This window comes from Myotis daubentonii, chromosome 17, assembly GCF_963259705.1.
Source record: "Myotis daubentonii chromosome 17, mMyoDau2.1, whole genome shotgun sequence".
NCBI lineage: Eukaryota > Metazoa > Chordata > Mammalia > Chiroptera > Vespertilionidae > Myotis > Myotis daubentonii.
In genome coordinates, this window is record NC_081856.1 from 46,324,678 (window position 1) to 46,378,165 (window position 53,488).

The following is a 53,488-nucleotide window of genomic DNA, read 5'->3' on the forward strand; positions in this document are numbered from 1 at the left end:
CAAGTTTCCCTTTAATGGGAAAACCTGACCTAAGCCTGCAGTGTATGTCAAGTGTCCTAGTTATAAGTTGCATTTCGTTTTTAAAAAATGTTTTATTGATTTGAGAGAGAGAGGAAGGGAGAGGAAGAGAGAGATAGAAACATTGATCAGCTGCCTCCTGCAACCTGCCCCCCCCCCCCACCGCCCCTACTGGGGATCAAGGCCACAACCCAGGCACATGCCCTGACCAGGAATTATAATTGGCGACCTCTTGATGCATGGGATGACACTCAACCAACTGAGCCACACCGGCCGGGCACAAGTTGCATTTCTTCTCCTCAAACCTCTTAGCTCAGCTTGTAATCACTATGACCTCCTGTTTCATAGGTTGATGCTCAACCACTGAGCCACGCCAGCTGGGCTTAAATAGAGATTTAATAGTACTTGCACAGAGTAGGAGCTTACCAAATACAGATACTGCTATTGACGCTATTATCGTTATTAGTATAGAAGGGCAGTCTGCCTAAGAGGAGCTGATTCCTCCTTTGTGCCACTGACTGCTGTCCCTTGTATATAAACATTTATAGATCTGTACGTATAATTAGAGTTCTAGATTTATATTATTTCCATTTGCACGCTCTCTTTCAAGTCCCAAGGACTCAATAGTGCCTGGAATATAACACGTGATCAGTCTGTTGACTGTCAATGTTTTTGTAAACACACAGCTTCCACACTTAACTGTGAACAGGCAGCCAAGAATCACCAGACTTGAAAACACCCAAGTCATAGAATCCAAGTAGGGAACAAAAAAGCAACTAAGAGAATAACCAGGATGATGATGGAAGTAAGTTCCAAGAATTACCCATAGGCCTAGAAAGAAACCAGAGGAGATGGAGCAAAAGAACAGGGGAAGCCCTAACTGGTCTGGCTCAGTGGATAGAGCGTTGGCCTGAGGACTGAAGGGTCCCAGGTTCGATTCCGGTCAAGGGCATGTACCTTGGTTGTGGGCACATCCCCAGTGGGGGATGTGCAGGAGGCAGCTGATCAATGTTTCTAGCTCTCTATCCCTCTTCCTTCCTCTCTGTAAAAAAAAAAATCAATAAAATATATTTAAAAGAACGGGGGACATCTCCAAGGAAAAGGTGTAATTAAGAGGGTTCCCAATGTGTTGAGGGAACGTCACAGCTTTGTAAGGAAATCTGGTTCTAAATCTGGAGTCCCAAGAGCCAGGCACCCTGAAGCCAAGAGAGAGTGGCTCCTTTGTCTAGAGCAGTGGTTCTCAGCCTTGGCTGCACATTGGAATCACCTGGGAATCTTTTAAAATCCTGATTTCTGGGCCCCATCCTCCGGAAATTCTGTTTCTTTGTTATGGGGTGGGGCCACAACATTAGTAACAAAGAAACAGAATTTCCGGAGGATGAGGCCCAGAAATCAGGATTTTAAAAAGATTCTCAGGTGACTCTAATGTGCAGCCAAGGTTGAGAACCACTGGCCTAGAAGTTTGTGTAGGTATTTAGACTTCACATGCTTGCAGTGGCCATGCCCATCCCGGCCAATTACCTGTTTCCAGGTGTGACTGACAGGCAAGCATTTCCCCACGTCATTCAGACCTTACTGGGCATGTGTCTAAACTGCCTTTGAACAGTCCCTTCCCCCATTAGTCAGCAGGGAATAGACTTGGAGAATGTTACATTCAGCTTTTTGGTAAATGGCATACTTACATTATTTGGTCTTCCCTTTCACTCCTTTCCTGTTAAATAATAACCAGGTTATTACAACGGCATCAGTTTTAAATAATAAAAATAATTATGATGGAGAGATAATACTCATCTGTATCTACACACATGGCAAGATTTTCAACATGTTATCTTAGTGCTCAAAGACACGTTAGTTCAATCCTCTTGTTTAACACCTGAAGAAACTGAGACACAAAAAGGTCAAGTGACTTGCCCAAGGCCACACTGTAAGTAGTGCTGCATTGGAGATGTTGTTCCAGAATGCTTGGTCCTCTCGTACATGAATTGCAGTGTACATGGCGCAATTAAGTCAATGATCAGGTCTGAAAATAGAAAATAAATGGATATGGTTTGAGAATAATTATTCTTGTAAATTTTTCTTATGCAAAGTAAGGACAGATTGTTTTTTCCCTTCCTTGAGAAATGTAGAATGGCAAGGAAATTAGTATAGATTTTAAAGGTTAAGTGATAGTAAAAATAATAATAGTCAGTAAATAGTATATTGATTAAAGGTGAAACCGGACAACGAATGGGTCCAGGCTACGTGCCACTACTTGAGTCAATTAAGCAGAGACAGGGTTGAATCGTATATGAGTGCTTTATTTTCCAATATTGCCAGCAACATGGGAGAGCCACAGGTCATCCACACAAAAATCTGCTCTTCCCCACTCCCCCATAAACTTCTTATATTGGGCAGAAGGACAAGGATTGCATGGGGAAGTATGACAGGAATGGGTATAGTGGTTACAGGTTACAGGCAATGCGGGCTGGGGGGTTGCAAAGGGCAGTGCCTCTAGGTGGTGGCAACCTGGGACTCCATTGTTTCCGCAACAAGGTTGTTAATCTTTCCACAATGAGAGGCCGTTTTCAGATAAGGAGAATGGACGGCATTTCGACCTTAACTCCCAGGTCTCGGGGTGTACACCTCCCAGCCAGGTCAGAATGTGCTTTCTTTAATCAGAACAAAAGAATCACAGTTAACAGAGCATGATTAATATTTCTTATAATAATAGCTAATCCCCACTATTCTATTTCTGCCCCTAACAAAGGCACTGAATTTATTATCTCACTTTATCCTCTTGACAGCCCATTGAGATTGAAACCATTCTTATCACCATTTCAGCAAAGAAAAAAACTAGTTTTGTGAAATTTTTCCAATGAAAGGGCCTATAGTGTGGATGGTTGGGTGGACTCAATTTTGTGGCCTCCCTTTAATGGATACTAGCAGATAGAAGCCTATTACGAGAACAGAAGCCAAAGGATTAAAGCATATCATGGCTGCCTGGCTGGTGGTTCAGTAATTGAGTATCAACCTATGAACCAGGAGATCAGGAGAGTTCGAGTCCCAGTCAGAGCACATGCCTGGGTTCTGGGCTCGATCCTCAGTAGGCAGCATGCAGGAGGCAGCCAATCAATGTTTCTCTCTCATCATTGATGTTTCTCTCTTTCTCTCTCTCCCTCTCCCTTCCTCTCTGAAATCAATAAAAATATATTTAAAAAACAACAACAAAAACATGTCACAGCAGAGGGTAGTGGAAGGACCCCTTTCTGAACGTTCCTTGCTAAGTTACATTTACATATCAACTCATTTAACCCCCTTGGCAACCAGAAGACCTAGTTACTAAGGTTTCATTGGGTCCATCTTAAAGATGTGGCAACTAAGCAAAGAGAAATCCATTAACTTGATGGAGGTGGAGCCAGGATTTAATCCTAGTTCAGTTTACTTCTGAACCCAGACTGCTGCTGACTAGGCTCTATTTCCTCCAGGTTCTCAATTCTTTTATCTGTAAAGCAGGGATTACGTTTGGGAGAAGATTACACTGCACGATGCCTGATGCCTGTAAATGAAGGGGCTTTGCAAACTATTAGGTGCCACAGGCTTGTTACTAGAGGCCTGATGCACGAAATTCGTGCTTTTTGTGGAGAGATGGCAAGGGAAGCTTCCTTTGGAACCACAGAATTTAAAGCTTGAAGTTTTCCTTGGATTGTTTGCTAGTTATTTTTCTAGATCTGAATGCTGTACTTCTAGATGCCTCCTTGCAGTTTCCCGTCTGCATACTTTACTAAAATCTGCATGAAATCCCCAGGTGCGAATTCAGCTTTCTTATGAAAATCATCACCAGTTAAAACACTTTGTCAGGTTGATGAAGAGGATAGTTAAGAATCAAAATAGCAAGCTGGCTACCAAAGGGTTTTTCCTGTTGACCTTGGGATTCTGAAAAAAAAAAGGGGGGGGGGGCCTGTGCAAGGTTCTCACCAAGATTTATGGACAGAAACTTAACTACCTTAGCGACCTCATCTCTGTTTAATTGCTCCATTGTCACAGCAGAAAATCTGAGTCTCAGGGGTGGGGGGAGCTCTGAGGGTTCACAGCCGCTGGGGCAGCACAGCCCAGAGAGTGAGAAACCTCACTCTTGCAGAGGCAGTTGGCCACCACTTGCACGCATCAGAAGTAACCGCTCTTGAATTAAAAGGCCAAGGTGTAAGGGAGGGACTCCTGACTGCCCACAACTATTTTTAATACCTTGTATGTCCCTGTGCTCATCCCTTTGACTAACATAAAGCACATGCTTAACTTTCCAAGATTGAACAGCTTGCCAAAGGAGCACTCTGGGACATGTGTTGTTTAAAACAGCATCCATTTCTTAGAATTAGTCCTAATCAAAGCCAAGGGTGACTCAAGGCCTTAAAACTGCCACAGTGAAGTGTTTCCAAATTTAGTAGACAGGGCATTCACATGGTGGAAGACAGAAAACCTTCTGCTGCAACCCAGATCGTCACAGTACAGGTAGCATGTTGTCATTCAGAGAACTGACCTTAACCTTGGCTAGTATCAAATCCTTTCTATTTTCCCCTCTGCTGTTCTAATTTTCAAAATTTGTTCTAGATAATGCTTACATGGCAGCCAATATAAACAACAAGTCAGCCAGCTGAGCGACTTCCAACAGGAGAATACAAACACGAGGGTACAGAGACACCCTGCGGGCTTGCCCTTTGGAAACGGTTTCATAGATGTCCCTAAATCCAGCACTTGTGATCATATTTATACACATCCATGGGCTCACCACGGCCAAGTTCACCCAGCCCATCTGAGGAAGTTCACAATCTGGCCGAGATCCTTATTGTGAAGGAAAGGGAGGCAAGGGGAGCACGCAGGCCAGTTTCCTTACTCTTCCCAGGAGCCAGCTTCGTTAGCTTTGGCTGAGATGTATTTAGGTGATCATCTCAAATCCTTTCACAGATCTTTAATTTAAAGCGGTTATTGATTTTTTCTCTGGAAGCCACATTAGCAGATAGAGTCACTGAGGCTCAAATTGCAGCATTGGTAAAAGGTGCACATATAACAATGGACGGGTAGCAGCAATTCCCCTCCTAGGGACATACCCAAAGATTTGAACACAGGAACTCAAATACATACTTGTACACAAGTGATCATAGCAGCACTATTCACTATAGCCGAAAGGTGGAAACAACCCAAATGTCCCAATGTTTTTTATCTATATCTATATCTATATCTATATCTATATCTATATCTATATCTATATCTATATCTATATCTATATATCTATATCTATATCTATATCTATATCTATCTATATCTATATATCTACACTAATAAAAGAGAAAAATGGTAATTGGCGTACGGCGATACCCTTTTCATTGGCTAATCAGGGCTATATGTAAATTAACTGCCAACTAAGATTGGCAGTTAACTCCCAACAAGATGGCGGTTAATTTGCATACGTAGGCACAATGCAGGGAGGCGAAAGGGAAAGCAGGAAGAAGCCCCCTGCCACTGACAGTGATCAGAAACCCAGGGGGGAGCTAAGAGCTGGGGGGCAGGGCAAAGGCGGCCCTGGGGCCGCCTTTGCCCTGCCCCCCAGCCATGATCAGAGAATCAGGTGCTTTTGCCTCCCTGGCCAGTGATAGCAGGAAGTAGGGGTGGAGCCAGCGATGGGAGCTGGGCACGGTCGAAGCTGGAAGTCCCAGGAGCTAGGGGTCCCTTGCCTGGGCCTAAAGCGAAGCCCACGATCGCGGGGCCGCTGCAGCTGCGGGTCCCCGCTGCCCGGGCTGGACGCCTAGGCCAGAGGCGTTAGGCCTGGGCAGGGGTGGAGCCTGCAACCGCGGGGAGCTGGGGGTCCCCTGCCCAGGCCTGACACCTCTGCCAGAGGCCTCAGGCCTGGTCAAGGGGCCGATCCGGTGATTGGTGATTGGAGGGTGATGAGGGTCAACTCCTCTGGCCGAGGCGTCAGGCCTGGGCAAGGGGCAGAGCCAGCAATCGGAGGGGTCTGGGGGTCCCCTGCCCAGGCCTGACGCCTGGGCCAGAGGCATCAGGCCTGGGCTTGGAGCAGAACCAGTGATGGGGGGAAATGAGGGTCCCCTGCCCAGGCCTGACGCCTCTGGCCCAGGCGTCAGGCTGGGCAAGGGGCTGATCCTGCGATTGGAAAGTGATGGGGGTCAACGCCTGTGGGCTCCCAGTATGTGAGAGGGGGCAGGTTGGGCTGAGGGACACTCCCCCCGACACACCCAGTGCACGAATTTCGTGCACCGGGCCCCTAGTGTATATATATATATATATATATATATACACTAGAGGCCTGATGCACAAAATTTGTGCAAGGGGCTTGGCCCTGGCAGCCCCGGCTTTGTCTGGAAGGTCGTCTGGAAGGTGTCGTTTGGTGTCTGGTCTACTTAGCATATTACACATTTATTATTATAGAAGATATAATTAATATAATTAATACATGGCATAGTAGGCAGTTAGGCAGACATGAGCAGAGCAGGAACAATAGGCCCAGCAATTGGCAAAACAGGAGGACAAGTATTGCAGCGTGAGAACGCATCCCCAGAGTGACCTTTCTTCCCCTCTCATATCATGGGTGGTGTGGTTTGGGCCCTCCCATGACCTTCCCTCCCGTGGCATGTTGCTAGTCATGTGGTAGACCCCTTAGAGAAGGAACAAGGGTGGGGGGTAGCCTCACAGGACTCCCATAAAAGCCCTTGCGTGACCACTCCTTTAAGCATTAAGATCCTCTGGACAGTGAGGTTCTGACCCACATTCAATAATCTTAGGAACAATTCCTCGGTCTGTTGACCACAGAGACAGAGTTTTGGTCAAATAGAGATGACATCTAGGCCTCAGTTGTGTTTCCACTCCAGGCCCAGAAAAGCAGCAAAATCAAACAAAGCCGTGCCATGGCTGCCTCAGGACCGGATGTAATGACTGATGACCCCCTATCCTATGCCGACCAATCAGTAGCGACTGTGACCCCGAAAGGACACCCCTGGAAAACTGGTGAATATTCTACTGAGATCCTCCCCTGAGCCCTCCAGATACTGAATGCTTTATTAGCCCATTTCACAGATGAGATCGGTTGAGAGAGGCCAGAAACATGTCACAGCAAATCACAGCACGAAGACTCAAATCCAGACCTTCTGCCTCCAAAACCAGCAGCATCTCATTGGCGGTGCTGCCTTTCCAACAGTTAGTCCCCTGTCCAGGAAGCATTCCATCAGAGGTGAGAGGACAGTCTGAGAGGAAAGGTGGATAAGCCTCTTGAAACTACCAGTGTATAATTCTGCCTAATGACTGGGAATATATGATCAAACTGGAGAGAGAGAGAGAGAGAGAGAGAGAGAGAGAGAGAGAGAGAGAGAGAGAGAGAGAGAGAGGTCTATTTTATTAACAACATAACTCATAACCCATCTACTTTTCATTAGCTCCTTATCAAGAAAAGATAGAATGGTGGAGGGATAAAGTGGCCAAGGCGTGGATTCAGCATTCAATAATCCAAAACAAAGATAAATGTGAGAAGAGCGTAGAGCCCCGAGTGATCTTCTTACAGGCAAGAAGTGTGCTGCCAAGTCAGGGTGAGAGCCGTCTCCAGGATGACATCAGCTTGGAAAAGCAATGGAACCATGTGAGGCCGCGCAGAACTACAAAACCCCGGTGTGCCGAGAGTGAACCAGAGAGAACCTGACTTCGGCGGCTTTGCCCCATTTCCTGAGCTTATAAAGCAAAAGTCAAAAGCAAGCCTTTCTTCCACGCTTCTACTTCTGTGAGTCTGTCTGCATGACCCAGACCTCTGGGTGGCAGAGTTCCAGGCCCTCATTCTGCTATTTTGACAGTTGGTCATAGAGCCGTAAACATTTTCAAAGTGATGAGGTATTGACCAGCCGACTGTGCATGCTTCCAGGAATAGCCCTGAGGCTCTGAATAAGGCGTGTTGTGGATTCTGCTGCTCCTGCCTTTGGCTGGGATCACATGGGTTTTTATGAGCCTTCCCGTGAGTCATGAACATGCGACTCTTAAGCAGCCAAATTGGGCTTTTCATCCAGATTGATAAACCCTGTAAAAAGCTCTCCACTATAATTTCAGAAGATATCTTTGTAGAAGGCATTCGGGGACATGTGGTAAAAGTCGTCAGCATTGACATGGTTCCATAAACACACCCTTAGCATTTCCTGTATTACACATGCGTGGTTAACAGCAAAGAGGGTGGAAGTAACTAGAGAACAGAAATGCAGGTGATTAGGTAAAAAGCTGCCCCAGGAACTCCCCAGTCATTTCTCGATCACCTGTTATATGCCAGAAACTCTCGCTGGCTAACGGTATAGAAATGATAAACACACTCCCTTCTTCAAGAAGGCTCACACTTCATGTGAGAAATAAACACGTGCAAATCATTGCGATCCAGTCACTACTATGCAGAAGGGACATTGGGAACTCAGGGAAGCGTGGATTAGCTGGGAAGCGAAGGGTGGGCATCGCATTTGAAGGGGGTCTGGAAAGGCATACAGGAGTGTGTCGAACAGCAAAGTTAAGGTGGGATTTCAGACAGAGGAGTTCCACATACAAAGGCAAGGATCACGGAGAGGGAATCTTATGTGTGAAAATTGACATGTCATTTAACATACTCTAGTACCTAAATTTTGAGCAATTGCAATGAAAAAAATGAAATGCCTTCTGCAAATCACATACATTCTGATGTTAAAATTATCATCCTGAAATAGATCTAATGGAGCAGCATGGATCAGGGAAATAGGACCAGAGGTAGACTAAGACAAAAAAAAAAAAAAAAAAAAGATGATCTGAATTCAAATATTATGGCAAATGGTTCCAGTGATACTGGAATATGGGTTTCCCTTACATTCCGCCGTGAAATGAGTAGATGTTACTGTTAGAATCACAATATGTACTATTTGTAAATAAGTATGCTATTATGCTGCATATATATTTTTTACATTTTTATTTATTGATTTTAGAGAGGGAGCGTGAAAGAGAAACATCAGCCTCTTGCTCCATCCGTTCATGCATTCACTAGTTGCTTCTTTTATGTGCTCTGACCAGGGATCGAACCCACAACTTTGGCGTATCAAGACGATTATGCTGCATATATTAATTCTAAAATGCAAGTTCAGTTATTTTCAGCAAATCCTTTTGTTAAGCTTATAATGACCTCAAGTACACATGTCCTTCAAGTATTACTAAGGGGAGGTACAAGAAATAGGTAGAGTCCACTGATATTTGCCTAGTGGATAGAGTAGAGAGGCCTTACAGAATGGTATCTGCAAAAGATCGGGCACATAATAAGCTCTCAGTAAGTGGTAGCTCAATGGTGACAAAAGGCATCCTATATAATAAAATCTATAATAATAAAAGTGTAATATGCTAATTAGACCTGAAGACCTTCCAGACGACCTTCAGGATGAAGCCAGGGCTGCAAGGGAAGCCTGGGTCCTGGGTGTCTGCCAGCAGCCAGAGGGAAGCCGGGTCCTGGGTGCCAGGGGAAGCTGGTGCCAGCAGCTGGGGGAAGGAAGGCCTACTCTTGCACGAATTTCATGCATCGGGCCTCTAGTATGTCTATAAACAGCAATTAGAAAGGAATTATTTAAAAAGATGATGAACTCCCAATTGTAGGATGATGAGTGAGCAGGAAGTACTTTGTAGGGAGGAAGGAAGGCTATATCTTCTCTTTCCATGTCCAGATCCTTATGCACATGATGCAAAGGCTCCCGGGCCAGTCCTCTTGGTCTGGAATGAAGGGTCCGCTCTGTTACCCACGGGCCTGCACAGGTACGTCATGTTGATGTCAATCAAAGATGATTTAGTCTCTGGCCAGAGGTGATCCTGATACCTTCTTGGCAAATTTTTAATAAGGAAAGATTCTACCTAAAAGTCACATTAGAGACAGATGCAAGATTTTTCACTTAATCTTTACGCTTATTGGCCCTTAACTCGACTGTTTTCTTCTCTTATTCATTTGCCTACTTTCTCTTCTCTCTCCCTCTTTCTAGAGTTCTTTGTTCTCTCGTCATTTACTATAGGTGTTGAAATCTTTTCAAAAGTTACTATTAAATAAAAACAACGAGGAAATGTAAAATTGCTGCCACACTCAGGCTAGGAAATAACTGACAATTCTGACAATATCAAATAAAGATACGTATGTTGTACTATTACTATACATCACACCAGTAAACCACACAGCTGGCTATAAAATCACCCCTACTTGTGAAAGGTAAACATTATGGCCAAAAATGTTCCAAGAAGACATGGAAGTACTTTCATTCTTTAAAATTTCCATCTAGAGGATACACATAGAGTCAGTAGTATTTCACTTGTTCCAGATACTACATTATTCCACAGGTTACACCCTGCATTTAAACAAACCTCTAAGCTCTGTTTATTTCCCACGTGTGAACCATCAAAATAAAGTCTGGCCCGTTTGTGGTAGCTCAGTGGTTGAGCGTCGACCTACGAACCAGGAGGTCACAGTTCAAAACCCGGGCAGGGCACACAAACACTCCATCCATGCTTTTGTTCCGGCCCTCCGGTCCAGTTTAAGAACCCATTGTGGCCCTTGAGTCAAAAAGTTTGCCCACCCCTGGACTAGACAGTGGGTTTGAGTTCTGGGCCCGTGATGGCCATCTGGGCCCTGCAATGAAGGTCAGAGACCCGTACGTAAGTCTGAGCCCCGGATGGAGGTCTCGGTCCTGGGAGGGCTGATCGGGCCCTGGAGGGAAGTCTGGCCCTGGGGAAAGGTCTGGGGCCTGGGATGGACATCTGGGTTATGATATGGAGGTCTGGACTACAGATGGAGATTGGGTCCCCAGATACAAGACTGGATTCTGTGTTTGAGGTCTGGGACTCGGGATGCCATTCTGGGCCCCTCCATGAGGGTCTGGGACCCGGATGTAGGTCTGGGTCCTGGGAGAGAGGTCTGGGCACTAGAGGATTCTCTAGGCCCCGGGCAGAGGTTTTGGTTAGGGGCAAAACCTCTGGATCATGAAATGGTGGTCTGGACTACCCTGGATGTCTGGACTAGACACGGGGTTCCAGGTCTGGGCCCAGGGAGGGCCTTCTGGGCCCCGCCTAGAAGGTCTGGGACCCGGATGTAGGTTTGAGTCCCGGATGGAGGTCTGGGTTATGGGAGGGAGGTCTGGGCACTAGAGAGCTCTCTAGGCCCCGAGTGGAGATTTTGGTTCCAGGCAGCACTTCTGGATCATGAAATGGTGGTCTGGACTACCCTAGATGTCTGGACCCCTATAAAGAACTAGACACTGGGTTCCAGGTCTGGGCCCGGGGAGGGCCTTCTTGGCCCCGCCTAGAAGGTCTCGGACCCAGATGTAGGTCTAGGTCCTGGGAGGGAAGTCTGGGCACTAGAGGGCTGTTTGGGCACTGGGCGGAGGTTTGGGTCAGGGGCAGGAAATCTGGATCATGAAATGGTGGTGTGAACTACTGTGGATGTCTGGACTCCAATAAACAACTCGACACGGGGTTCGAGGTCTGGGCCCCGGAATGGCCTTCTGGGCCCCGCCTAGAAGGTCTGGGACCCGGATGTAAGTCTGAGCCCCAGATGGAGGTCTGGGTCCTGGGAGGGAGGTTTGGGCACTAGAGGGCTCTCTAGGCCCCGGGCGGAGGTTTGGGTCTGGGACTGGACCTCTGGATCATGAGAAGGTGGTCTGGACTACTGTGCATGTCTGGACCCTGATATAGGACTGGACACTGTGTTTGAAGTCTGAGCCCCAGGATGGCCTTCTGGGCCCCTCCATGAGGGTCTGGGACCCGGATGTCGGTCTGAGCCAGGGATGGGGATACGGGTCTTGGGGGGAGGTCTGGTTTGTGCTTGGACCTCTGGATCAAGGAATGGAGGTCTGAATTCCGGTGGAGGTCTGGGCCCCCAGGACTGCACTGGATGCTTTGTTAGAAGCTGGGCCCTGGGATGGCCTTCCTGGCCCTGGTTTGAATGTCTGGGACCCGGATGTCGGTCTGAGCCCCAGATGGAGGCATGGGTCGTGAACGGAGGTCTGGGCACTGGAGGACAGCCTGGGCCCCGGGTGTAGGTCTGGGTCAGGGGCTGGACCTCTCGGTCACGGAATGGCATTGTGAACTAAGGATACAGGTCTGTCCCCCAATACTGGCCTGTATTCTTGGTTCGAGGTCTGGGCCCCAGAATGGCCTTCTGGGAACTGGCATTAAGGTCTGGGACCCGGATGATGCCGTGCAGACATGCTCCCCCGAACAAGCTGGAATTACAGCTAAAATACAGAAAAACTTCTCGAAAAATCAACGGAAAACTCGCAGGAGAGAACCCTGATACCCGAGGACCGAAAGTGGAGACCACAGAGACTGGTAGGAGGGGCGGAACCGCGAAAAGTTTGGCCGGGGCCCACAGACAGCAACTGAAATCCCGGAGAGATCTCAGCCCTGGGGGGTTGCCACTGAGAACTCAGAGATCTAATCCCCGAACTGGGCTCCCCAGCAGCGAGTGCCACAACTGAGAAGGGTACCCACATCACATCTGGCTGTAAAAAACTGGGTGCTGTCTGCCAGGGAGGGACAGCTGAAAATTCAGGCACCCTCTTAAAGGGCCAACGCACAAAATTCCCTGTGCTCTGGCAGAGGGAGGGTGAAGTGGACTGGAGCTCTGAGAGCAGAAGCCAGATCTGGGGACTCGGGGGATAGAGCTCAGAAGGCAGACACCCCAAGTTTCCTGGGCTGAGTCATTTCCTCACAGACATCTTTCCCACGTAGACATTGGCCTTGCCTGCGGGGAAGACAGTTGACACACCCTATTGGAAAACGCTTTGCCTTGAAGCCATTTAAGAGATTAAAAATAACAATTAGGCTCCAGGCAGAAGCAACTGCCCCAACCTGTTGAAAAAACTCTTGCCACACCTGAGAACGATTGCTTGGGGGGCAATTCAAGTTGGAATCTATCAGTCTGCAGAGGCAGTCTCTGGAGCAGTGATGGTGAACCTTTTGAGCTCGGCGTGTCAGCATTTGGAAAAACCCTAACTTAACTCCGGTGCCGTGTCACATACAGAAATTTTTTGATATTTGCAACCATAGTAAAACAAAGATGTATATTTTTGATATGTATTTTATATATTTAAATGCCATTTCACAAAGAAAAATCAACCAAAAAAATGAGTTGTCATAGATTCGCCGTCACTGCTCTGGAGGCTTTGAGTCTTTGCTGATCTCATTAGTCAAAACAGCCTTTAACGTTGTCCTGTAGTAGAGATAGAGAGAGGTATAGAGCAGCCGTGGCCAACCTCTCGGACCTCACGGACCACCCGTTGGCTACTGCTGGTGTAGAGGATCTGGCCTCACCCTGCCAGTGTGGCTCAGTGGATGAGCGTCAACCCATGAACCAGAAGGTCACGGTTTGATTCCTGGTCAAGGGCGCATGCCCAGGATTCAGATTCAATCCCCAATAGGGAGTGTGTAGGAGGCAGCTGATCAATGATTACCTCCCATCATTGATGTTTCTCTCTCTCTCCATCTCCCTTCCTCTCTCTGAAATCAATATGCTATCCCCTCTGTTCATGTCTCTCCAACCTTCTGTCTGCTCCTTGAATGTGCCAAGCCAGGCTCTCAGTTTTGTAATCTGAAACCATCCTCTTTTACCATCCAGAACGCTTGTCACAATTCTTAGGCATGTGACGATTGATTCGTGTTTTTCTCCCCCACTGAACTATAAATTGCAGGAGTGTGGGGAAGGGGCTACAGGTCCCCAAAGAGATAAGAAAGAGAAATGTCAGCTGAAGTCAGATTGTGAAGAGCTGCTGAGGCGCCAGGCTGAGGACGTTGGAATGGTTCTGTATACTCTGGGGAGTCATTAATGGCTTTTGGGCAACAAAGCAAGGGGATCAGAGGTGTACTTTAGGGGTTGAGTCCAGTAGCAATCAGTAAGGTGGGCTGGAGAAAGGCAGACAGGGCCCTGCAGGAGGCTGTTGCTGGAGTTTAAGAAGGAAGTATGAGAGGTTGCCCAAGGGTAATGGGAAGGAGAAGGCGGAGTCAGGAGACTTGGCCAGATCCACAGGTGATCTTTGTTTGGATGTGGGAACCCAGGGACAGGGTGAGTCCAGAAAGATTCCAGGTTTCCCAAGGAGGGTGTCAGAGCTTAAGTGGCTAAATGAATAGAAATAAGAAGGTAAGAGGAGGCGGTCCCCTTGAGGATAAGATGATGGAGTCGGTTCTGGAATTGTTCAGCTGGAGGTCTGACTCGGGGTTGAACATATAGGACTGGAGTGCAGGAGAAAGGTCGTGGCCAGCGAAGAAGTGCGGGTACTGTGTGCCCTGAGACACTCACATATAAGGGGAGGGGAGGAGGAAGAGGAGGAAAAGGAGCTGGAAAGTGAAAGAGCTTCCGGAGAGAGAGAGCGTGGAATTAGGGAAGCCAAGGAGGGGAGAGTACAAGTGGGAGGCCGAGATCAACGATGCAAGAAGCGCCCTGCCCAGAGCTGGAAGAGGGTGAGGCCAGGGAAACGCCAAATGAAACCTGCAGTTACCAGAGGTCGGAGAGAGCCGGTTCAGTGAGCGTTTTGAGAGTAAAAGCCAAGCTGTGGGAATTTTATTCAGACTGCAGAGGTCATCAGGGCTTCTACTGCCCTCTGCTGCTGAACTTCGGTTAATTAACTTGGGCTAACGGCAATAGTTACTGACCGCCTGCCAGGAATCGGATGCTGTGTGCTGTTTTCGTTATTTCACTGCAGTCTGGGGAAGAAGGCATCTTCCCTCATTTTGGTATCTTAGTGTCCATCATTATATCATTTACAATTAAAAACAAAACTCGCCCTGGCCGGTTTGGCTCAGTGGATAGAGCGTCGGCCTGTGGACTGAAGGGTCCCAGGTTCGATTCCGGTCAAGGGCATGTACCTTGGTTGTGGGCACATCCCCAGTAGGGGGTGTGCAGGAGGCAGCTGAATTGATGTTTCTCTCTCATCAATGTTTCTGACTCTCTATCCCTCTCCCTTCCTCTCTGTAAAAAATCAATAAAATACATTTTTAAAAAACCCTCAGGGAAGTACTGTAACTTGTCCTAAGGACACAGTGAGGAAAGCCACATCCCCAGTGGGGGATGTGCAGGAGGCAGCTGGTCGATGTTTCTCTCTCATAGATGTTTCTGACTCTCTATCTCTCTCCCTTCCTCTCTGTAAAAAATCAATAAAATATATATTTTTTAAAAAATTTATTTTAGGAAGAATCCCAAGAATCAATTATGGGCTAAATTGTTTCAAATTATATGAAACAACTTTTTATATAATTTTTAGAGAAAATTCTTTTCCTAAGGTGACATTCCTTCATATATATTTCAGAAGTCACGTTCAGGAAATAGTGGTCACATAATTGAAATTAACTAATAGAATTTGAAAGGAAATAGACTCCAATTTAACTTCTATGGGATAGGAATTTTGACTCCTTTTAATGAAAACATTTGGAAAAGGTATCTCCTCAGAAGGAAGGTTTGAGCCACAGCAATGTATTTGTTTCTGTTACAGGAGCCAGCATCATACGAACTTTCAACTCCTTTCACTTAGTCCAGACTCAGCTGGGAGGCTGGATGGAGCATTAGAAAGCATTGTAGATGGGAAAAAATTTCAGGTCTACCTCTAATTAAATGCAAATCTGGATAATCAATTAGACCATCTAAAGATCAGTTTTTCCATCTGTAAAATGGGATTAAAGGTGGCTCGTGTACCTAATTTACATAGTTGTTTAAAGATAAAAGCAGGTAATGTAGATATAAAATTGATAGGAAATCTCAAAGCACTTCGCAAGCAGTGTCCTCATCATTGTCCCTTTCCTAAAAGATGCTTCTAATCCATCCCCATCCAAACAGAAGAACCGTCTTCAGGTAGTCATGTTGCTGGTGGGTTTTCTCTGTGCCATCATCTTATGGAAACACAGAGCTGAGTGGCTCTTGAAGAATTTCCCAGGCAAGGCTGTCCTTAAGCATCCTGGAAGGAAAATTGTCTCCACTCATCTTACAGAGCTCTAAAGTTTCAGGTGTCTGCCTCCTGGGAGCTTCTAGATGTTCCTGAGGCTTTGAACCCCCATTAAGCTTCTAGAATCGCTTATCTCCTGTAGATTTACGGGTATGATTTCCTCAGTCCTGAGCTGGAAACCTCCATTGGTATGTTTCCCAAAATAAAATTCAAGGAAACCAGTGCCAGGATTCGTTTTGGGAGTATCTTTCCAACCGGAAGTCTTCTGAAATCTGGAGTTTGGTTGGTGGCTCCTTTCAGAGGGTTGAGCTTAGACAGCTGTGGTTTCCCACTGTGCCCCCACCCTGGGTGAAGGGGGTGAAGGAGATGGTTGGAAATAGGTCTAGCTCCCAGCAAGCCAGTTGCCTTTTTTTAAAAATATATATTTTATTGATTTTTTACAGAGAGGAAGGGAGAGGGATAGAGAGTTAGAAACAATGATGAGAGAGAAACATCCATCAGCTGCCTCCTGCACACCTCCTACTGGGGATGTGCCCGCAACCAAGGTACATGCCCTTGACCTGAATCGAACCTTGTACCTTTCAGTCCGCAGGCCGACGCTCTATCCACTGAGCCAAACCAGTTAGGGCCCAGTTGCCTTTTTTAAAAAAATATATTTTTATTGATTTCAGAGAGGAAGGGAGAGGGAGTGAGCAACATCAGTGATGAGAGACAATCATTGATTGGCTGCCTCCTGCACGCCCCACACTGGGAATCAAGCCCACAACCCGGGCATGTGCCCTCACTGGGAATCGAATTGTCATCTCCTGGTTCATAGGTTGATGCTCAACCACTGAGCCACGCCAGCCAGGCAGCCAGTTGCCTTTTTACTGGCTGAACACTGAGGCTGCTGTCTCTCCTGCTGCTAGAAGCCAGGTCTCCAACCTGATGCTGAAGTGATAATGATTTCTGATGGGGGCTTCCCCAATCAGGACACCCCTTGAATGGCTCTGAGTGCAAATAGAGACACTTTGATGGTGAGTAGAGAAGGCAGGCAGACCACAAATAGCCACTGTGACATCCTTGGAGAAGTCCATAGAGTTAGGTCCCAGGTTCACATAGGAGGAGTACAGCGACAGAGGACAGTGGCAATGTTCGCCAACAAAAATAATAGTTACCAGCCCTAGCCTGTTTGGCTCAGTGGATAGAGCGTTGGCCTGTGGATCTAAGGGTCCCCGGTTCGATTCCGGTCAAAGGCATGTTACCTCGGCTACAGGCTCCTCTTTGGCCCAGGCCCTGGCTCATGCAGGAGGCAACCAATCGATGTGTTCCTCTCACATTGATGTTTCTCTCTGTCTTTCCCTCTCTCTTCCACTCTCTCTAAAAATAATAATAATAGTTACCACATATTTATTTATTCAACAATTCTTGTGTTCCAGGAACTTCACATCATCTTGTTTACTAGTAATCTTCATAACAGTTAAACCTACTAGGTAGATATTATGGTACCTCCTTTGCAGATAAGTAAACCGAGGCATACAGTCTCATTTATACAAAAATACTTGTTGCGCACCTATTACTTTTCAGGCACTAAGAATATAGCTCCCCCAGGAGCGATGCCCTACTACTCATTGTAGGCTGGCTCTCCAAGGCCCTACCACGGGGACATTTCTAGCTGATTTTTCTTTTCATTTATGGGCAAAAATATTTTCTCCGTTAGAGAAGATGTCAATTCTGGATAGATGAGATCATTTATAAGGAGACTAATAGAAGTAAGTCAATTCAATTAAAGGGACAGATTTCCTGTGCTTCCCAAAGCCTCTGGTCCCCCATGACACAGATCTTCCTCAAGGACTAAAGGAGGAAAAAGGGCTGGCTCCGTCCTGGGCTACGTCAGAGCCTCTGCAGGATCCACACGCGTCACTGTGCCATCAGCGGCCCACGCGTTACTCAGGCTGCAAGTATATTTTTCTGACCAAGTTACCAGGATTGTGTGTGGCATGTGCGTGTGTCAATTGGATTAGCGTGCAACTGCCGGCACCGATTCCTGCTGCTGGCAGGAAGCCGAGTTCTCTGCTCAAATGTCCTGCTCCCTGCTGACATCAAAGGGGTGACCAGCCCCCCAGCTCCAGCTGTTTACTACGTCAGACAGCTGTCATCTCCTCTCCAAGAGCGTTCTGTAGTGCCCCAGAGGCTCTGCTTCTCTGTATCCCACTTTCCTTTCGCCTTTTGACTCCAGGATTAATTTTAGGATTCAATTACGTGTGACTAACTCTTGCATTGAGACAGGGTAATTTCATATTTGTCCTTAGGAGGCAGGAAGGAAACTGCTGGTGCCATCATTTCCTATTCATAGCAAAGAGGTAGCCAGATGTTTGTGTGGTCAGGCTCCTGGTAGGAAAACGGCAGTCATTATCTTGCCTATTGCTTTTGTCATCTCTTCTGGATGCTTCTTGTTGTTGTCCTTTCTTCAGACTTTATCCACTTTTCTGGGTTCCCAACGAAGCCCAGTCATACCACCCTCAATCCCCAGTGATGGCTGGATATTCCTTGTTTGTCTAGAATTTGTCTGGGGTGTCCTACCACAGCCCTGGAATGTTCTACTTGCTTACCAAGCTCTTTTCTTTAGTTGTCCCAGTTTTTGATGTGCATATTATATCTCAAGTTAATCAAGTATTTTGGTGCATGGATGAATGGATTTACTGAACTCCTACTATCCAAGCATTTTTTAATGATCATTTTAAATTTTATTTATTTAAAAATTAAGACACAATTGACATACCTCTGCTATTCCACAACAAACAGGTGCCAGTGATAAAAAGGATATATGTATTTAACTGCTTTCAGGCCAAATTGAGCCTTGATGGATTGGGTTGCCAGATTTAGGCTTGATAACATAAGGGAAATTTTCTAGCCGATTTCCTGGCACAAAACAAAATTTAATACATTTTTTCCCTTCCTTCCTTGAAAGAAGTCATTCAGCCTGGACCATCTTAGAGAGTCTCCATTCTTAGATACCTGTCAGTCTGGACCCAGGATTGGAGGAATCAGAGCTCTGCTCAAAGACATTTCTACCTTCCCAAAGCAATCTCTGTGATAACAGAACCTGGAGCTAAAATGGCCCTTAGCGATAATCTCTATTGACGCATAGGTGTTTTTTTGTTTTGTTTTTATTGATTTTAGAGAGGAAGGGAGAGGCAATTTGAGAGGCTTTAAATAGATCAGTAAATTTAAAAATAGACAAGATGATGGTCATCGCTGTAAGACTCTAGCTGGGCTTTTCTTAGCACAGTCTCCAGTAAGCTGACTATACTGACCCATTGTGCAACTTCTCCCAAGAAATAATCCACTTTCCCTGAGCGGCCTGTGCCCTGACCTGGATCGAGAAAGGGTCCCGTTCTCCCTCCATCAGGTTTCTCCACTGGACTTCTTTACAAGGTGGTTGGCTCCCAAGAGGGTGAAAGCGGAAATTGGGAAGTCCCTTCTGCTGCCTCCTACTCATCCAAGCAAATCACGAGGCCAGCCCAGACTAAAAGAGGGAGAACGGACTCTGTCTCTTGGAGTGGTAAGTGCTTAGGGAGTTGAAAGGAAAAGCCAGCGGCCTTCTTTGCATCGATCTTCCACTCTCTTCCGAGTAGGTTAGTTCTGACTATTATATAAAGCATCGCCCACCATCTCTACAAAATGAAGTGCACTTGGAAGTACTTATTCAATGTCTGTCTACATTCTCCAATCACCTCCCACAGCAGCCTGTAATATCTATTAGAACAGGAACCTGTTTGTCATGTTCATTGCTAATCTATACTAATAAAAGGGTAATATGCTAATTAGACCAGACATCTTCCGGACATCCTTCTGGACAAAGCCACAGTGGTGGGGGCCGAGGCAGAGGCGGTTAGGGGTAATCAGGCAGGCAGGCAGAGGGGTTAGGGGCGATCAGGCAGGCAGGGGAGCAGTTAGGGGCATCAGGCAGGCAGGCAGGCAAGTAGTTAGAAGCCAGAGGTCCTGGATTGCGAGAGGGTGCAGGCTGGGCTGAGGGACAACCCCTCCCCCATGCACGAATTTCATGCACCGGGCCTCTAGTTATAAATATGGAGTGAATGGATGAATGAATGAATGAATGAGTAGGTGAGCATACTAGTCCAGGCATTCAGTACAAAGCAGTTATCACACCTGTAATAAGTATAGTTTTCCTTTCTTGATGATCAGAAGCATGGCATTTTGTCTGCTCTGGAAATATTGACATGCATCTCATGAAGATTGGAATTTGACAATCTCTAAGAGCACAGAAAAGTTTACAGTCTTTAAGAGTGCCTGACAGTTGTGACTTCTCCAGGAGAAAAAGGCAATGATTAAGTTGTCAGCAACTTTTGTTGAAGTTACTCTAACATTACTTGGTTTTTGGTGCCTGGAAAGCTTCAGCATTAGAACATCTTGCCATGTCCTAGCTGGTTTGGCTCGGAACGTCGGCCTGTGGACTGATGGGTCCTGGATTTGATTCCAGTTAAGGGCACATACCTTGGTTACAGGCTCAAGCCCCAGCCCTGGTTGGGGCATGTGCAGGAGGCATCCAACTGATGTTCCTCTCTCTGTCTCTCTCCCTTCCCTTCCCCTCTCTTTAAAAATCAATGGAAAAATATCCTCAGATAAGGATTAACAAAAATCTCTCTATATAAAAGCCTAAGCAACCGAATGACTGAACAGCTGATTGACCGCTTGCTATGATGCGCACTGACCACGAGGGGGCAGATGCTCAACGCAGGAGCTGCTCCCTGGTGGTCAGTGCGTTTCCACAGTGGGAGTACCGCTCGCTCAGCTGACGGTTGAGAGCCAGATGCTGGGCTCACAGCTAGCAAGCACTGCTGTGGCAGCGTGAGCCTCTCCCGCCTCCGCGGCAGCGTGACCTAGCGGTGGCGGCAGACACCAAGCCCGGGCTCAGGCTCCTCCCCGGCCACCTGCTGCTTCCAGCACTACTACATCCCCGGAGGGGTCCTGGATTGTGAGAGGGCACAGGCCAGGCTGAGGGGCCCCACCGGTACATGAATTCATGCACCAGGCCTCTAGTAATAAAATAATAATAATAATAATAATAATAATAATAATAATAATATCTTGCCTTTCTGATGTCTGTCTAAAAGTGGCTGTTTTGGAAACACATTGGAAAAATCCCTTCCCTCTACCCCCACTTCTCATTTTTGGTTCTGAATATTAACAGAAACCAGAAGGAGATTTTTAAGAGAACAGCAAAACCAAACATGGCTATGCAGGATTCATGAGAGTTCGTTTTAGAAACTCCTATTTCAAATGCTAAATTAACTGCAGATTTATGAGAGTGAAAGAGAAACTCCTTAGAACCAGAAAGAAAAAAAGGGTCAGACAAGGAAATCAATCAACGTGCATCTCTTTGGATGTTCTTTTCCACACAAACAGAACACGATGTGACGCACAGGGAAATGGGGACTTTCAGCAGAGTAGGGCTTGAAAAATCTGGTTTCGACCGATGAGTCATTTGATGCACAGATGCCAAATCTGAAGCCTCGCTGGTCACTGCCCGTGTCCTTGGCCTTCATCGGCATGAGCAGCTGGGCTGGGCCAGGTGATGACAAGCAGACATTGGATTGTCAGCCACCCCTCATTGTGTCTCCCATGCTCTTCCCCATATTAATTATGCTTAGGTGCCAAGAGTATTTGCAAGCATTTCTAAGAGTAAATGAATGGCCCTAACCGGTTTGGCTCAGTGGATAGAGCGTCGGCCTGCAGACTAAAGGGTCCCAGGTTCGATTCTGGTCAAGGGCATGTACCTTGGTTGCGGGCACATCCCCGGTAGGGGGTGTGCAGGAGGCAGCTGATCGATGTTTCTCTCTCATCGATGTTTCTAGCTCTCTATCCCTCTCCCTTCCTCTCTGTAAAAAATCAATAAAATATATTTTTAAAAAAGAGTAAATGAATGCCTGTTGAAAACAATTATTCATGGTGATTTTTACAAAACAGCATAGTGAATAAAAATTCAAGTTGCTTCAAATTTTTATTAAATATATACACGTTCATATGCATATATTATATATATACATATGTATATGTATATATATATATATATAGTGTGTGTGCGCACATAAGTGTGCTTGTATAAAACTTTTCTTTTTAAGCAGATTAAAAGATAGTCTTGAAATGTTAAAGGGCCTTCTTTAAGAAGAACAAAAACAGAGGAACACAGTTAAAAGCATAAATTGGCAATAAATACATAGCTATCAATAATCGCTTTAAATGTAGATGGCTTAATGCTCCAATCAAAAGATGGTATGGTGTACACCTGTTGGGATTTTGTGGTTATCCAGAAGTTGCTGCTTTTGTTGCTTTGACGTCTTCCTCTGGCATTCTTCTTTTCGGTCCAAATGGCATTTACTTTTGAACTAGACCTTAACCCATGTTTATATGCATTCCCTGTGGGCACTCCTAAGCCAAGTGTAGAGTTTTATACATGCACCCAGAACCAGGAATGGGGTTGAGGGGCAAAGAAGCAGCTTGTGCGGCGGGTTTTACACAGATCAACCGCCAGGAGGCGCTCTATGGGATATGCCTTCTGGGAATGGAGAGATTCTCCGCATTAGCAATCCCACGTGAGTCCATGACTGAGGTCTCCATCCAGTATGGTCTAGGGCTACATTTTTGTCATAAAGACCTGCCACTGACTTCCTGCATGTCCAGCTAATATCTTCTCAGCACCCCTTAATTATACAGACCAGATGCTTTATGACTAGAAATAAACACACAAAAAAGAAAAAAGCATTCAAGACAAATTGCCTGTGACGAAAGGAGAGTCATAAATGGAAAGAAACAAACAAATTAAGTCGTCTAGTCACTGTCGCACTTCACTGGCCACCGTCCGTCTTCTCCATTCAATTAGTTTTAGTACTGAGTGTAATGGGAAACATTTTAAAAAACTTAAATTTATGTAAGCCAATGTCCGTCTTTCTTTTGTTTTCTTTTCCTTTTTCTTCCTTTTTGGATAAGCAAGCAAAGGAAGCATCAATGCAAATTCCAAATCTTTGAGTGGAAAAATTAATCAACTAGAGACCATGGTCCAGAAAATCCTTTGGTAGTACTCCTTTTATAAATTTAATTTTTAACCCAGTTTAAAAAATGATAAAGAAATTACAAGGATGGCTCAAGACCCCACTCACTACCTTCCACCTGCCCAGAGATAATTATGTTTTCCTATTCGTGTGTTTTCTTCCAGACTTTTCTCTAATTATTTATGCAGGTGATGATACTCCATCTGAAGGGCATGTTTCCCTTACACCTTTCTGAAAAGCCAGGCTTAAGTCAAGACGTATGAAATACTAGGAAGATTTATTAACCACTGTCATCCCAATAAATTTAATTTGGGGAAAAAGATATTATAAGGTTTTTTAAAAATATATTTTTGTTGATTTCAGAGAGGAAGGGAGAGGGAGTAAGAGATGGAAACATCAATGATGAGAATCATTGATCAGCTGTGTCCTGCACACCCCACACTGGGGACCGAGCCCACAACAGGGGCATGTGCCCTGGCTGGGAATTGAACCATGACCTCCTGGTTCATAGGTCGAGCTCAACCACTGAGCCACGCCAGCCGGACAAGGTATTGTAAGTTTTAAATTAAAAAAAAAAAAGATACTGGAAAAAGCATTGGACTAGGACTTGGCAGGCCTGGATTTGAATCTCAATTCTGTTCCCTGTTTTGTGGCTGACTTTGGACAAGCCACAGAAATGCTCTGCAAATCGGGTTAGCCAAACCTACTTCAGACATTTATTCAACCATTCATTCTATAAATATTGACAGAATTTCTTTTAAGTGCCAGGCACCTGGGCAATGTCTTAGTCTAACGTGGCTGGCAAAAAAGTTAAGAAACATTTGCAATACAGTACGATAAGGAGCCTATCACAGAGGTACCAGGCTCTCTTGGGATCATAGCACCCAGCAGTTAGGGCAGTCTTCCTAAAGGGCAAGTACCTGAGCTGAAATCTGCATAATAAGATGGAATTAGTCAGGCAAAGAGGAGTTTGGCATGTGTGTCAATGTGTGGGGGTTTGGGAGGCAGGAGTAGTTTTCCAGGCAGAGACCATTACGTCCAAAGAGAATAAGATACGTTTTAGGTCATTATGACTTTTAATTTTAATAAGCTAAACTATGGCTGAAACAGAGAAAATGAAGGGGGCAAAACTAGAGATGAGGTGGGATATATGGCAGGAATCAGGAACCCTGAATATTCTATCAGAGCCAAGTTCCCAAAGCACTCCTGGAATTAACCACCTGGTTGGCCTAGTTGGTCCTCTAGGGGGCGGTGTTGCCTAATGCCAAACACCAGTCTGAACATCTCAGATCTGAAAAAGCACACGTGATGGAAGAGGAGGCGGTTAGCTAGACTAAGAGGAAAAGTGTTCCAACCTGAGGAAGTTGCATGTGTAGAGACTAGAAGGCAGAGACAGGGGAAGAGACAGAGAATGAGAGTGAGAGAAAATGAGAATAACTCCTGAAACCAGAAATGAATTCAATACGTCTGGGGCATAGAGACGGATGACGAGATGATAGAGAAGGGATGGGTGAAACCGGTGCATGAAGAACCTTATGAGTCATAGAATGTTGAGGGCTTATTCTCTGGACTATGAAGGAGTTTGTGTGTTTTTAAGCAGGGAAGTGATATGCTTAGATTTACATGTTAGAAGAAACACTGGGTAAAATACAGAGAATTGATTGGAATGGGGATAGTGATAGTTGAGGACAATCAAGGAGCTGTTGCAAGTCATCCAGGTGAGAGCGAAAGGTGACCTGCTTAGGTAAGGATGACTTGCTATTTCTTTTCATGGCATTTAAGAAATCATAATACCACCAGGCTCAGTTGGTTGAGTGGCGCCCCATGCACCAAGAGGTGGCTGACTCAATTCCTGGTCAGGGCACATACCCAGGTTGTGGACTCAATCCCCGGTAGGGGGTGTGCCGAGGCAATCAATGCTTCTCTTTCATCGATGTTCCTATCTCTCTCTGCCTCCCTGTTCCTCTCTCTCTAGAATCAATACAAACATTTTTTTTTAAAAAGAAATCACAAAACCTAATGTTGATAATGGTACAGGAAACAAGTATTCTCTAATGCTGCTTTTCAGATAGTTAATTGATGCAATTTTTTGGAAAGCAATTGGGGAATATGTAACGGGGGTTTAAAAATGAATATAAACTTTGGCTCAGTAATTCCACTTCAAGGATTTATCCTAAATAAACGTGCAGTTCATCTCAATATTAATTACAAGAGGAACATGTTAAAAACAACCAAAATTTCCAACATTGACATCAATCAAATATACATACACACATATTTGTAGGTGCTGTAAAAGAGTAATTTCTTCTTTATCCTTTGACCTTTTAAATATTTCTATAATTAAGATGGATTGCTTTGTAAACATAAACAATGAAACATGTTTAGAATTTATAAAAACATTTATAGCCCTGACCAGTTTGGCTCAGTGGATGGAGCGTCCGCCTGAAGACTGAAGGGTCCCAGGTTCGATTCCGGTCAAGGGCATGTACCTTGGTTGCGCGCACATCCCCAGTGGGGGGTGTTCAGGAGGCAGCTGATCGATGGTTCTCTCTTATCGATGTTTCTAGCTCTCTATCCCTCTCTCTTCCTCTCTGTTAAAGATAAATAAAATAAATTAAAAAAAATAAAATAAAAACATTTACAAAAATTTACAGAGAACACAAGGTGTAAATGTGGCAGGACAGTAAGAAGCTAGCTAGGAGAATTCCTAGGCAAGTGGAATGGGGAAACTGAAACAAGAAAATTAAAGGCCAAACAATTTGAACAACTTGTAGCCAGCTAGTGAATTGCAAGACCTTATCTCCCCAAACTAAGGCAACAAGTCGGAGTGTCTCTCTCACATTGATGTTTCTCTCACTTTCTTTCTACCCCCCTTCTCAACCCCCACCCCCCTCACTTCCACTCTCTCTCTGAAAAGCAATGGAAAAAAATATCCTCTGGTGATGATTCACAAAAAAATAGTAAATAAATAAAATATCACCAAAGCTGTGCTCAGAGGCAAGTAAATAGCCTTAAATACTTTTATTATTAAACAACAAAATAAACTCAAATTAAGTTATTCAATTTAAGAAATTAGTTATTTGACCTAGACAAATCCAAACAAAGGTTAATTAATTTCTAGTCAGAAAAACTGTAAATGGTTCAAGGACTGTTTCTTTGTTGGAGAAAAATAGCAAAGACAACAGTTACAACAAAAACCTCTAATAAGTATAATTATTGAGGGAAAGGAAAGGAAAATAAACACAAAGCATTAAAAGGAAGGAATATAAGAACAGATAAATGTAAAAACTTTGATAGAATGTTTTCTTGTAAATTATCAATATTTATAATGTAAATTATTGATATTTATCTAAGATGTTGAAAGTTGAACACACTGTCGCTTTAAAAATTGGATACTTTTCAAAGAATTATCTTCAAAAAAGGAAGGGTTCATAATCAGATAGGTATTACCAATTCCATGCTATGTGAATTATATCAAAAAACATAAAAGGGTAAACACTTCTCAAGCCATTTTGTAAAGTCAGCATTACCTTAATATCAAGGTCTGACCAAGATAACAACCAAAAATAATTATTTATATATTTATGCCAATTTATACATGAATAAATGTACAAAAATTCCAAATAAAATACTAACTAATCAAACTCAACCACATATTTTAGAAAGCTATTTTAATTTTTTTATAAACCTATGCTATAATACTTTTCAAAAAGGAAAAAAAAAAGAGCAGTTCAATATACATGAAAATGGCATTTAGTAATGTTTAAAACCTAATGCTGGCTTTAAAAATTTCTTGGTAGCCATGGCCTGTGTGGTTGGGTGTGGTCCTGTGCACCAAAAGCTTCCTGGTTCAAGGAGGCTCCATCCCTGGTAGGTGTTCCTCTTTCTCTCTTTCTCCCTTGCTTTCTCTCTAAAAATCAATTAAAAATTTTTCTTTATTATTGACAGTATTACAGATGTCTCCTAACCTACCCCCCCACCTTTTACCCTCCTCCTCCAGGCCCTGCCACACCCCAGGCCTGCACCATTGGTTATGCATATTATGTATGTAAATTCTGTGTCATAGGCTATGCATATCTATAATAATAAAAGCGTGATATGCTAATTAGACAGGATGGCTGAACAGCAGAACGATAGTCTGGATGACCTTCTGGACGAAGCGGGGGCTGCGAGGGCCTAGGCCAGTGGTTGGCAAACTCATTAGTCAACAGAGCCAAATATCAACAGTACAACGATTAAAATTTCTTTTGAGAGCCAAATTTTTTAAACTTAAACTATATAGGTAGGTACATTGTTATTAACTTAATTAGGGTACTCCTAAGGCTTAGGAAGAGCCGCACTCAAGGGGCCAAAGAGCCGCATGTGGCTCGCACGCCCGTTTGCCAACCACGGGCCTAGGCAGTCACCGTGGCTGCCAGGGCCGAGTCCCTTGCACAGATTTAGTGCACCGGGCCTCTAGTATGCATATAAATACTTTGGTTAATCTCTTCCCATCCCAGCCTTCTCCCCTCTGAGATCTGTCAGTCTGTTCCATGCCTCCATACCTCTGGATCTATTTTATTTATCAGTTTATTATGTTCATTAGATTCCACCTCTAAGTGAGATCATCTGATATTTGTCTTTCTCTGGCTGGCTTATTTCACTCAGCATGGTATTCTCCAGGTCCATCAGTGCTGTTGCAAAGAGTAAGACAGCCTTCTTTTTCACAGCTGCATAGTATTCCATTTTGTAATGTACCACTTTTTTATCCACTCATCTACTGATGGGCACTTGGGCTGTTTCCATAGCTATTGTAAATACTGCTGCCATGAACATAGGGGTGCATAAATTATTTCTGATTGGTGTTTCGGGATTCTTAGGATATATTCCTAGAAGTGAGATCGCTAGGTGAAACAGTAGTTTCATTTTCATTGAGTAAATTCCATACTGTTTTCCATAATGGCTGTACCAATGTGCATTCCCATCAACAGTGTACTAATGTTCCCTTTTCTCCACATCCTCACCAGCACTTGTTGACTTATTGATGGTAGCCATTCTGGCAGCTGTGCAGTTTTAATTTGCACCTCATTGATGATTAGTGATGTTGAACATTTTTTCATGTCTATTGGCCAACTGTATGTCCTCTTTGGAGACATACCAATTTAGGTCCTGTGTACGTTTTTTAATTGGGTTATATATCTCCCTTTTGTTGAATTGTATGAATTCTTTATATATTTTGGATATTAACCCCTTTTCAAATGTCATTGGCATATATGCTCTCCCATACTGTGGTGGGTTCTCTTTACATTTTGATAGTTTCGTTTGCTGTGCCGAAGCGTTTCAGTTTGATGTATCTCTGTTTGTTTAGTTTTCGTTTCTCTTGCCCTCGGAGACGTACAGCTGAAAATTTTGCTACGTGAAATGTCTGAGATTTCACTGCCTCTTTTCTTCTAGGATTTTTATGGCTTGCAACTTACATTTAATTCTTTTATCCATTTGGAGTTTATTCTTGTGCATCGTGTAAGTTGGTGATCTAAGCTTCATTTTTTTTTATGTACCTGTCCAATTTTCCCAACACCATTTGTTGAAGAGACTATCTTTACTCCCTTTTATTCTCTTGCCTCCTTTGTACTATATTCACCTTGAAGGCTTATAATTTGAGAGCTATTTAGAAAACAACTGTTAGGATTTGATCCAAGGTATGTATTTTTTTCATGAGGATTGGGCAGACAGGGCTTAACAGAATTAAGCTTGACTTTCAAAATTTGGAAAAGAGCAAAGGTAATGACCTTCATACTGTAACGAGTCAATTCATATACCATCAAGATATCTTCATTTACCCAGCTTGTCCAGGACTAAGCTTTTGAAGATCTGAAACATTCTGTAAGAAACAGCAATTGTCTTATTATTTATGAAAATGGTCAGAATTAAGGTATGTTAACCTACAGACGAAGGGTACAGTTACCTAAACCCTCTTACTATACGAAGAACAAAGCTAACAATAACCTATATTTAGGCATGTTTGACTAGAAAACAGGGAAGCTCATTCTTGGTAGTGTGAGTCTTGTTTAATAAAAGCAGAATTACTCGAGTCAAGTCATGCCATTCCAGTTCTCATTTAACAGTCAGCATCAAGCCACTTCCTTCCTCATCCCTAATCAGAGCTACGGCTAATGGAGTACTAAACCAAGACCATCAAAAAAACAAGGTGTAATTTGCCTTGTTCTTATAGGAAGTCATTAGCGCAATCATTTGATGAATTTAATTAACTCAACAAAATTCTCAGTGGGAAAGGTAGAGGTCCATATCAAAGGACCACTCTCTAACCCTTCCACTCTCTAACTTCTCACCATGAAAAATTTTCATCACTTGTTTGAAGGACATTAAAAAAAAAAGTCCTCCTTTTAAGGTACAGAAGATAAAACTCAACTGTAATTGCATTTGCAAAGTTAAAGCTACAGTTCAACCAAATAATGTTCCTGAGAATTGCTAATCTAAAAGATAACTTTAAAAGGGGAGGAAAGGAGTAACAATGCCTATCAGCAGTGGATAAATCCTATATTCATACTATGAAAGGCTCCTTAATAAGAGACTATGCATATACTCAACAAGTATCAAAAAATTGAATAAGTCAGTCACAAAAGAGTACATACATGATTTTATTTATGTGAACTTAAAGAACAAGCAACACTATCTGTAGTGATACAAATCAGAACAATAGTTATGTGGGGAGGGATTAACTAGAGAGGGCATGAGATAATTTTCTGGAGTACTGGAAGTTTTGTATCTTTATTGGGATTGTGGTCACCAAACCTCAAATGATACATCTAAAATCTGTGCATTTTATTGAATGAAAATTATAACTCAGTTTTTAAAAAGTACTATTTATCTAACAAGATCCTAAAGTTAAGTATAATGTACTACCTTAGAAAGAATCTAATGAATCTTACTATTATTAAAAACCAACACAAACAGACAAAAAATGGTTGCCAGAGGGGAATGGAGGAGGGATGAGGGCAAAGTGGTTAAAGGAGGTCAAATATATGGTAACAGAAGGAAATTAGACTTCCAATGGTGAGCACGCAATAGTACACAGATGTCAAATTATACTCTTGTACACCTGGAAATTATATGATGTTATTAACCAAGGTTATCCCAATAAATTAAAAACAAAAAAAACCAACAGAGGCAATTCAGAAAGCAGATATGAAACTTTAATTCACTGTGGGCATTTCTTTAGCCATTCTCTATATTATATATTTTTCTTATGTCTTCACAAGATACATCTTTTATAAGACAGTTTTTCTACCAAATACTGTGTACCATCACTATTCCATTTAACTAGTTAAGAGTGTATTATAAATATTATGAGCCATTGATTAAATATAAATACAGAAGTCGATACATGTTAGAAAGTTTAAATAATAAAAAAAAAAAGCTTAAGAAAGGCTAAATACAAGGTAAAGTTACATCTTCTATACTCTACATATAACATCACATGACAACCAATTACATAAAATCACAACTGCTTTCAGATGATAGTACATTCAGATTTCTAACATCCAATTATTTTCACTTCAACCATCTGAATTCCACACTGCACTTTTATGCTGGAGTAGACTGGCTTTTGGACTGCAGACAAGATTCGTATGTAATAATATTTATTATGTTGCCTGGCCAGGTGGCTCAGTTGGTTGGAGCGTTGTCCCAAGCACCGAAAGGTTGTGGGCTGGATTCCCAGTCAGGGCATATACCTAGGTTGCGGATTGGATCCCTGGTTGGGGCACGTACGGGAGGCAACTGATCGATGTCGATGTTTCTCTCTCCCTCATTCTCTAAAATCAATAAACATATCCTTGGGTAAGGATTTAAAAAAAAATTACTATGTTGATCATGACCACAGTAAACTAAATTTATATATACTATACTATATAGAAATGTGACTTTAAATTTAAAGTATATAATAATATGGAACTCTTCAAGAGAAATTCAAATAGTAGACTGAGAATGGGTTTTAATTGCTACTGCAGTCTACATATATTTCGTTAAAAGAATAAGTCTCTGTCAAAACATTTAGAAATAAATATATAGTACAGCCTTTTCCTCTTCGAAAATGCTGCCTGGAGAAAAGTTCCAAGCTGAGGAAGGAAAAAAAGAAAACTACAAACAAAAAACAAGGGGAAAAAGACTTCAGAAAACAAACACTATATGATGTCTGGGCTGCAATCTTCCTGAATCTATTTTTCGACTGGAACAAGTTTTGCAGTCAGTTCTACGTTGCTTGAGTGTCCACAGTCCATGCGGAGTCCTTGAACATCTAGTTCACATTTTACAGAAAGCTGAAAGGACGCCTAAACACCCCTCAGCTAACGACACAAGGGAAAGCTGATCATGTTTTGTATTAAAGTCTATATGAATACCAAACACAGTCACAGCCACTCTGAACAGTGCTGCTAGAATAAGAAAATGTATGTACAGCTGTACACAGATCACCAGGAAACACAGGAACAAAATGCCATTTGCTGTGTATCAAACAAGCTCCCCAGAAGCTAATTTGCAATGTTTATTTTCATTTACTTTGATACAGCATTAGAAGGGACTGCATATAAGTACAAGGACTGCTGCAAGTAACACTTGATGCTAAGTGTTCTATTAAGCATCAGGCATGCAAAATAATTACCTTTTAAAATTTCTCATTTATATATCGCAACGCTCCTACTTGTAAGCTACAATATGTTTAAAGCATTTAGTGATTTTTAAACCAAATATTTTAATTGACCTATGCCTAAGTGGGGAAGGACAAAAACTTTCCTCCTGTCTCAACTTACTCCCCAAATTGGTATTTAAACTTATTTTATGTCATCCTTAAAATTCCAAGTGATGAAAATCCTTATCACTATGAAATTAGAAGTGTGATTTACCAGCAGCACTCTATCACCCAGACACTTACAGCATGCCGAGCCTCTGGGAATTACACGATATAAGTGACATGCTGGCTATACGTGACAACCGCTGAACATATTAGTCTCTTCTTTTTTTCCTGGATCTTTTATTTCCAACTAAGTAAAGCTTTTCATTAATACAAACTAAAACAATTATTTTTTCTTTATTTACCATCAATATAAGAGTAGATAAAACTAAAAACCTTTATTGTCTTCAAGTGCGTGGCAAAATAGAATGTTTCAATAACATTAGGTAATTAGGTAGGGAAGTGACTAGTTTGTTTTCCCATTTCAAAAGCATTCCAAATAATCACAAACACAATTTCAGATTGCTCGGTTCTCGGTCATTTATGGCTTAAAATACTGCATTTGGAAACCACCTCAGGATAAAATAAGTTTATACGAATAATGCATAGATTGTATATCTAGGAAATCATGCAATAAATGTTCTCATGTACACTGTAATATGTGACAAAAGGAGCCTGCAGATGTGAACAGTGCGGTTTCTTTTACCAAGAAAATACGCCCAGCAAGATCCTGGCTTTTGACCTGTTCAAGATCCTACTTGCTAGGTCATCCTAATTTTCTGACTGATACAAGAAGCCAATGTCACAAGAAATCTGCAATAAGAAACTGACTTGCCTCAAGTGCAGGAACTGTGAGGTCTGAGCCAGGCAGAACGACACTCGCATTATCCTGCCACCCTACTGCCAAGGCCGTTGGAGTTCTTGACTAGCTAGAGGATCAAATGGGTAAATGCTTAGAATAACCCTCTAGAAATATTTATTACTTTAGTATCTTTTTAAAACCTATTTGTCCTTTACATCTATTTCATTTGAAAATTGCCAGGGTGAGATCTCACTATTCCTGGTTTTGATATGCCCCCACCACATGAGAATTGAACTGAACTACAATGATTGTAATGTCATCTCTGTACATCCGAGCGAGCTCTTCAGGAAGACTCAGCATTTTGGAGAGCCGCTCATGATCCACAGTCCCGAACTCGTTGTTGCCCACCGCATGGCGAATAAGGTGGGTTGCTGCATTCTGATCCTCAAATACCGAGGACATCTTGGCTCTCCTTTCTGTTAACAGGCCATGCATCTGTCCCAGAGTCACCTTGTAGCCACCAACAGCTATGGGCTGTTGGTGGTGCATGCCAGTTAGGTACTCGCCCACAATCCTAACCACATCCTGCCTATGCATGGTCTCCCACAACCCGTCAGTAGCCAGTATCAGAAACTTATCCTGTGGTCTTAATCGGTGGTAGATTACCTCTGGCTCAGCAGTGAGATAAGGAGGTGTGTAATAATTAGGAGGGATGAACTTGGTATATTCGTTGTCATTCAACTGGTCTGGGCCAGATTCTATCACTCTCTTCTGAAGGTCAATGCTCCATTTGAACTTTACATCTCCAAAAGCCCTGAAGGGCATCAGCAAGCCAAGGAGCCGATCCTGTTTCACCACACTCTTGGCCTCATTCTTTGGATGTTCCAATTTTAGCCTCTCCAGTTCACTTTCATTCTGAGCATTGTGGTCATTAGAGAGAGTGACTGCTGACCAAGACCCGTCCTCTTCCTGCACACCCAGCATGGCTCTGCTATCACCAGTATTGGCCACATGAAGGTTGACACCATCTACATGGGCCACACAAGCAGTAGCCCCAGAAAATGCCACTCGAAGCACCAGGTAGTTGAGGAAGGAATTGGGATCACCAACTTGGGCCTCCAAGGAGATGTCATTATCAAGTCTCTTGAAAGCATTAATCAAAGCCTCCTTAACATCAATATCATCTGACTCCCCAGTGTTGAGGTCTATAAGTTCTTGCCAGTAAGTCCTCAAGCTGTTGAAGTACAATTTGGATGCCTCCTTACTGAAGTAATCGTTGGGATGCTTGTGCCATTGGAGAATGGGTAGCAGTGCCCGGCCACTCTCCACTGCATTTTCAATCTCTAGCAAAGTCTCGTGGGGTAACAAAGAGACAGCAATGTAATAAAAGAGTCTTTCACTGACTGCTTGGGAACAAGCACAGCCTGCATGGCCATCAAACACCCCCAAAAGCATCCCTCTGGTCTGCAAGCAGGTTGCTGCACTTCTCCGGTCCTCAATGGGTGCATTTGCAGGTAGCTGATTGCTGTCAAATCCAAGGACAGAGCTGACATTTTTGCCATCAAATTCTGGCACTTTGAAACTGTATTCATTCGCTTTCAGGATGCTGTTGACTTGTGGAGGTGTGAGGTAAAATTTCTGTGGTGTGGAAGCGTACCTCCTTCCTTGGGTGTATTGCCACCAGTTCTCCTTTGACCTGCAAAAGGTAGCATACGCCGGGTGGGGTGTATACCTCAGGTGACTCTGAGGAATGTAAGAAGATGAGCAGCAGAGATGTCTGTGGTGGCAGTAACATGCAGTGCCATAGAGTCTGCTCAGTTCACAGTTACGAATCAGAGGGAAAAACAGTTGAGTTGGTGCTGGCATGGCATCAGAGAACAGTGGCAGGCTGGAACTTCTGACTGGGATTCCTACAACACAAATTACACAGGTACACACAAAGAAAAAGTTATACTTCAGATGACTTAGTCTATCTTTGCTAGGAGACACTGTATTCTATACCTACATCATGTACTATTTCTACAGGGCATATTCTGCTGAGCACAACTCCCAATCATTTATGGAGCCAGGATTGAACGTCCAGCTTTACTTTTCTCTTTTCATCGTATTTCTTTGTGTAGCACAAACTGTGCACAATGTATAATAGCTTTAGCTGGGCAGAGCTGAGGAGATGAGTGTTATATAACATTATGCAGTGGAAGTCTATCTGGCCAATCACCCTTCTCCCTCTCTACCTCTAAAAAAGGCTTTGGATCTTCCATATTGCTTAGGGACTTACCCCATTTATGAACATCCTATTTCTAGAGCTGTGGTTGTCAGCATTTGATTACACGTGGCTATCACCAAAAAAGTATTAGGATGCATCACCAAAATAAGGGTATGCATACACTACTTTTAAGTTACACAAATATACTACTGTATTAATATAATGTTCGTTATAACATATACAAAAACATTTACATAACGAATAAAGAGAAATGCCAATATTCCCTTCCTACACCCGTGAGTGGTCTTGCAAACGATGCTTTCTAGACCACTGCACCAATTTGGTGAGTTTAGGGATACAGGTCTTCCACCAACTTGCCAAATTAATCTTGTAAAAGCTGCCTCACCTCTTTGGGCCTCACTTTCCTAAGATGTAATTGAACACATCGGAACAGAGATTACCTAAGGCCTCTTCTAGGAATCTATGTCTTTATAACTGTTTGCTGAAGTGAGGCTTTGAAAGCAAATGCAGGTCTCATTCATTCATTAATTTTACTCTGTCCTTCATAAAAAAAAGTTCAAGTATTTTAGTAGCTCCAAAACTGTTAGTAACATAAACAGTCTCAGTTCTGGAATTTAATATACTTGGTAGCACTTTCTTCTGTTTATCAGCCATAAGGGAAAGCTATAGAAATTTTATTTTCATCAATTACGGATCCCAAGTAGAATTCACCACTAGAAAAATATTTTCTCTTATGTTAAAAGATAAAAGTATGTATTTGTCTTTGGGAAGCAATAAAGAATAGTAGAATAATACCCAAATAGTCTAAGGTTTAGATTTTTAAAAAGGTACAGAATTATAATCTAAATTATATCACTCAGTATATGACACTGGAAAGATTTTGTTGGGCATTTATCTAGAAAATTTAATGACTGTTCACCAGTAACCCAGATAACTTATGCAAGAAAAAAAATCTTTATTCTTCTTCAATAATATTTCCCCTAGATTCTTAAGGTATTGCCTCAAAGTATTCATTTGGCCTATAAAAAAATAGGCTTTACAAACACTTTATATAAGGAAATAAATACAGTAAACAAAAAGAAATAAGGAAAATAAAATCAACTGAATTTTTTATCAACTACTCCTTCAGAAAGTTAAACCGACTAAGGAACAAAAAATTTACAGATATCAGAGTGTTAGCTATATATTACATTATTGTTGAGTACCTTCTTTTGAAGAGTAATTAGAGAAAAAGTGATAAGTAGGGGAGCAGAGAAACCAAACACTGAATAGCTGATCTTTGTTTGCTTCTGTAATAAACATGGCATCAGCCAGGCGTACAGAACCCCCTTTGCAAGTGATAGGAAGTACCATTATTTTAACTGCACTTATTTAAGAAGGGATTTGTTTCAAAATTGAAGGCAAGATTAAGCAATAAAAGGTAATGATTAGAATTTTTAAAATAAGATCAATAACTAAAAAGCATTCTGAAATGCAGTAATATAAAATAGAAATTCCAGAAGAGGAGCAATCTATCAAGACTAACTACTTAAATAATAGTACTTCAAACTGAATATCTGAAGGCCACATGACACTGGTTTCCAAACATAAACCAAATCTCTTGTTATTTGCACTCAGAAAGCACATAAATTAATTTCATGCTCTGTATAAAGATTTTCTAGTATTAAAAATGTAAACATGGCTCAGTGGTTAAGCCTCGGCCTATGAACCAGGAGGTCACGGTTCAATTCCCAGTCAGGGCACAAGCCCAGGTTATGGGCTTCCCAGTGTGGGACATGCAGGAGGCAGCCCATCAATAATTATCTCTCACTATTTATATTAATGTTGCTCTCTCTCTCCCCCTCCCTTTCTGAAATCAATATATATATATAAAAGTGTAAACAGGTGGCAATTTTAATGAAAAGAAAGTTTCTCCATAACTTTATATGTTTGTATTTGTGCTTACTTTAAAACTTAATCCTACAGAGAAGAAAATACTAGTATGTTTCTGATGAAATGTAGATTGAATCAAAGTAGTGTGTGTGTGTTTGGAAAAAGGGGTTTGATAGATATATAACAGGATTTTTATTATACAGGGTGGGACAAAAGTAGGTCTATAATAGGTTGTATGGGAAATACAATAATTAGTAAATAATAATACAAGAATAAACTTTCGCATATTCACAACTGTAAACCTACTTTTACTCCCACCCTGTATGTCTAATCAAGAAAATAAGTCCAGGAAACCTGCACTCTCTTTGTTTTGAAAAATTTTATGCTTCTGTAGTTGATTGCAAAATGAATGAAATATTGTGGCACAAGAAGTAATGAGTCATGCAGGAAATGCTTGGACTAATACAGTGCATTCAAACAGCAAGCACTGAAATGTCCAAATAATATACTACATTTTTCCTTCAAATCAAAGGTTCTTGAGATTGAAAACAAAAAAGCAGAGCTAATTTTATCAACTGCATTTTTCACTTATCCAGTTTAGCATATTAACTGAAATTGTATCTCAATCCCTCAACTCCCAGCATGCCTTCAAAAGACACATTCTTAGTAAATTCATGCAAACCTGCTCTGTGATTAATTAGTGTCCTGCCATCACCAGTACAAGTGATATAGTCTCCCCAGCAGATGAGAGTCCCTTAGAAGTCAAAGTACTACTTTCAAATGTTTTCAGAAACCTTAAGTGAGCAAACACTGAGCATCTTTCTAAATACTGTATTAGTTGACTCAACAACAAAAAGCCCATGAAAACAACGTTCGTTGAAGAACTAGCTAAATAAATGAAGTAGAAAGCTCTCGATAGGCAAAGAACAGCAACACACGCTCCAATAGTCGGGAAACTGGAGCCATGTCAAATTTTCAAATGATTCCTGACCATGTCTGTACTGAAAAGTTCCTATCCTCGATCCAGACCGAGCCCTGTTGTGTTATATGCACGGTCTTCGTCCTACCTGGATTCTGCCAATGACTAATAAGGAAAGATGCGCTGCAACCCGAAACTGGAAAGAGACCCATCTTTCTGATGTGCTCGGAGGAGTCTGTGCCAAAGAAATGATTCCGCTTCATCAAGAAACCCACAGAACAAATTAATTAGAAAATGCCGTCACTGCACCGACTCCGGAGCTCTTCGGCTTGGCAAAGCTTTGTTGTCAAAGGAGGGAAAGAGGCTAGACTCGTTATTCAATGTGTCAGAACCTCAGTTTACGTAACCCCACGGCACTGGACACCCTGCATAACGACGACGGCGACTTTTCAGCATTTTCTCAAAATGCCTGGCCATTTCGCAGCTCCCGTTATCATGACACGAATGAAGAAGAAACCTTTCGTCTTCAAGTCGCCAAGCTCCGAGCCAGCACTTGTTTGATGAGTTCCCTTTGTCCCTGCCTGAGACCTGCACTCCCCCGGCCATCAGAGCAACCCCGATCCCGGGAGCCTGTGTCCCCTTTGCTCTCTCACCCCCTTAGCTCCACAGCGGACCCTCCTACAGCCGTCCGTCCACACACAGAACCGGGCACCATCCTGCCAGGCCACCCAGCGCAGGTCTCCCCGCGAATACCTACCAATCCGCCTGGGCCCGGGGCACACACACATTCTCCTGTCATCACAACACGGAGCCGACAACATCCACAACCCGCGCGGAGAGCAGCAGCGGCAGCAGCGGCGGCCCATTGGAAGCAAGGCAGAGATGCTCATTAGAGGAGGCGGCGGGGAGGCGGGAGCGCGGGGGAGAGGGGGGGACTGGGAGCGCGGGGGAGGGGGGGGGAGGGGCGAGGTCTCGATCGGGCCGGGTGAATGGGGCCGGGCTGGGAAGGGGGGGAAGAGGACGGAAGGAGAAAGGGGTGGGGAGGAGAGAACCAGACCAACCAACCTAGCCCGCGGGAAAGGCAAAGCCACGGCCCCAGCCGCTGGGGGCCAAGACGCCAGCCGGGGCGCGCCCTAGGACCGGCCCCTCCATCCAGCCCGGGCGCGGAGCCCACGGGTGCGGCACGCAGTGGCCTCCGCCCGCGGCCCGCCCGGGCCCACCCGGCCACGGCTTCAGCTCAGACGCCCCGGGCTTCTCGTGGAGCCACCCGGACCCCTGGGTGTGTAAGGGGGGGGCCCTCAGGCGCAGGCGCCGCACCTCCCAGCAGTTCGCCCTTCCGCGGGCCGCCCGAGCCCGCGCGCCCCCCCCCCCCACGGCCGCGCACACCTGGCGCTCGGGGCCCGTCCCCCACCCCCGCCCCCGCTCCCGCCGCCCGTCCTCCCACGCTCTCAATCGCCGCGCCCCACGCGCCGGCTCCCCCTTCACAGCTCCGCGCGGGTGGAGGACTCCATCGAGGCGATGCGGGGCTGGAGCGGGGAATACGAACCGGGCACGGCAGGCAGGAACCGCTTCTTCCCGATGAGGAGGCGGCGGCCGCGCGGACCGTCCGACGCTCCCTCCACAAAGCCCCGTGCAGCTCCGGGCGCGCGGGTCCTCGCCCACTCCGCGCCCCCGCCCTGCCGGCCGCCACCCGCTGCGCCCCGCCCCGCCCAGCCCGCGCGCTCGGGGGCTCCTCCCGCCTCGTGATTGGCTGCGCCGCGGCGGGAGGAGGAGCGCGGCCGAGGGGGGCGGGGCGGGGGGGGTCGGGGGAGCGGCGCGCGCCCGCCGGCTTGGTGACGTCACGGGGGTCAGACAATCTCTTCCATTTGGCACCGCTGCCCATTGGCTCCGCGGGCCGCCTCACGTGACCGCGCCCAGGGCGGCGCCGCCGGGGGCACCCGCGACCTGCAGGGCTGGGCGACGGGGACCCGGCGGTTGGCGGCGACCAGGTGGGCGGTGGGACCGGGAAGGAGGGAGGACTTGGCGCGGCCCCAGCACCCCGACGCGCGTGGAGCCCGGGCGCTACCGCTCCCTGCCGGGCGCGCTTCCGCGAATCGCTGGCACCTCGGCGGGGGACCTGCCGGGGGTGTGGCCGCCTCGCCTCGCGGGTGGGCTGAGGCCTGGAGAGATGGATGAATTGACGGCTGGGGGCGGCTCCCTGCCTACCCGGAAACAGCTCCGGTCCCGCATCCTCTCGGTCGCCGCGCTCATTTGTTACTTTGCAGATTTGAGGAGCGTTAACTCGGATGATGCCTTGTGGACACGTGTCGGGTCCCAGGGAGAGCCGCGCGTGTAAATGAAGGGGGAGGAAGTTGCGGGCCGGCGTGTGCTCGCGTTTCCTGAAGGCCCAGGGCTTTGGAATGAGTGTCGTGTGGCTGGTCCTGCACGGTTACCAGGGGGAGGGCGGGTCCGGCGCTGCAGGGGGGAGACCCCCGCCCCCGACGTGGAGTCCGAGGACTTCATCCAGGTCATTCCCGCCGTGGGAGGCGAGGTGAGGCCTGGGGCGGCATTGGCGCCCCGGGGTTCAGGGGAAGAGACCTCCAGGGCTCCTGCACTTGCCTCCGTCCACACGCACCCGCTCCTCCGGGGACCGGGCCGTGGCGGTGGGTTCTGAAAGCCCCTTGGGGGGGCGGGGAGATCATCGCACTCACCCTGCCTCGAGTTAGCGCGTAAACGGCGACTGACCAGCGGTTCTCAACCTGTGGGTCACGACCCCTTTGGCGGCCGAACGACCCTTTCACAGGGGTCGCCTAGACCAGTGGTCGGCAAACTCATTAGTCAACAGAGCCAACTGTCAACAGTACAACATTGACATTTCTTTTGAGAGCCAAATTTTTTAAACTTAAACTATATAGGTAGGCACATTGTTATTAACTTCATTAGGGTACTCCTAAGGCTTAGGAAGAGCCACACTCAAGGGGCCAAAGAGCCGCAGTTTGCCGACCACTGGCGACCATCCTGCATATCAGATATTTACCTTACGACTCATAACAGTAGCAACATGACAGTTATGAAGTAGCAACGAAAATAATTTTATGGTCGGGTCACAACATGAGGAACTGTATTTAAAGGGCCAGAAGGTTGAGAACCACTGAGCCTTCCTCTGTTTGGTAGCCAGTAAAGCTCGCAAAGTGATGTACGCTGGATAGAAGCTGCCATATTAACAGCCAGGGAGTTTTATTTATTTTAATTGTTATTGTGTGTGTGTTTTTTCAGAGAGAGAGAAGGGAGAAGGAGAGAGAAACATAGGTGAGAGCGAAACATGAAACTTCAACATCCATCGGCTGCCTCCTGCCCGCCCCCTGCCGGGCGATCTAACACGCGGTGCCCAGAGTAGGAATCCAACCGGTGACCTCATGGTACATGGACCCGGGCTCAGCCACCGAGCCACGCCTGCCAGGCTGGAGTTTTATTTTTGTGAATCTTGCATTATCTGATTTTTATGTAATAAAGGAAGAACTTTATATACAGAGAACAGTGCCAGAAACTGGTTCTTCATAACCCCCAGGTCTTTCCAGCTGCCTCCTCTTTTCTCTGAATAAATAAGGGCAAAGCCATTTTGCCAGTCCCCAGGGTGCCACGGAACTCTGTGGCTGCTCTACGTGGCTTTCATCCTGGTTTACAGGGGTCCATCTGCCTGCCTCACTTCCCCCCACCTTTCTGCTTCTTAAATGAGCTCCCCGTTGTCTTTTATCCTATTTATTTGATTTGTACCAGGTTTTCCCTTGTCTCATAGAGCCACGTTGGGTGGTGTAGCATATTGTCAGAGCATAGATGAAGCCAGACTGCCCCGGTTCCAATCCCAGCTTTGGTCTTAGGCAACATCTTTCTAGTTCAGTTCTTTCATATGGAAGATAGGAATAAAAAAGTAATATAAGTAAAGTAAAAATAGTCAAAATATTGAGTTAATATAAAGCTTAGTGTATCATGCTAAGAAAGTTCAAAGCAGGTAGTAGTAAGGGCTATGTAAATAGGGCTATTATTAGAGGTTGGGAGACCCAGACTCCCAAGGGCAATATGGCCACCCAATAGTCTTGCTTTAAAAGTTACATTACGTATTAGTAGACAATAATAATACAGTTAGATTATGTATTAGTAGACATTATTAATAGATTAGAGCAGGGGTCCTCAAACTTTTTAAACAGGGGGCCAGTTCACTGTCCCTCAGACCGTTGGAGGGCCGGACTATAGTTTAAAAAAAAACTATGAAGAAATTCCTATGCACACTGCACATATCTTATTTTGAAGTAAAAAAACAAAACGGGAACAAATACAATATTTGTATTTGCAAGTGGCCTGCGGGCTGTAGTTTGAGGATTCCTGGGTTAGAGGGTCTTATGTAAGGAGTGTCACTGCTTCTTAGCCCCTACTCTGAAGACATGGAGACCAACCAGTTAACTGAAGTTAAGAATTCATTTTTACTTTAAAAGTTTCTGCCTGAGACTCAGAAATGAGTTTTATAGTAGGTGTGTCTGTTTTCTATAACCTTTTTCCTAACGATTGTGAAAATAGAGTAATGAGACTCCAGAATATCATCCCTCGTTATTGTCAGATTGGTTCCAGAAACCCCCTCCCCACTGATACCAAGACCCACGGGTGCTCAGGTCCCTTATGTAAAATGGCATAGGCTGACGTACACAGTCGGCCCCCTGAACCCACAGATTCCCAACCACACGCGGAAAACACTGTTTTCAATCAGTGGTTGACCGCGAATATGAAACGCGTGGATATGCCGGGCCTACTGTGTATCCAATCAGTGATCTCTTCAGAGTTGTCACCTTGGTAGCATATACCTTATTCGACACCAACATGCCTTTATTCCGAGCACTTTTAAAATTACCTTTCAAATTGTTTTTGGACCTGCCCAGGAAACGCCAACTTGTTTTACTCTAACCAGCACCATGGTTTTTACACCAAAATAGTATTGATTCCCTCATCTTATGAGTCTTAGTTCCGAATGACCTAGCTGTTTCTTAAAAATGACACCCACTTGCAAATAATTGGTATTTGCCACCGCTAAATATAGTCAAAGGAACTTGTCATGTGTATTGAAGGCAAGGCCAAGATATTTCTGGAATCAGAAGAAAGGTTCACCAAAGTAATAGCTTTGTAAGTTTTGTTCTTTAGCTGCAGAGTGGTATGATTTTGTAATCTGTATATTTTTTAAAAAAAGTCCCAGTCCTTCTGCAGAGGCGGTAACTGCTTGTACCACTGGGGTGTGGGGATGTGATTCTTAGGCGTCTCGACCTGGTCTCTCCTCTCTGGCCTGGCTTTCTTCCTGTCTCTAGATGGAGCTCTGTTTGGCCACCAGTAGGCTTGCTTTAAAAGTGCTGTTTGTCATCATCACATGTCCATCTGGCCAGGGCTGTGGCAGGTCCTTGGGTTTGGTGCTGTGACCCCAGACTGTTTTAGCCACTAGAACACCTGTTGACACTTCAGCATTGGAAGGTGCAGGAAAGTAGCCCTGAAACATCCCAGGAGTTTTGTAGAGAAGGGCAGGCAAGGGGAGGGGAAGAGGCTTTAAAAATAGCACGGTCCAAAGAAAGCTCTGTGTACTAGTAAAAGTACCTGTTTTGTCTGCACACATGCTTTCTGTGGTGACAAAGATGCAAAGACAGTTCCAGAATGACCTTAACAGTCATTTTCCTACCCTAGAGTAAACCTGGAAATGAGCAAGTGCTCAACCAGTTAGGCCCCTTGTTCTTGTGGGGGAGTGATGACACCCTTGGGGGTGTTGGAGGTTAGCTGCGACAGCCTGGAGTGGCCCAGCAGAATCTCAGTGGCACCAGCCAGGAGGCTTAAAGAGACCGGCATGAGGGTTTGAGGTGCTGTCGGTCTGCTGGTTAGTGACTTACTGTGGCCTTTGCCGAAATCAGGAAGGGAAGAGAGGCTGGCCTACACACTCCTCTTTAGCACTCCTGCCCTCCAGGTCTTGGGATAGGAAATCAGCACATAATTATGAAGCACATAAGCAATAGGTACCTGTTTTATTACCGTCCCAGGGTTGCGAGTTGCTTATTTGAAACTAAGTTATTTAGAGCTATGCACTGAGAATGGCAAATCGTCTGTAAGAAAGAAACAGCAGGTATTCTGGCTCACCTCTTGTGGGCCAGAGGCTGTTATAAGTGCTTTCACATTTATCTTATTTCATATTTTAAAAGTAATCTGTTCTCATCAGAACTCATAAGACAACAACAGTATGTTAAGGACTGCACCAGGTCTCTGGACCTTGTTACTGGAAAGGGGACCTGGACCTGAGCGGGTCTGCCTAGGGTAGTGTGTGGGTTCTTGACTTTGTGCAGGAAAAATTTCACAACACGAGTCCAGGAGAATTTTAGACCAGCGGTCGCCAACCAGTGGTCCGCGAGGTCCGAAAGGTGGGCGACCGCTGTTTTAGAGGACGTTTGTTAAAGCTGGGAACAGTGAAACAAACAAGGGCTGGGGAAATGAGCCTGGGCTGGGCTGCTTGGCTCACGAAAAAGTCGGAGAAAAGGGGGCCTTGGGGCCAGGCTCAGGGCGGGTTGCCTGGGGTGACCTGCCATTGCCCATTGCTGTCCTGGCTACAAGCCTTGCACAGGTGTGCTCCTGGGAGGGAGAGCGCTGGCTGGGACCTTTGTTTTGAGGGGTTTTAAAGGCTGGACAGAGAGGTCTTAAGGGAGGATCTCAGTAGAATATTCATCACCTTTATGCTGATGGACCAAAATGAGGTTTATTCTCTTAACTTCCTCTGTCCTTGGGTGTGGTTGGCAAATGGCACTAGTTGGATTTCTGTATCTGTCTCCCAGAGTAGGGAGATTTAAACTGTTTACCCTCTGGTTGGGAAAAAGTGCAAACCATTTACTCTGAAGTGTCCCTGGTTAGAGAAGATAGGATTCTGCTATTTACTAGACCAGTGGTCGGCAAACTGCGGCTCTTTGGCCCCTTGAGTGTGGCTCTTCCACAAAATACCACGTGTGGGCGCGCACGTACAGTGCGATTGAAACTTCGTGGCCCATGCGCGTAAGTGCCAGGTCACAGGCGCCTCTAAATCAGGTTATGCCATTCTGCAGCCTTCAGCAAGAACCCCGATGCTCTGATTCAAAAATAGCTGCTGCTTTGAACAAACCTTAAAAACCGAAATGCTTTGCTCCCCTGCACACTTGAACTGCTAGAGCATAGGTTTCTCCAGAGCAGGGACCTTGCTTCTTATGCACTGATAGCAGCCCATGGACTGGTGTAGGGCAGTGGTCGGCAAACTCATTAGTCAACAGAGCCAAATGTCAACAGTACGATTGGAATCTCTTTTGAGAGCCAAATTTTTTAAACTTAAGCTATCTAGGTAGGTACATTGTTATTACCTTAATTAGGGTACGCCTAAGCTGGCCTTTGCTAAAAACGTCCTCAATCCGATTGAGGTACGTTCCCTGAGGTCGACCCCTTCCAACTCTCCCATCCACCCTCGTCTTGTATACTTGTTTCAGATAGACGAGGGTGGATGGGAGAGTTGGAAGGGGTCGACCTCAGCAAATGTACCTCCCCTGCGCCGTGTCTCCCGTCGCCCGACCAACCGACACCCCCCACTTCTTCTAACGCCACTTCTTCAAAATAGACTCGCTCGGCCGAAAACGAAAACCGACTTCTGCGCATGGGCCACGAAGTTTCAATTGCACTGTACGTGCGCGCCCACATGTGGTATTTTGTGGAAGAGCCACACTCAAGGGACCAAAGAGCCGCATGTGGTTCGCGAGCTGCGGTTTGCTGACCACTGGTGTAGGGGAACTCACTTCAGATGCAATATGGCTCCCGCAGCAAAGGCCTCAGGGAAATGTTGGACTCTGTGTAGTTCTGGGTAGCCTCAGGCTTAGTTGACTACCCAGAAAACCAGAATGCCACCCAAAAATCAGCGTCATGCTCCCAGGAAGGAGGTTATTGAATGTGTAGAGGGTGATGAAAGCCTGGCGTTGTCTGTTAACTTAGGAATGCATTGCTCTTTCTGGAGGTCTACGTGACTCCCCTGCATACGGTGGTACTATTAACCCCCTGTAAAAAGGGGTCCTTTCCGGCGAGGGGTGTGGGCTCTTCCTGGCCGGCCACCACTCGAGAGCTGCTTTTGCCTGGTATGTAAGTTTCTCCTATGAGAGCTCTTATGAATTTGAATAAGGCTGCGTGTCTGTCCTTCAGAATCGATCCTGAAGTTAGACTTTTGGGGCTTTCCCCCAACACCTGACATATAATGAAAACTAACAGTGAGAGCTTACTCTCTACCACCCCTGCTCTAAATGCATTGCCATAGTACCCTATATCATAAAAGCCCAGCAACCAAACGGCAGAAGGACCTGTCCACCAGTTGCTATGACGTGCACTGACCACCAGGGGGCGGACGTTCAATGCGGGAGCTGCCCTTTGGTGGTCAGTGCACTACCACAGTGGGAGTGCCCATCAGCTGACTGGGATGAGTGGCTGCTCCCACTGCGAACCCGGGCCAACGCGCAGGAACCCGGGCTGCAATCGTCGCCTCCTCGCCCTGGGTTCCTCTTCCTCACTCCCTGCTGCCTCTTCCAGACGCCCGCAGGCCGCTGCCGCTGGGTTCGTAGAGCTGACCCCAGAGGCTGGGAGGCGAGTTTGTGGCCGCCACTGGACTGAGGCCTACTCCGCCGCCTCTCAGCGCTATTGTCCCTGGGCCTGGCCCTGACTGGGTCCCTGGAGAAGCGAGTGCTCTGGCTCCACGGAAGATGCCGGACCAGGGAGCAGCTGCTCAGAGGGTGGGTCCACAGCCGCTCGGCTGACCAGGATGAGGAATTCTCCCACACCGAGCCGATCCCTGCAGGCCACGCCCCCACCAGTGCACGATTCCGGGCGCTGGACCTCTAGTATCCTCATAATACTCCTGAGGTAGGTGTTATTCTTCTATCCATTTCACAGGAGAGGAAACTGAGTCTCCATTAGGGTAATTTGCCTCGGTCACATAAGTAGGAAGTAGAAGAACCAGTTATCCCAGTACCCTAAGGTACTGTTATAGTGACTGCTATCTCCACCTGTAGCATTCCACCTGTCATGCAGTAGGTGCCCAAGAATGAATGAACAAACTTACTTCAAATGAAAACGGGCAGGTTGCAACAAGTGAATGCTTTGGAATAAAGAACTAAAGAAAGAAAGTTTCACGTTTTCATCATGGATTTGAAACTATACCCTTATAAATACAGAATTTCTACCTATGTTTATTGTGTCTGTGACCAGCAATAAATTTTGCACATCTCAGTGTATCGCCATTGAATGACTACTCTTATTAGAGTGCTGCATGGTTTGGTTGGTTATGTTTTTCAGGAAAACCAGTTGTGACTACAACACGTTATTTTCCTTAAAAGCCAGATATTATGAGTATCAGTAGATGAATACCTAATGTAGTCAGTTTATATCTAGTAATAAACTCTAGTTGATTATATGTGAAACAATTTAAGTGGTTTAAAGCTAAGAGTTATATTCAGTTTAAAATGTCTTATTTTTAAGCAGTATCAGTAGGAGAGAGAAAAGTTCAAGGAGAGAGAAGACAGGGAGATAAAAGGAATTTAATAGCTATTATGTATCCAGTTACTGCTAGGAACAGTGGGAACGGGAAGTCTAATCAGAATATTTAGAGTATTACTCAGGCACAATTTCTGGATTGTGATTTTATCCCTTCTTAAGGCATGGTTTTGTGAAATGAGTATAAATTTGAGTCAGAGAGACCTGAGTTCAGGCCGTCTTTCCAGAATTACCCAATAGCTTCAACTTTTTAACAGTTGTAAGGATTAATGATAATTAAGTGGAAATGCCAAATGATGGCTGGCAAATAGTACCAAGCGTTAGCGTTTAAATGAGTCTCCTATGGCTGCTGTAACAATAACGCAAATTGAGTGGCTTCGAACAGCATACATACCTTATCGTTCCGGAGGTCAGCAGTCTGACATGGTCTCCGTGGGCTGGGTTCTGGCTGTTGGCAGAGGTTTGATCCTCCCATTAGGATGCATGCGTGAGGCAACCAATCGATGTGTCTCTCTTACATTGATGTTTTCCCCTGTTTCTCTCCTCCTTCCCTCCCTTCCACTCTCTCTAAAAATCAATGGAAAAAAATATCTTCCAGTGAGGATTAAAAACAACAACAACAAAAGCGGCTCAAAGCTTTGTGTATGGGTGACCATGAGAATGGCCAGTGTTGGTTCTTATTGAGATGGAAGGAATATAGGAAAATAATTGGAATATCCAGGATTTTCCAAAGCTGTTTCCATTCCATCTGTGGCTGAAAATGGGCTGCTTTTAATACTTGTGATGATGAAAAGTCAAGAGTAGCCTGTGAAGGGCAAATTTTTAGAGGCGAGCTGTAGCACTAGTAAAACTTGCCCTGAATGGGCGTAGAAACCGCAGGCCCTGTTGTGAGAGCCTGTTTCAGGCCTGCGTGATGGGAGACACTGTCTATGTATCTCTGTATGTGAAGGCCTCAACGTGTACTCCTCGTGTGTCTGTGTTAGGGCAGTGCCCAAGGAAATTCTCATCCATGTTAGTCCTCAGGATAATGCTATGTCTTTTAAGTAGTTGGATTTTCTTTTTTTAAATTTTGGACTCTGAACTGAATAAATACCTGACTCTGTCTGTGTGGGGGTCAGGAGGGACGAGATTGGAGGATTTACTAAAAGTTTTAGAGCCAGAATTGTGACCCAGTTATAAGATTGTGTAATATATATTATTTTTTAGCCTTTTTCCCATTTCTTTTTTATACTCCCCACCCTTGTTTTTCTATCTTCTTTTAATGTATGCAGCCCTGTGTTTAATCCATCCCTGAAAGTAGTCATAAACTCATTCTGGAACAAAGGAGAATAGTGTAAATACATTCGTCCCTCCTTTATAGCGGAGGAGGCCGAGGCTCAGTTTCTCAACTTAGCCAGGAGCGCAGTGAGTGTGTTAGTTGTCTATTGCTGGGTAACAAATCGCCCCCCAAATTAGCACGTAAAACAGCAAACATTTACATTCCCACTCAGGTTCTGAGGCTCAGGAACCCGGGAGCAGCTGGCAGACCCTTCAGTTCCTTGTCCGGCGAGCCTCTCTGTGGGGCTTCTCACAGCACAGGAGCTGGTTTCCTCAAAGCCAGGTGACAGAGAGACACTGAGGCAGGAGCTGCAATGCCTTTTATACCTTTTTCTCAGAAGTGACAACAGTCACTTCTGGATTATTCTGTTGGTCACACAAACCAACCCTGAAATTCGGGAGGGAATCCCACCAGGGTGTGAATTCCAGGGGTACGGGTCGTTGGGGAGCACCTTGGAGGCTGCCAGCCACGGCGAGTAAATAATGTAGATGAGCCAGAGTGTCAGGCAGTGGACTGCAGGGTCCCTGGTTCAATTCCTGTCGAGGGTACTTCCCTCCGTTGCAGGTTTGATCCCCTGCCCTGGTTGGGGCGCGTGCAGGAAGCAACCAATCGATGTGTCTCTTCTCATATTGATGTTTCTCTCTGTGTGTGTCTCCCCCTCGCTTTCACCCTCTCTCTCAAAATCAAGGAAAAATATCCTCGGGTGAGGATTAACAAAAATAATAATAATAATTTTAAAAAATAATGTAGATGGGCCTTAATGATGATGCAGTTATAAAACATGCTCAAATTTGGGCCCCAGACTGTTTCTATTTCTTTCATCTTGAAGACTAGGAACATGAACACCAGCAAGCAGTGTCGCTGTGGGCTTCCAGTTTCTTCCTCGATTCTGCCTTTTTTTAAAAAATAAAAAATATGTTTGTATTGATTTTTAGAGATAGAGGAAGGGAGAGAGATAGAAACATTGATGAGAGAGTAACATCGATTGGCTGCCTCCTGCAGGCCCCAGGTACTGGGGATCAAGCCTGAAACTTGGGCATGTGCCTTGGCCAGGAATCGAACCAGTGACCTCATGATGCATGGGACGATGCTCAATCCACTGAGCCATACTGGCCAGGCTGATCCTGCTTTATAATTGCCAATGCTGTCACAATTTCATCCGCAAAGCTTTGTCTAGCTTCATAACTCTAATCACTACTAAAGGTAAATAAAATTTTATCCTTAAGATAAAAAATTATCGTTGGATTATTTAATAAATTTAACTTTCGGATAACTTTTGGATACCACCAAGGAGTTAAAATAATAGCTAACATAACACTATATATGCTTATATTCCCTGAATTTGGTAATGCAGTGCAAGAAACGATTATAATTTTAATTCCTTTCACTTTTTATGTCCTTTGCTTTATGGGAGATGTATGTTTAGAAAGGATAAAAGTTTTTTGTAATTCTGCCCCTCATAATGATTTCATTCATCATTTGTCAATGTAATGAAAAAAATCCATAAAGATATTTCTATGGGACATATTTTTACTGCATTGCCGAACTGTAGCCAAATTTTGTCAGGGAAATAAATTGGGACATGTTGTTTTCCTGGATTCAGGGAACTGCTGGCTCAGTTTTCAAACTTCAAATCACAGATCCATGACTCACCAATAAACCACCTGGATAAATGAACACAGAGGATCTCATTTGCCACTGGCTATTACCCTACCTTTTGATGATTCTCATTTTCATTTAAAGTATGCATAAATCAATGTCACAATATTTAAACACAACCCGGCTAAAAAATAACTTCTTAGCTGAGATTATTTTCCAGAACAATGGTGTTGACTAATTCTTCCAACTTAAGTTTAAATTTGCAAGTCATTGCTGTGTGCCAGTGGTATTAGAATGTTTTTATAACTTTATTTACATCTCTGGATCTCTCTTCAGGGTTTAATGTGTTATGCCAGTTTGCAAATAAGATAATCAATTTTGTCTAGAGAAAGAACTTTCCATTTGACTTCCTTATGTACAAATGAATAAATACATATATATATATTGATTTTTTTTTTACAGAGAGGAAGGGAGAGGGATAGAGAGTTAGAAACATCGATCAGCTGCCTCCTGCACACCCCCTACTGGGGATGTGCCCACAACCAAGGTACATGCCCTTGACCAGAATCGAACCTGGGACCCTTCAGTCCACAGGCCGATGCTCTATCCACTGAGCCAAACCAGAATGCTTACTGTGTTCTAGGCTTTATGCTACATTCTGTCAGTGGGTAAAAGGGTAAGACCATTTTTGTGCCTTTAAGAACTGTGGTCTAGCTGCTAGGTAAACATTAACAGGAATCATAATGAAGCCATGTGATATAACAGAAATATTCACAAAATACTTGAAGAGAAAGGAGAAGGGATTTAGTTTTTGCTGGTGGTGGACAGTGGAGAGATATTCTCGTGGTGTTTTTTCTTTTTCTGTGAATAAACTGAATTCCATAAGCTACCTTTATAATTTAAAACAATTCTCTGGCCTGAAATTAAGTACTTAATAGTGAGCCAGTGCACGGATTCGTGCACATTAAAAGGAAATTAATTAGAAGGTGGCCGGTGGGGCAGGACTGGGCGAGATGGGCCGGACACGCCCTGGAGCCAACCTCCCAAGGTCCCTCCCCAGCATCTGAGGAGTGAGTGCGGTCCCTCCGGCAGGTGGGGTCCCTCAGTCTAGCCTGTGGGGATGGGGCTGAAACTGGCTGTCCAACATCCCCCGAGGGGTCCTGGAGTGCGAGATGGCACTCTGCAAAGTTGCTGTTGTACAGGGTGTGTTACACAAAACACACGTGTGCAGTAAACCAGATTCAGGCCCACAGTGCACCAGCAACAACATAACCCATGGCCAAAGGTGGAATCATGTGGCCTGCGAGGAATCGGGCTTCCTCTCTGGTTTCAGGGTATGTCACCAGAGAACTGCCGCTGCCAAGTCACTGCAGCCTGGCAGCTCCTGCATTGAGTGTCTGCCCTGTGGTGGTCAATGTGCATCATAGCGACCTGTCAGACAGTCGGACACTTCACGTATTAGCCTTTTATATATATAGATGTGTCTTTTTCTGTTACACTGTCCTTTACTTTATAGTCATCATGACAATATGTATTAGTATTTGTTTTCTTTATTTGCAAAATAAAACTTGTCAACCTCAGAGTGGTCTGCATTTTCTTGTATTCATTCATTTATGGATCCTTAAAATCTAAAAGGTTAGGAGCCCTTGTTCTAGATCAGCATTTTTCACCCGGAGTGCTACAAGCATTTTTAAAACATGTAGTACCTGACTATTTAGTCAGGGGCACTGACCTGTTTCCTCTTAGATTTTCAAATAAAAAATGGCAGTAGCCAACACAACAAAGCCGTCCAGTGTGAATGAATCAAAATTATGCCTATTTCGGGGGGGGGGGGTCAGGTCTGCAAAAAATACAATCTCTGGTATGCCGCAGAATTTTAGTGATTTATGTGTGCCGTGAGATGACAAAGGTTGGACATCGCTGTTATAGGTACATTTGAGCTGGGGTTGGGAGAGAAATACTCCTGTGTAAAGGAGTTCCTGCTGTTTGCCTGCCCGCAGTTTAACCACATTGACTTTAAAGGAAATTGCAACCAGTTTGGAATATCTTCCTTGGATGTGTTTGGGGGAGTGTAGACTTGGGAAGGTGGATTTTAGAGAGAAAACCGGTGCCCTCAGTGGTACAGAATTTGAACTGGAGCTTCGGGAAGCTGCTGCTGCTAACATCATGAATACTGGTTTTAGAAGGAATTCCCCCATAAAATCTTACGAAGTTTAGATGTAATTAGGCTTGATGAATATAAACCTTCTACTTCTTTCTAAGAGTTAGGTTAAAACATAAGAACCTTTGTATGTATGGGCCCTTTTCCCCCTAATTTTTTGCAAGGGGATGGAAGGAGCACTGAGCCTTCATGTCTGTGAGCCTGAGCAGGGCAGCGAGAAGAAAATCTTGAAGGTGGCCAAGCTGAAAGCTGGCTGGGCCCAGCGTCTGGACTTCATTTCACTGACGTTAGCAAAGCTTTTTATCTATTTGCAAAGGGATGTCCCTCAAGAATTGAGTTATTTCCAAAAATTGAGGGATGTGTCACCCTTGAAGAGAGAATCAAGGAAAATGACAGGTGATAAAGGAACTGGATAAAACCAGCAGGTGTTCAACGGGAGCATAGGGATTCCTCTGTCTGACCCCTGGGGCAGTGACCTTACAGTGTATCTGTCCTGAGTGTTTCCTAGCATCAGTATTTTAAGAAATGATCAAAGATTTCCTTGAAAACTTGCCAGACAACACTTGCAAACAACAGGTTCTCAATCTACTGTGCATGTGGAAGCTCGCCCTACGTCTAGGAAAGCAAGAGGGCTCTGAGGTCAGCTGTGCTCCCTTCAAATCCTTGCTTGACACCTTGCTGTTGAGTCCACCTTTGCTCATCCCCAGTTTTCTCCTCTTTGCAATGGGAATAATAGTCCTTATTCTGTAGGGCTGTTGTAAACAAAGCAATACATATGCAATAAGCACAACCCACTACTATTCTTATATCTTAATTTTTATTATTGCTGTTTCCTTCTGGGAGGAGAGCCTCTCTCCGGCCCCTTCTCTCCTTCTGTCCTGTGCGCTGTCTACCATCTTTGAGTCTGGAGGGTGTTGATTCAAAGACAAAATGTGTACTAGTTGATTCTTTCAGCTCCCATGACACTAAAGCAACTGTACATGAACAAAAAGAAATACTCTAGCATTTATGGGCAGATCACTTACTTTAGTTAACTGTCACATATTTAAGCAAGTTAATAAAAATATGTCTGGACAGAAATCATGTAGAGAAAAATGTTAAGTATTTAAGCAAATTATATATTCTATTAACAATCCACAGACTTTCTTCTCCCCATGACCTTTAGCAACTCAGCAATGGAACTACTGGAGGGAGATAACACGAGTATTGATGGGACAGTGGAATACTACACATCCTTTCTGCTTCCTGCTTTGCAAAAAACAAACAAAAACAGATACAAGACCTCGACACGTGACCTCAAGGGGTAGGATCATGACATGA

The 53,488-nt window shown here is 44.6% G+C and overlaps 1 protein-coding gene and 2 long non-coding RNA genes across 7 annotated transcripts in view; all 3 read right to left on the bottom strand.

Annotated features, from left to right (window-relative positions):
- Positions 1 to 2,096: 2,096 nt before the first annotated feature.
- On the bottom strand, positions 2,097 to 10,248 carry LOC132219724 (uncharacterized). The gene is made up of 3 exons (XR_009449584.1): positions 7,560 to 10,248; positions 3,775 to 3,930; positions 2,097 to 2,666 (listed from the first exon to the last, which is right to left on the bottom strand). It is a non-coding gene; the product is annotated as an uncharacterized LOC132219724 (long non-coding RNA).
- Positions 10,249 to 30,173: 19,925 nt separating this feature from the next.
- On the bottom strand, positions 30,174 to 39,253 carry PDP1 (pyruvate dehydrogenase phosphatase catalytic subunit 1). 3 transcript variants are annotated; one of them, XM_059672248.1, is made up of 3 exons: positions 39,097 to 39,232; positions 38,308 to 38,342; positions 30,174 to 34,442 (listed from the first exon to the last, which is right to left on the bottom strand). In XM_059672248.1, the coding sequence occupies exons 2-3, from the start codon at positions 38,336 to 38,338 to the stop codon at positions 32,785 to 32,787; spliced, it is 1,689 nt and encodes a 562-aa protein (XP_059528231.1). In that variant the 5' UTR covers positions 38,339 to 38,342; positions 39,097 to 39,232; the 3' UTR covers positions 30,174 to 32,784. The 3 variants fall into 3 exon arrangements, with proteins under 3 accessions (XP_059528231.1, XP_059528232.1, XP_059528233.1); XM_059672249.1 differs by lacking the exon at positions 39,097 to 39,232 and adding an exon at positions 38,616 to 38,875; XM_059672250.1 differs by lacking the exon at positions 38,308 to 38,342 and having other exon boundaries at positions 39,097 to 39,253.
- Positions 39,254 to 52,983: 13,730 nt separating this feature from the next.
- Positions 52,984 to 53,488, bottom strand: part of LOC132219733 (uncharacterized) — a 10,578-nt gene continuing 10,073 nt past the window's right edge. For all 3 annotated transcript variants that reach the window (XR_009449588.1, XR_009449586.1, XR_009449587.1), the window contains one exon: positions 52,984 to 53,142. This is a non-coding gene — a long non-coding RNA (uncharacterized LOC132219733). The remainder of the gene's footprint in view (positions 53,143 to 53,488) is intronic.

Coding starts and splice junctions, on each gene's coding strand:
- PDP1 (XM_059672248.1), bottom strand. CDS start 38,338: ATGTGTGTGTGCCCCGGGCCCAGGCGGATTG. Junction 34,443..38,307: donor CCCCGGGCCCAGGCGGATTG/GTAGGTATTCGC, acceptor TTTGTGTTGTAG/GAATCCCAGTCAGAAGTTCC.